Genomic DNA, 72089 nt, shown 5'->3' on the forward strand with positions numbered 1-72089 from the left:
ATGTATAATTATTCTGCAAAGCATAAAGGAGTGTTTGAAAGGAGTTTTTCAAAGAAAGACCTCGGCGAAGCTACTTACACATTGAGCATCAAGATCTATATAGATAGATCAAGGCACTTGATAAGATTTTTCAATGAGTACATACCTTGATAATTTTTTTGAAATAGTTCAAAATGGAACGGTCAAAGAAGGAGTTCTTGCCTGTGTTGCAAGGTGTGAAGTTGAGTAAGACTCAGACCCGACCATGGCAGAAAATAGAAAGAGAATGAAAAGTCATTCCCTATGCCTTAGTCATAGGTTCTATAAAGTATGCTATGCTATGTACCAGACCTATTGTATACCTTGCTCTTTATTTGGCAAGGGAGTACAATAGTGATCTAGGAGTAGATCACTGGACATTGGTCAAGAATATCCTTAGTAAGGACTAAGGAAATATTTCTCGATAATGGAAGTGATAAAAGAACTCATCATAAAAGGTTGCAGCGATGCAAGCTTTTACACCAATCCAGATGACTCTAAGTCTCAATCTGGATACATATTGAAAGTGGGAGCAATTAGCTAGAGTAGCTCCGTGCAGAGCATTGTGGACATAGAATATTTGCAAAATACATACGGCTCTGAATATGACAGACCCGTTGACTAAGTTTCTCTCACAAGCAAAACATGATCACACCTTATTACTCTTTGGGTGTTAATCACATAGCGATGTGAACTAGATTATTGACTCGAGTAAACCCTTTGGGTGTTGGTCACATGACGATGTGAACTATGGGTGTTAATCATATACAGATATGAATATTGATGTTAAATCACATGGCGATGTGAACTAGATTATTGACTCTAGTGCAAGTGGGAGACTGAAGGAAATATGCCCTAGAGGCAATAATAAAGTTATTATTTTTTTCCTTATATCATGATAAATGTTTATTATTCATGCTAGAATTGTATTAACCGGAAACATAATACATGTGTGAATACATAGACAAACATAATGTCACTACTATGCCTCTACTTGACTAGCTCGTTGAATCAAAGATGGTTAAGTTTCCTAGCCATGGAAAAAAGAGTTGTCATTTGATTAACGGGATCACATCATTAGGAGAATGATGTGATTGACATGACCCATTCCGTGAGCTTAGCACTTGATCGTTTAGTATTCTGCTATTGCTTTCTTCATGACTTATACACGTTCCTGTAACTATGAGAATTATGCAACTCCCATTTACCGGAGGAACACTTTGGGTACTACCAAACGTCACAACGTAACTGGCTGATTATAAAGGAGTACTACAGGTGTCTCCGAAGGTACATGTTGAGTTGGCGTATTTCGAGATTAGGTTTTGTCACTCCGATTGTCGGAGAGGTATCTCTGGGCCCTCTCGGTAATACTCATCACTTAAGCCTTGCAAGCATTATAACTAATAAGTTAGTTATGAGATGATGTATTACAGAACGAGTAAAGAGACTTGCCGGTAACGAGATTGAACTAGGTATTGGATACCGAGGATCAAATCTCGGACAAGTAACATACCGATGACAAAGGGAACAACGTATGTTGTTATGCGGTTTGACCGATAAAAGATCTTCGTAGAATATGTAGGAACCAATATGGGCATCCAGGTCCCGCTATTGGTTATTGACCGAGAATGGTTTTAGGTCATGTCTACATAGTTCTCGAACCCGTAGGGTCCGCACGCTTAACGTTACGATGACAGTTTTATTATGAGTTTATAAGTTTTGATGTACCGAAGTTTGTTCGGAGTCCCGGATGTGATCACGGACATGACGAGGAGTCTCGAAATGGTCGAGACATAAAGATTGATATATTGGACGACTATATTCGGACACCGGAAAGGTTCCGGGTGATTTCGGAGAAAACCGGAGTGCCGGGGGGGTTACCGGAACCCCCCGGGTGAGTATTGGGCCTATGGGCTTTAGGGGAAAGGAGAGAGGGGCGGCCAGCATGGGCCGCGCGCCCCCTCCCCCCTCTGGTCCGAATTGGACTAGGAGGGGGGGGGCGGCGCGCCCCCTTTTCCTTCCCCCTCTCCCCCTTCCTTCCCCCTCCTAGTAGGAGTAGGAAAGGAGGAGTCCTACTCCTACTAGGAGGAGGATTCCTCCTCCCTTGGCGCGCCCAAAGGGTCCGGCCGGCCTCCCCCCCTCCTCCTTTATATACAGGGGCAGGGGGCACCCCATAGACACACAAGTTGATCTACGGATCGTTCCTTAGCCGTGTGCGGTGCCCCCTTCCACCATATTCCACCTCGGTCATATCGTCGCGAAGCTTAGGCGAAGCCCTGCGCCGGTAGAACATCAACATCGTCACCACGCCGTCGTGCTGACGGAACTCATCTCCGGAGCTCGGCTCGATCGGAGGCCGGAGATCGTCATCGAGCTGAACGTGTGCTGAACTCGGAGGCCCCGTACATTCGGTGCTTGGATCGGTCGGATCGTGAAGACGTACGACTACATCAACCGCGTTGTTATAACGCTTCCGCTAATGGTCTACGAGGGTACGTGGACATACACTCTCCCCTCTCGTTGCTATGCCATCAACATGATCATTGAGTGTGCGTAGGAATTTTTTTGAAATTAGTACGAAACCCAACATCCCCGTCCCTGGAGGCCGAATCGCCCAAGAGGGGGAAAGGTTCCCTCCCAAAGACATCCACCACAGCTGCTGATAGCAGCTCGGAGTGGGATCCCAGGGCCCAGCCCCTGGGGAAGTCATAAGTATACAGAATCCGAACTCACGTACGCGTCCGAGATTGTTTTCGGTTTTGTCGGCTTTAACTGTTGCCGCATTTTGCATAGCCCGGTGAGATCCTGCACCGGACAGTCCTCCTCGGAGGATTCACTGGGCTTAGACGCCTTGGCAAGCGAGATGCCTCCGCAGGCCCCTTCCCCAAAGTCCAGGTGCGACACCGAGGTGTCATCCCGACAGGATCCGGACCAGGGAGGACATATCCCCGTTGCCAAACACATGGGGGCGGATAAGGCCCCTAGGACCTCTAAGGTTCCAGAGTCGAGCGGACATCCACCTTCGATGGCGGGGGGCCTGCATACCCCACCGGCATCCTCTGTTCGAGCAGAGCTGCCCGGCGGTCTATTGATAGCATTGAAGAATGCGTCTATCGTTGATGAGCACCGACTCTCATGGGCGCGGTGGTTGAGAAGATTCAGTCCACCGAGAGCGGGCTGAATGAGTCCTGCTTTGGCCTTATAAAGGCCTTAGAGGTATGTTTCCTAAGAAACCTGTGAGGAATTGTCATAATAGGAGTAGTAGCCCCTAATACGCTGTCCGACGGAGAAGACGGAGCTGGGCAGGGGATCAAATCCTCCGCTTTCGTAGGAGCTTATGTGAATGACATATACCCCTTTATGTGAAAACAGGCTTCTGCCGAGAGGACGGCCGCTTATAATGCGGAAGTGTCCGAACTGAAGCATAGCCTTGCACGGGCCGAGGAAGAACACGGTCTTGTAAAGAAGCAACTGGAAGACAAGCAAGGTATGTTGAAAACATTTGTCTTGAAGTTGGCACGAACGAATAGTTGTGCATAATGAGAAATATTTGTATTGTATGCTCTAGGAGCGGGTGCCGAATACGAGGCACTAAAGAAAGCTTTGGCTGATGCCAATAAGAAGGCTGAGACCGAACAGGTGCTTCATGAAAAACACGAGGCCAGGGTTATCACAGCTGAGCGAGAGCTCTAGGAAGCTATGAAAAAAAGCGAGGGCTTGGAGCAGAGTCGAAAAGGGAAAGAATCCGAACTCGCCTAGGCTCTTGAGGCTGCGGAAGGTGCTCGGGAAGAAGCCCGAGGTGCTGCGCGGGACATTCAGGAGGCCCGGAAAGTTGCGGCTGGTAAGGCCTTCTGTATTCTTAGCTCTTTATACGTGATAATGGGGAGAATCCTAAGCGGCAAGCTGAATTCTTATTTTTCCAGGGGCTTTTGCGGATCTTCCTCGCAGCATATCAGATGCCGCCCAATTCTACCGCACTGAGGAGAAGAAGTCTATGGAGAGGGATTTCTGGTACCAGTATCTGGCGCCGAACTATCCGGTGCCATTTATCGATCAGCTGAAACAGCTGGTCGAACTGCACCAGGCGGCCGAACTAGCCATGAAGGACTTAGTTGTCCGGCTATGGCCTGCGGAGCCGATTCCAAGCAGTTACTTCGGACTCGTCAAGCGGATTGTGGGCGCCTGTCCTCAGCTTGATGCTATCAAGCGATAAGTCTGTGTAGAAGGTGCGCGGATGGCGTTTGCCCGTGCAAAAGTGCATTGGGGGAGGCTTGACGCGGAGAAGCTGATGACTGAGGGGCCGCCGGAGGGTAAGGAGCACCGCAAGCCCGAGCTTTACTATGAAAGTGTACTGAAAGGGGCCCGCCTTGTGGCGGACAAGTGTGCTAAAGACATTATATTTCCCTGAGGGCATTTGTGCCGCTTTTTGTAATATGGGATAATGGCATGTTTATTATATATTGCCTGCTTTGTTTGAACATATGTTCTTCCTGTGCGGCTGTTTATTGTATGCAAATCCTAAGAGTTGGCCAGTCGTCGGCTTCTGCCCCCTCGTAAAAAGAATACGGGGGTGTTTGGGATATATCTGAACGCTCTTTATCCCATAGTTGGGTCCTTTTAAGGAGGTGTCTCTTTCCGCGAACCAGGCAATCGGACTATAAGGCTTTATTACTCTCACTTAGCCATAGGAATTCGAGTATGGTCGGTGCAGCCCCTAGTGTTCGGAAGGCCGAACTAGGGGCTCTATTGGCGCCTGATCAGAAGACTGGTCCGTCGCACTCAGCATTTATGATGGCGTTGTGCGGAATAAATCTTTAAGGATTTTATAACCTCTCAAACAGCTGACCGGCTCTTGCTTCATCATGACGGTCAGTTTTCGGCTTTCTCTACTGAGGTGTTTGTTCGGCTGAACCGGGACACAATCGCAGTAGTTCTCCCAGCGCTACTGTCGGTGTCAAAACCGGCGGATCTCGGGTAGGGGGTCCCGAACTGTGCGTCTAGGCGGATGGTAACAGGAGACAAGGGACATGATGTTTTTACCCAGGTTCGGGCCCTCTTGATGGAGGTAAAACCCTACTCCTGCTTGATTGATATTGATGATATGGGTAGTACAAGAGTGGATCTACCACGAGATCAAGGAGGCTAAACCCTAGAAGCTAGCCTATGGTATGATTGTTGTTGCTTGTTGTGTCCTACGGACTAAAACCCTCCGGTTTATATAGACATCGGAGAGGGCTAGGGTTACACAGAGTCGGTTACAATGGTAGGAGATCTACATATCCGTATCGCAAAGCTTGCCTTCCACGCCAAGGAAAGTCCCATCCGGACACGGGACGAAGTCTTCAATCTTGTATCTTCATAGTCTTGGAGTCCGGCCGATGATGATAGTTCGGCTATCCGGACACCCCCTAGTCCAGGACTCCCTCAGTAGCCCCTGAACCAGGCTTCAATGACGACGAGTCTGGCGCGCATATTGTCTTCGGCATTGCAGGGCGGGTTCCTCCTCTGAATAATTCATACAAGATTGTGAACACCAGGATAGTGTCCGGCTCTGCAAAATAAATTCCACGTACCACCGTAGAGAGAATAATATTTACACAAGTTCAATCTGCTGACATATTTTGTGGCGTGACGTCACACCACAACCAAGCCTTTACTTGAATTGTTTTTATTATACCACCTCAGCGCATTTAGCGAAGTGGTTTCCTTGGCACGTCTTGTCGAAGCAGAGATCGTGTTCCCCTTATTCCGGGATTCCCATCAATACAGACGTGGGTAACCCAACCGTGCCCGTTGCCACGCCTCCTCCATCGAAGGCGGGTTCCAAAGGGTCACGGGGACGGCTCTTGGTATTCTCCCTCTTTATAATGAGACCAAGGCTCGTTCCTTTTCTTCAATCCTAAATCGAATCCGCCCCTCGCCCCGAGTTCCAACACTCAAGGCTCCAGATTCGAGCGCTTCGGACCTTCGACAATGTCCGGCTCCGACCTACAGGGCCGGTGGATGCCCTCCTCCGTCACGGAAGAGGACGTGCTAAAGCTGAGAGAAACCAGGTACTTAACCTACGAGATTTCGCATAGGCTGCCTGCCCAAGGGCAAGTCATTCCTACTCCTGAGCCTGGCGAGAGCGTCGTGTTCGTGTCTCACCTCCGTCGGGGTTTAGGCTTCTCGATGGATCCCTTCATGAGGGGGCTCATGTTTACTATGGGCTGGAATTCCACGACTTGGCTCTGGAGTCCATCCTCCATATCTCATTGTTTATTGTCGTCTGCGAAGCCTTCCTCCGCACTACCCCCCACTTCGGTTTGTGGCTCAAAACCTTCAATGTGGAGCCGAAGATGATTGAGGGGCGTCAGGCAGAGTGCGGCGGGGCGGTTATAAGTAAGAGGGCCGATGCTCCCTGGCCCGAAGGCTCTTTCCAGGAGGAGCTCGGCTTGTGGCAACAGGAGTGGTTCTATACCACCACTCCCATGGGCAGCAGGCAAAGGCTGCCGCCCGCCTTTCGCTCGGGCCCTCCACGACGGCTGACGTCATGGGTCAGCAAAGGGTTTGACTGGGGGCCGTCCAAGGACGTACCCCTATTGCAGGGCCGGATTCGAGACCTCCAAGAGAGGGAGATCAATCTGGTAGTAGTGATGCAGGTTATGCTGATTCAGCGTCTTCTGCCCTGCAAACGTCGCCCCCTCCGCCTGTGGGAATTCAATCCGGAGGGGCCACGAGCTCTCCAACACTTCATGGGTACGACACCCGTGGAGATGTACAAACTGTTCTTCGGACCACAGGAGATGTGTCCGGACTTGACCGAGGACGCCGGCCTAAGCTGCAATCGCCCGGATACTCAAGTAAGTAGCCCTGTGTCTGGACATATCGTCCATTTATTTATTATGGATTTGCCTTCTAACCAGCTATCCCTTGGACATGAGTGGATAGCGCAAGCAAAACTGATACGGTGTCCGGCCCCCCTCCCTGAGACCACGCCGGATCCCGTGTTAGTCAAGATGCTGGAGGTTGCGCCTTCAGAAGAGGGCGAAGAAAACAGAGAAACTACCGCCTCCACTAAGGAGGCTTTCAAGAAAGGGGGGATCGAGAATCCCTCCTTCCAGGGGGAGAAAAGAACCGTTTCCGAAGATCCGGAGGCTAAGGCCTCAAAGCGGGGGAAGAAATCTTCATCAGAGGGTCCTGCGCCAGGAGAAGCCTCGGCCGCACTATCTCCCCAAAGGAATCAGCCCTCCAGCGAGCCGTAAGTAGAAAAAGGGGAGTTTTGTAATAAGGGACATCCCTATTTTTGCTTCTGAGGATAACCGAAGTTTTTACCTTGTAGTTCGGATCTCCGCCCTTCTCAGCTGAGCTCACCTTCGGGGGACCTTTGTCCGGAGATGATGGAGAGCCAGATGCCTCCATCTGCCGCACCGTCAGGCGGGGCGGACGACCCTGAGGTGTCGTGGCGGAGGGTCTCCCCGAGTCCGGCAGGGCCGAAGAGTTCGGCACCAACTGGTGTACGGCCGGGGGAGCTGAAGGATCTGCTTGAGAGGGCGTCTATCTCAGAAGATCACCATACATTAATGAGTACGGTGATTGAAAGAATTTCATCCGCTGAGAGAAGGTTGCATGATGCCGTCAGAAGTTTACTGGCGGGGTTTGAGGTACGTAAAAATGACGTGCCTTTTGACAGTTTTGCACATAGAGTCCACCCTGTATAGATAGTAGCCCCTGAGACTCGGTACGTTGTCAGAGGTGACAGCGTGCCGAGGATCATAATCTCAGTTTTAATATGTCGCCATTCCTATTCAGGGGGCGGGGCGTTCAGTGGCCAGCCGGACTGATAGAGTTACCGAACTGAAGCGGCAACTGGATGTTGCGGATGCGGACATCGTGCTGGTCAATAGGCGACTTGACGAGTCACAAGGTGAGTGGTTTCTCTGCGGTCACCTGGTAAGGGAGTTGACGCCCATTCCTTACAACATGTATGCTTGATGCAGATGGTGCCGCTGCTGTGGAAAACCTTCGGGCAGAGCTTGCTCGAGCCAAGGAGCAAGCCAGAAAAAGTGATGCGGCTGCCTCGAAGGCAGCGGAGGAGCTAAAAGCCAAAAAGGCTGCTCACTGCCGAAGCAGAGAGGAGATGGCCAGAATGGCCGTGAAACTAAAAGATGCTACCGACCGCTATGAGGTTCTTGGAAGAGAACACCAAGCGGAGCAAGAGGACCTGAAGAAGGCCACCAGCGAAGCCAAGGATGCCCGTTCTGCAATGAGGGCTATAAAGAAGGAGCTGCGTCAGGCCGGAGACATTGCGGCTGGAAAGCCCTTTCTGCTGCGCAGGAAGTTCATGGATCAGAAGTATGCTCAGTTGGGCCAGCTGTGGGGTGCGGAGGATCCTTATCTGGATTTGGCAGCGAGTGCGGCGGACGCGGTCGTGCACTTCCAGAGCCAAAAGGATCACGACATGGAAGAGCTTTTTTGGTCCCAATTCCACAGTCCGGAGCGTCCACTTCCGTTGACCGGTCGGTTGGCTGAGTGGGCTAAGCTGAATAGATTGTCCGGATTTGCCATGACGGATGTGGTGGCTCATCTGTGGCCGGATAGGCCCAAGCCGAAGAGTTATTTTGGCTTATTGCAGTAATTCCTTGGGGCGGTGCCGCATATCAAGGCGATGAAGCGGTCGGCCTGCATAGAGGGTGCACGGATGGCTCTCGCCCGTGTTAAGACATTTTGGGCGGAGATGGATGCCACCGATGTTGCATCCCGGGGTTCGGGCAAGAGCCGGTTACCCGCCGAGCACTATTTTGGGGAAGTCCTGCAGGGCGCTCGTTTAATAGAGTCGCAGTGCTCGAAAAATGTTATGTTCAAATGATATGTATGATTTGTGAAACCACATTTATAATGGAACGGCTTTTATACTTGTGCGTTCAAGTATTGAAATATCTCCTGTGCGGCCGTTAATGTATATTTGTATATAACCTGAAAGATGGCAGTCTTTGGCTTCAGCCCCCACGCACATGGTGCGGGGGTGTTTGCAAAAGGGCGCATTTTCACACTTAATCCAACGTCTTGGTCCTGTGAAGGAGGTGGTAGCGTAGCAAACTAGGCAACCGGACTATAATGCTTTATCACTTTCACTTAGCCATAGGAGTTCGAAGGTGGGGCTACGATATAGCCCCTAGGGGCACCGCGCTCTCCGAATTCGGGGCGCGTATGTGCATGACCGGGAAATGGTCCTTCGTCAAAGCGGAGGAATTCTAGACATTCCGATAGTCGATCGAGTGGTTGACCAGTCTCTCGCTATATCATGACAGTCACTTTTCGGCTTTCTCTACTGAGGTGCTCGCCTGGCCGAACCAGGGCACAATCGCAGTAGTTCCCTGGTGCCGCGTTAGCCGATGATACGGAATGTAAGGCAGCAAAGCACAGGAGCCAGGCAAACCCAAGATTTGACCATAGACATGATTCGGAGCTGATGCATATAAGGCCTAACTCGAGACGCCGAACACTCCCTGAGGTATTCGGTCTTTATGATAACGGGCAGAACGATGCCCTAAGCCCCTAGTGTCCAGGTACGGGCGAGAACTTCTGACGCGGCTGATGCCAAAACACCAGCCTCCTCCTCGGTTATGGTAAGAAACTTGGGGATGTGTATCAACAAGAGACAGTAAGAAAGGTTTACGCAGGGTCTTAATCTAAAAAGAATCCTTGCAACGGGTCCCTGCTGCACGTCTGCGCCTGTGTCTCCGTTGTGCTGTATCCTGAACGGGTGTAGCACGCTGTTCATCTGTAAAAGGGAAGAACTTAGTTTGGAAAGATATCGTGTAAAAAATGTATTTAAAACAGGGTATGAAAAAATGAATAAAGTTGAGCTTTTATTGGCTCTCATTGTTCATGCGCACAGCCCTTGTAAAGGGGTATGCGGCTAGGAAGCCCCTAGTTTATTTATGCCGGACTCGCCTAGCCGTGTCCGGGGTCTTGAACGACCTTTTAATGAGACGATGCCGCGTGGACCGGTCATTTTAAGTGTAAGAGACGCATAATGCGGTATTGCGTTAAAGCGGGCAAAAGCTTCGTGTCCCAATAGTGCCTGGTGGCTACTTTTAAATGGGGCGATATGGAAGATTAGCTTTTCGCGACGGAAGTTGTCGGATGAACCGAACACAACTTCTAGTAGTAAGGAGCCCGTGCAATTGGCGTAAGGGCCTGGCGTCACTCCTTTGAAGGAAGTGCTGCTATGGCGAATTTTGGTAGGGTCTATCCCCATTCTGCAGATTGTGTCCGGATATAGCAGGTTTAAATCACTGCCGGCATCCATTAGGACTTGTGTAAATTGTAGTCCGTCGATTATAGGATCCAATATCAAAGCAGTCCATCCTGCGTTTCGAATACTTCTGGAGTAATCCAGATGGTGTAAAGTAATTGGTTTTGACATCCAATCTCGGGATTTCGCTGGGGTGGACCGTGCGGCATGTGCTTTGGTAGATGCCGCCCTATTTTTCCTTGTTATCACTTGAAGTGAGTTCACTGTTTTGATTTCTTGTGGGAAGTTCTTTTGTTTTCCCGCGCTCTGCTTGTGGGGTTCGTCATCGTCCTCGCTTGGTGTGTCGAGCCCCTTGTGTTTGGCGTTAAGTCGGCCGGACTACTTGAAGACCCAACAATCTCTGTGGGTATGGTTTGTAGGTTTCCCAGGGGTACTGTGAATTTGGCATATCCTATCCAAGATTTTGTTTAGGTTGGATAGCTCGTCATTGTTGTCCTTAAGAGGCAGTGTTTTGTTGTTCGGCCGAGAGCTTTTGAATCCGGCGTTGACCGTCGTGTTCTTTGGGCCATTTTCCTTATTTCGGCGCTGATCTTTTCTGCGTCATGATTTCCCATTTCCATCCCTAACCTCGGATGTACTCGGGTCGCTGGTGCTGCATCTTGCCAGCCAGCTATCTTCCCCCGCGCAGAAGCGGGTCATGAGGCTTGTTAGCGCGGCCATTGTTCTTGGTTTTTCCTGGCCGAGGTGTCTGGCAAACCATTCGTCTCGGACGTTATGTTTGAAGGCTGCTAAGGCTTCGGCATCCGGACAGTTGACTATTTGGTTCTTTTTGGTGAGGAACCTATTCCAGAATTTGTGTGCTGACTCTCCGGGCTGTTGAGTTATGTGACTTAAATCGTCTGCATCCAGAGGGCGGACATAAGTCCCCTGAAAATTTGCTCGAAACGCATCCTCGAGCTCTTCCCAACTTCCAATGGTATTTTTTGGGAGGCTTTTGAGCCAATGCCGAGATGGCCCTTTGAGCTTGAGGGGTAGGTATTTTATGGCATGGAGATCGTCTCCTCTAGCCATATGTATGTGTAGGATGTAATCCTCAATCCAGACTCCGGGTCTGTTGTTCCGTCGTATGCCTCTATGTTTACGGGCTTGAATCCCGCTGGAAATTCATGATCCAGCACCTCATCGGTGAAACATAGTGGGTGTGCGGCGCCCCTGTATTTAGGTGTGCCATTATCTTAGAATGCTCGGCGTGTTGTGTTGCTTCCTGGAGCCTTTTTGGCCCGTAGATGGACCTGACCGGGCCATACTTTCTGCGAGGATCCTTATGTGGATCGTGTGCCGGCTTGTGTGCGGCGCCGCTTTCCGCTCTTAGCCTGGCATTTGGTCGTCTATCCGGCCAGGCGGCCTCTTTGTTTTTTGACTGTGGGGCCTCTACGGCCTCCTCGTCAAATTCGGGCAACAGTTTGCACTTCGGGTAGCTCTTTGATTGGTGACTATCGCCGTATTTATCTGTGGTCTTGAGTACTTTGCTCCATATCATTTTGAGTACGTCTTCCGCTGTTTTGAGCTTTCGCTTCTGCTTCTTCAAACTTCTTTCAGTGGCAACGAGCCTTTTGTGAAGGTTCTTATGCTCTGGTGATGTGTCCGGCGTGAGACCGTCTGGATTGTTGTTTTCGCCGGGGATGGGTTGCTCGTCCGATTCATCCTGTTCGGATGGTTGCTTGGTGGCATGTTCGTCGTCCACTGGTTCGCCCTGCTCTACGACTAGGTTAGTATGGGTGCTGTTGTTATCGAGGCGGGACTTTGGGCGGCGCTTGCATCGTCGTTTTGGCTGTTTTTCGGGGGAATTATCCTTCGCCACGTCCCGTTGTTCCTCTTTATCGCTTCCTTTTGGTGTATCCACCATGTATACGTCGTGAGTTGAGGTGGCTTTCCAGTACCCAGTAGGCGCTGGTTCTTGGTCATCTCCGGCATCGTCGTCCATACCGTCGATGTCTTCGGAGTCGAAGTCTAGCATGTCGGTTAGATCAAGTCCGCATCCCAACCGTCCTGACCGCAGTCCGGCCAGGGCTCTCCTGATAACGAGAGATATTTTAGCGAATTCAGGATGTCGCCGAAAGGTGACTGTTGAAAGATGTCCGCGGTGGTGAACACCATGATCGGCGCCCAATCGGATTCGATTGGAGGGGGCGCGGGAGGTTCGGAGTCCGGCGAGGAGTCTGGCACCTCGGAGTCACGAGCTTTACAAGGGACAAGGTCAGTATTCGGCTCCATCGCCGTAGAGGTTGCAGCCCCCGAGGCGGCATCTAGACACCCATCCTCGATCTATGCAGTCGGCTCCGAATTAGGGATCGGAGCGGACTCATGTGCGACCTCCAGGACACTATCCGGCAGCAGAGCTAAATCATGCCCATCGCAACAGTGCGGCACACTCGGCTGCGGCTCGAATCCATCGAAGATCAAGTCTCCGCGGATGTCAGCCGTGAAGTTTAGAGTTCCAAATCTGACCTGACGGCCAGGGGCATAGCTTTCGATCTGCTCCAGATGGCCAAGTGAATTGGCCCGCAGTGCAAAGCCGCCGAATACGAAGATCTGTCTGGGGAGAAAAGTCTCACCCTGGATTGCGTCGTTGGTGATGATCGAAGGAGCCATCGGGCCTATATGCGACGGCACAGAGGAACTCTCAATGAAAGCACCAATGTCGGTGTCAAAACCGGAAGATCTCGGGTAGGGGGTCCCGAACTGTGCGTCTAGGCAGATGGTAACAGGAGACAAGGGACACGATGTTTTTACCCAGGTTCGGGCCCTCTCGATGGAGGTAAAACCCTACTCCTGCTTGATTGATATTGATGATATGGGTAGTACAAGAGTGGATCTACCACGAGATCAAGGAGGCTAAACCCTAGAAGCTAGCCTATGGTATGATTGTTGTTGTTTGTTGTGTCCTACGGACTAAAACCCTCTGGTTTATATAGACACCAGAGAGGGCTAGGGTTACACAGAGTCGGTTACAATGGTAGGAGATCTACATATCCGTATCGCCAAGCTTGACTTCCACGCCAAGGAAAGTCCCATCCGGACACGGGACGAAGTCTTCAATCTTGTACCTTCATAGTCTTGGAGTCCGGCCGAGGATGATAGTTCGGCTATCCGGACACCCCCTAGTCCAGGACTCCCTCAGCTACCTTAGCCGACAGAACAGAACGTAAGGTACCAAAACATGGGAGCCGGGCAAACCCAACCAATGACCCAAGACATGATTCGGAGCAGATGCATATAGTGCTATAAGTTCGGGGTGCCGAGCGGCCAAAAAGGTGGATGGACTTTATTGCCGTACTGTGAAGCCCCTGGTATAACCGGGCGAACGCGAAGCGTGGCTGTCATTTTCGGCAAAGAGGCGTCGGCGATAAACAGCGGCCGGTAAGTATTTTCTAAGTCTACGCATTGTAGTAGGATATGTGTCCATGTATATAAGTATGATGTATAAAAAAGAGGTGTTATTTGGCGGAACCTGTGGTGGCCGAACTGGAGGGGGTTGTGAGTGGATCAATAGTGAATCCGAACTGCCTTCTACCTGCATGTTCCTGCCATAGTGTGTCCGGGCTAATTCCACGCCGCTAGTACTGCTCTGCGTCAATCGTTAGTTTGTAAATGCAAATGCTTGAGAGCAGCTGGGCATCCTCTTGTTGTTGGTCCGAGGGTCCCTGATCGGGCCCCGGTGGGCCTAGCCGTTATACCGTGAGGTAGTGCGGACTCCGCAATGAGTGTCCGGATGGCTGGCCTGAGTGATTTACCACGTGGTATCTAGTCAACGTGGTTTATCCCGGTTGTATACGGTAAACTACCGCATGGTGGGAAGGTGCCTTGCATCTTTTAGGAGATGTTATTCGTGTCTTCATACCCGTGTGGGTTTTATGGAGCCCCCGGACTAATAGGTCTCTAGGTGCTGCAATTGACTTGCTATGGTTGATGTGATTATGGACGATCGGCCGTATTGTTATGCTCTGGGGGGTTCTATTGACTAGACGCCTCTCCTCATTGTTTCCGGCTCGCGACCAACCGCCTTGTTTTGAGGATTCGGCATTCTCTATTGGTGTGCTTTGCTGTCCTTCTAGGAGTTCCATGAATTTCGCATGGTTGATCGAGCCTGTGGCTCGGTCCGGATAGGCTTGAGCTGCTCTTTGTCTATATACCGGACAGGTATTTGCTGGACCTAGCGCCAGTTTCCTTGACTTGACGTTTGTTGCCATTGCGCCGAGGCTTGAGGGTGTCTCTTCACGTATCCTTCTTACTGTCTTGGACCGTAATGATGTGAGGGCGTCGGGGTGTGCGCCTTGGGATCTCCTGCTTGGGTTGACGTAGCCAGTTGTGCCGTGTATGCTCTTTATTGGGGCTGTCGAGTTCGTGCCTTTCGGTGGCCAGTACCTTGGTCAACCTATCCGTTAGCAAGTCTTGATCAGCTTTAAGCTGCTCTTGCTTCCTTTGCAGGCTCCTTGCCGTGGCCATGAGCCTTCGCTTGAAGCGAACTTGTTACACTGGATCTTCGGGTATGCCGAATTCGTCATTGCCGAGGCTCACCTCGTCATCGAGAGCTTATGTTGTTTTCTCCAAGATCCACAGGTCGTCCCAGCTTGAAAGTAGCCTAAGGATTGTATATCCTGTCCGTCCAACCATTAAGACCTCCGGTTTATTTTGCCTTAATCATATCTGACGTTGCCATTGAGGGAGTCCTGGACTAGGGGGTGTCCGGATAGCCGGACTATCATCATCGGCCGGACTCCAAGACTATGAAGATACAAGATTGAAGACTTCGTCCCGTGTCCGGATGGGACTTTCCTTGGCGTGGAAGGCAAGCTTGGCGATACGGATATGTAGATCTCCTACCATTGTAACCGACTCTGTGTAACCCTAGCCCTCTCCGGTGTCTATATAAACCGGAGGGTTTTAGTCCGTAGGACGAACAACCATTACAACAATCATACCATAGGCTAGCTTCTAGGGTTTAGCCTCCTTGATCTCGTGGTAGATCCACTCTTGTACTACCCATATCATCAATATCAATCAAGCAGGAGTAGGGTTTTACCTCCATCGAGAGGGCCCGAACCTGGGTAAAAACATCGTGTCCCTTGTCTCCTGTTACCATCCGCCTAGACGCACAGTTCGGGACCCCCTACCCGAGATCCGCCGGTTTTGACACCGACATTGGTGCTTTCATTGAGAGTTCCTCTGTGTCGTCACCGATAGGCTTGATGGCTTCTTCAATCAACAACAACGCAGTCCAGGGTGAGACTTTTCTCCCCGGACAGATCTTCGTGTTCGGCGGCTTTGCACTGTGGGCCAATTCACTTGGCCATCTAGAGCAGACCGAAAGCTACGCCCCTGGCCATCAGGTCAGATTTGGAAGCCTAGACTTCACGGCTGACATCCGCGGAGACTTGATCTTCGATGGATTCGAGCCACAGCCGAGCGTGCCGCACTGTCACGATGGGCATGATTTAGCTCTGCCGCCGGACAGTACCCTGGAGGCCGCACACGAATCCACTCTGACCCATAGTTCGGAGCCGACCGCGCAGATCGAGGACAGGTGGCTGGACACCGCCTCGGGGGCTGCAACTTCTACGGCGATGGAGCCGAATACTGACCTTGTCCCTTGCAAAGCTCGTGACTCCGAGGTGCCGGACTCCTTGCCGGACTCCGAACCTCCTGCGCCCCTGCCAATCGAATCCGATTGGGCGCCGATCATGGAGTTCACCGCTGCGGACATCTTTCAGCACTCACCCTTTGGCGACATCCTGAATTCGCTAAAGTATCTCTCGTTATCAGGAGAGCCCTGGCCGGACTGCGGTCAGGATGGTTGGGATGCGGACGACGAAGAAATTCAAAGCCCACCCACCACCCACTTTGTAGCCACTGTCGACGATCTAACCGACATGCTAGACTACGACTCCGAAGACATCGACGGTATGGACGACGATGCCGGAGACGATCAAGAACCAGCGCCTACGGGGCACTGGAAGACCACCTCGTCATACGACATATACATGGTGGACACCCCAAAGGATGGGGACGGCGAAGAAGCAGCGGAGGCAGATTCCTCTAAGAAACAGCCCAAGCGCCGACGTCAGCGGCGCCGCTCTAAATCCCGCCACAGCAAGAATGGAGATTCCGGCACCGGAGATAATAACACCCCAGAGAGTGCCGAAGACAACCCCCTCCAGCAAGATTCAGCACAGGAGGACGGAGAAGCCAGCCCTCAAGAGAGAGCGGCAGACGAGGAGAGGATGAAATTACATGCCTCCCTCCGGAGACGAGGCAAGCCTCAACGACGACGAATTCGTCGTGCCCGAGGATCCCGTCGAACAAGAGCGTTTTAAACGCAGGCTAATGGCCACGGCGAACAGCCTAAAGAAAAAGCAGCAACAGCTTCGAGCTGATCAAGACCTGCTGGCCGACAGATGGACCGAGGTCCTCGCGGCCGAAGAGTATGAACTCGAACGCCCCTCCAAAAGCTACCCAAAACGCAAGTTGCTCCCCCGATTAGAGGAGGAGCATACAAACCTTCATCACCAGCGCACAATACGGCAGACCGACCACCTCGTGGCCGCGACAGAGAGGCATCTAGGCCCTCCACCAGAACCATACCCTGGCACAGCTCGAAAAGCGCGAAGCCACGGGGGAACGCGCCGGACTTGCGAGATATATTGGAGGACAAGGCAAGACAATCAAGATCTATCTACGGATCACGTGGGCGCCCCACGACCCACGACGACTACCGTCGCGCCGGATACAGCAACTCCGGCCGGGCCGAACACAGCAGACAAAGCTCTCTTGAGCTACGTCGTGATATTGCTCAATATAGAGGCGCCGCACACCCACTATGCTTCACAGATGAAGTAATGGATCATCAAATCCCTGAAGGGTTTAAACCCGTGAACATTGAATCCTACGATGGCACAACAGACCCCGCGGTTTGGATCGAAGATTATCTCCTTCATATCCATATGGCCCGCGGTGACGATCTCCACGCCATCAAGTATCTCCCACTCAAGCTTAAAGGACCAGCTCGGCATTGGCTTAACAGCTTGCCAGCAGAGTCAATTGGGTGTTGGGAGGACCTGGAAGCCGCATTTCTCGACAACTTCCAGGGCACATATGTGCGACCACCAGACGCCGATGACCTAAGCCACATAATTCAGCAGCCAGACGAATCGGCCAGACAGTTCTGGACACGGTTCTTAACAAAGAAAAATCAAATCGTCGACTGTCCGGATGCAGAGGCCCTCGCAGCCTTCAAACATAACATCCGCGACGAGTGGCTGGCCCGGCACCTAGGACAGGAAAAGCCGAAATCCATGGCAGCCCTCACATCACTCATGACCCGCTTCTGTGCGGGGGAGGACAGCTGGCTAGCCCGCAGTAACAACCTCAGCAAAAATTCTGGCAGTCCGGACAACAAGGACCGCAATGGCAGGTCGCGTCGTAACAAAAACAAACGCCGCGTTAACGGCGATAACACTGAGGATACGGCAGTCAACGCCGGATTCAGAGGCTCTAAACCCGGTCAGCGGAAAAAGCCATTCAAAAGAACTACTCCGGGTCCGTCCAATTTGGACCGAATACTCGACCGCTCTTGCCAGATACATGGCACCCCCGAAAAGCCAGCTAACCACACCAACAGGGATTGTTGGGTATTCAAGCAGGCAGGCAAGTTAATTGCCGAAAACAATGACAAGGGGCTGCATAGCGATGACGAGGAGGAGACCCGGCCGCCGAACAGTAGAGGACAGAAGGGTTTCCCCCCACAAGTGCGGACGGTAAACATGATATACGCAACCCACATACCCAAGAGGGAGCGGAAGCGTGCACTTAGGGACGTATATGCGATGGAGCCAGTCGCCCCGAAGTTCAATCCATGGTCCTCTTGCCCGATCACTTTCGATCGAAGGGACCACCCCACCAGTATCCGCCATGGCGGATTCGCCGCATTGGTTTTAGACCCAATCGTCGATGGATTTCACCTCACTAGAGTCCTGATGGACGGCGGCAGCAGCCTGAACCTGCTTTATCAGGATACAGTGCGCAAGATGGGCATAGACCCCTCAAGGATTAAACCTACAAAGACGACCTTCAAAGGCGTCATACCAGGTGTTGAGGCCAATTGTACAGGCTCAGTCACACTGGAAGTGGTCTTCGGATCCCCGGATAATTTCCGAAGCGAGGAGTTAATCTTCGACATAGTCCCGTTCCGCAGTGGCTATCACGCTCTGCTCGGACGAACCGCGTTTGCAAAGTTCAACGCGGTGCCGCATTATGCATACCTTAAGCTCAAGATGCCAGGCCCTCGTGGAGTCATCACGGTCAACGGAAACACTGAACGCTCCCTCCGAACGGAGGAACACACAGCGGCTCTCGCGGCAGAAGTACAGAGCAGCCTCTTAAGGCAATTTTCGAGTCCGGCCGTTAAACGACCGGACATGGCCAAACGCGCCCGGAGTAACATACATCAAGACCACCTGGCACGTTCCGAGCACGCGTAGCAATGCGGCCCCAACCCCAGCCCTTGCATGATTGCAAGACTAGCCCTTCGCGTACATCATTACGCTCTGGAGATACCATGGGCATAGGGGGAGGGGCACGACCACGACAGGCCCAGAGTGCGGCTCAACCACACCAGGGGCTCCCAAGTGTGTCGCTCTTTTCTTTTCCTTTTTTTATTATCCACAGGACTCCGTTCACCAGAGGACCCTGTCCGGCGGTGATCTGCCGAACTCACGATGCAACAGCCAGGGAAGGACAAAGGCTACGACGAATACTCAGGTGGTCTCCATTATGAGCATTAAATCTGTTTAATACACCATTCCGCAGCCTACCCCTGGAGGGGGACATGTCTAATAGTCCAACCCTTGCTTACCGCACTATTTGTATCGTTCTGCACTCATGGCAGAATTCCTTGAATAAACAATGCATCACTTTTCGCTTATAATTGCATTCCTTTTTTACATATATGTTCATTTATGACATCTTGCATCCGTACACTTTGGTACGGCCGAATACACCAGGGGCTTATGTTCCCCGCATTATGGTGTGATAAGTCCGAACACTTTCACAAGTGCGGCACCCCGAACTTATAGCATTATATGCATCGGCTCCGAATCATGTCTTGGGTCAATAGTTGGGTTTGCCCGGCTCCCATGTTTTGGTACCTTACGTTCCGTTCTATCGGCTAAGGTAGCACTGGGAGAACCACTGCGATTGCGCCCCGGTTGAGCTGGGCGAGCGCCTCAGTGGAGAAAGCTAAAACTGACCGTCATGATAAGGCGAGAGCTGGTCGCTGTTCGAGAGGTCTTTTCGAGTCCCTAAAGACTTATGCCGCTTAGAGCGAGGAACCGGCTTCGTCCGGCCCAGGCGTGGATAGCGCCCCGAACTCGGTCTTCCGAACACTAGGGGCTTCGCCGAAATTTAAAATTATAGAATTCTATGGCTAAGTGAGAGTGTTCAAGCATTATAAGTCCGGTTGCCTTGTTCGTTGTGTTGAGCGCCTCCCTAGATGGACCCAAAAATGGGAACAAGAGCGCTCAAGTTTATCCCGAACACCCCAGCACTCGTGGCATGGGGGCTGAAGCCGACGACTTGCCATCTCTCAGATTTGATAAACGGCCGCACAGAAGGTAATATTTTAAATTAATAAGCGTTGCTTAGCGCATATGAACAAAGTTTTCAGCGCACAGGATAACACATTGCGAGTCTACTCAAAAATTACATCTTTGGGGCACTCATCCGCAATCTTGCGGGCACCCTTCAGGACACTCTTATAGTACATTTCGGGCGTACGATACTCCTTGCCCGCCGGCGGCGCGTCCGTCAGAAGCCTCTCAGCATCCAGCCTGCCCCAGTGCACCTTTGCGCGGGCAAGGGCCCGACGGGCACCTTCAATGCAGGCGGAGCGCTTGATGACTTCCACCCAGGGCACGCATCCACCAGCCGCCGCACGAGGCCGAAGTAGCTCCCAGGCATGGCCTCTTCAGGCCACAGCCGGACTATGAGGCCCTTCATGGCCTGCTCGGCTACCTTGTGGAGCTCGACCAGCTGCTTCAGCTGGTCGCTAAGGGGCACCGGATGTCCGGCCTCAGCATACTGAGACCAGAAGACCTTCTCCGTTGAGCTCCCCTCCTCGGCCCGGTAGAATGCGGCGGCATCGGACACGCTGCGAGGCAGATCTGCAAACGCTCCTGGAGAGCTCCGAATTCGGGTAAGTAACAGGTAATTCACATTCACATGCTTGCTTTGCATGAAAAATGCCTTACCCGCCGCTATTTTCTTCACCGCCTCAATCTCCTGGAGGGCCTTATGGGCCTCGGCCTTAGCGGCTTTGGCACTCTCAAGAGCCGAGGCAAGCTCGGACTCTCGAGTCTTCGAGTCGCGCTCCAAACTCTCATGCTTTTCCATGAGAGCCTGGAGCTCTTGCCGCACCTCCGCCACCCGCGCCTCCTGCTTCTCTCGCTCCGCTCGTTCCGCGGCCGCATTACGTTCGGCCGCGGACACGGCCTCCTTCAGGGTCGCCACCTCGTTCGTGGCCCCTGCAGTGCCCACGTTATCCTTGTTATTTCTATTGCAACCAAAATCCTTTTCTGTAAGGTACAAATTTAATACGGTGTTACTCACCTTCTTTGTCCTCGAGCTGCTTCTTGGCAAGGCCGAGCTCGTTCTCGGACCGCTCGAGGTCCTGCTTCAAAGCACCGACCTCCGCAGTCAATGCGGCAGAGGTCAGCAGCGCAGCCTGCAATCCCATATTGACATAATTTTTAGAACTCCTGCGTATATCTTTTTAGATCCTCAGTCCGGCTTTTCTTTCCGAACACCGAACCGAGCATCAGGGGCTACTGTCTATGCGGTATTACATTACATATTTTAAAACTTCTTACCTCAAAGCCTGTTAGAAGGCTGCTGCAGGCTTCGGTCAGCCCGCTCTTGGCGAGCTGAACCTTCTGAATCACCGCACTCATGATAGTGCGGTGTTCTTCCTCGATGGAAGCGCCGTTGAGCGCCTCCAACAAGTTGTCCGGCGCCTCCGGTTGGACGGAGGCTGCCGGTGTCACGGTCTTGCCCTGCTTACGAAGGGGCCACCTGCCGGACTCCGGAACCACTGCGGGTTCCGGCACGGAGTTCGGTGCAATGTCCGGGAGGATGCCTTGCGGCACCTCCGGAGCCTCCTCCTGATGGGTCCCTCCTGGGATGCCCACCTCGGCGTTGTTAGCATCACGAGGGGTGGAGGCGGTCGGAATGGAATCCACATCCGATGGAGCCAAGGACCCACTCGATGAAGCGGGAAGATCATCCTCGGGCCGGACTGCAGGTAGTGTGCGGCATTAGAAGGACACCATGTGGCACAAAGAGAAATTATAAATCACTCAGGAATCCGGATACTTACGATCTTGCCGGGGGCTTGGCCCTTGAGGGCCACCCTTCGTTGCCGTCATTGGTGTGGGTGGAGCTGTCCGGAGGAAGGGTCCTTCCTCTCTTGGACCCTTCGGCCTCCCCCGTTGGGGAAGCCTTCCTCTTCCTCTCTCCCCCCTCCTGGGGAGAGTCCTCTTTCTCCTCCTCGTCTTCGGGGGAGGAGTCCGCCTCGGAGCCATCGGACGATGAGTTCGATACCACCTGGCGCCGGGAACTCCTTCGGGTTCCCGTGGCCTTCTTCTTGGCCTTCTTCTCCGGCACCACATAAAGTGCCGGGACTAGCAGCCCCGTTAAACGGGTATCCGCTGGGTCTTCGGGGAGGGGAGCCGGATAGTTAACCTGTCCGGACGTCCTCTGCCAGTCCTGTTAAAGGCATTGGGAATTTTAGATCCCATAAAGGATAACATATCTTACCACACCGGCCGGGCATCTCATGCTGAATCCGCGATCTTCAGTGGCGAATGCGGGGGCTTCTCCCGCCCTTGAACAGCACCCTCCAGGCAGCTTCGTATGTTGTGTCAAAGAGCCTGCTAAGGGTCCGGTGTTGTGCCGGATCAAACTCCCACAGATTGAAGGCCCGTTGTTGGGAGGGGAGAATCCGGCGGACGAGCATGACCTGGATCACGTTGACAAGCTTAAGCTTCTTGTTCACCAGGGTCTGGAGACAGGACTGGAGTCCTGTCAGCTCCTCCGAACTGCCCCATAGCAAGCCCTTCTCTTTCCAGGAGGTGAGCTGCATGGGGATACCAGATCTGAACTCGGGGGCCGCTGCCCATTTAGGGTCACGCGGCTCGGTGATGTAGAACCACCCCGATTGCCACCCTTTGACGGACTCCACGAAGGCACCCTCGAGCCAGATGACGTTGGGCATTTTGCCCACCATGGCGCCTCCGCACTCCGCTTGGACGCCCTTCACTACCTTCGGCTTGACATTGAAGGTTTTTAGCCACAAGCCGAAGTGGGGCTGGATACAGAGGAAGGCCTCGCACACGACGATAAACGCCGAGATGTTGAGGATGAAGTTTGGCGCCAGATCGTGGAAGTCCAGGCCGTAGTAGTACATGAGCCCCGGACGAAGGGATGAAGTGGGAAGCCCAGTCCGCGGAGGAAGTGGGGAAGGAATACGACCCTCTCATGAGGCCTGGGGGTGGGGATGAGCTGCCCCTCGTCGGGCAGCCGTGCGCGATGTCGCTGGAAGGTATCCGGCGCCGCGCAGCTTCTCGATGTGCCCCTCCGTAACGGAGGAGGCCATCCACTTGCCTCCCGCTCCGGACATGGCTGGAGAAGGTTGAGACGAGATGTGCGGACTTGGGCGCTGGAGCTCGAGTGCGCGGAGATGGATAAGCAAAGGAGGAAGAAGGCGTAGGTAAAAAGGTGGATCCTTATCCCCTTATATATGGGCGGACGAAGACTATGCGTCCCCACCGGCCTGGTAAAACTCGCTTATCTCCCAAGCGCCACCATCAATGGCGCGGTTGGGTTACCCACGTCCGTATTGATGGGAATCCCGGAATAAGGGGAACACGATCTCTGCTTCGACAAGACGTGCCAAGGAAACCGCTTCGCTAAACGCGCTGAGGTGGTATAATAAAAACGATTCAAGTAAAGGCTTGGTGGTGGTGTGACGTCATGCCACAAAATACGTCAGCAGATTGAACTTGTGTACATATTATTCTCTCTACGGTGGAATGTGGAATTTATTTTGCAGAGCCGGACACTATCCTGGTGTTCACAATCTTCTATGAATTATTCGGAGGAGGAACCCGCCTTGCAATGCCGAACAATATGCGCGCCGGACTCATCGTCATTGAAGCCTGGTTCAGGGGCTACTGAGGGAGTCCTGGACTAGGGGGTGTCCGGATAGCCGGACTATCATCATCGGCCGGACTCCAAGACTATGAAGATACAAGATTGAAGACTTCGTCCCGTGTCCGGATGGGACTTTCCTTGGCGTGGAAGGCAAGCTTGGCGATACGGATATGTAGATCTCCTACCATTGTAACCGACTCTGTGTAACCCTAGCCCTCTCCGGTGTCTATATAAACCGGAGGGTTTTAGTCCGTAGGACACACAACCATTACAACAATCATACCATAGGCTAGCTTCTAGGGTTTAGCCTCCTTGATCTCGTGGTAGATCCACTCTTGTACTACCCATATCATCAATATCAATCAAGCAGGAGTAGGGTTTTACCTCCATCGAGAGGGCCCGAACCTGGGTAAAAACATCGTGTCCCTTGTCTCCTGTTACCATCCGCCTAGACGCACAGTTCGGGACCCCCTACCCGAGATCCGCCGGTTTTGACACCGACACCCATGCTTTGTCTTCTTCCTTGAGGGGTTGTCCTCCGTTGGCTCGTCGCCGTTTGTTTCCTTTGGAGTGTCCACCATATATATATATATCGTATGAGGAGGTGGCCGCCATCGCCCTATGAGCGGTGGCTCCTGTAATTCTCCGACATCGTCGTCCGTACCGTCGATGTCTTGGGAGTCGAAGTCAAGCACGTCGGTTAGATCATCGATCGTGGCAATGAAGTGGGTGGTGGGTGGGCAACAAATTCCGTCGTCGTCTGCTTCCACTCAAGCCGGACATAGTTCGTCCCAGAGTCTCCTGACAAAGAGAGAGACTTCAATAAGTTCAGCATGTCGCCAAAGGGTGAGTGCTGAGAGACGTCCACCGCAGTGAACTCCATCACCGGAGCCCAACCAGGCTCGGCGGGCTCGAGGACGCGCAGACTGGAACCTACAACCGGATATGAATCCGGGGGTTCAGAGTCACAGGCTCCCTCAGAAGTGAGGCCTGTGTTCGGCTCCATCGCCGATGAGGGTACAGCCTGCAGGGCGGGGTCCAGCCCTCCGTCCTTAGGCAACGCAACCTGCCCCGGATTTAAATCTGAGGCTTCTGCCGAGGTGATATCCCGAGCATCGTCTGACAGCAGGTCTAAGCCGTGCTCATCGTAACTGTTCGGTGCTCCTGGCGCTGGCCCGAATCCGTCGAAGATCAAGTCTCCGCGAATATCCGCTGTGTAGTTCAACTTTCCGAACCTGACCTGGTGGTCGGGGGCATAGCTATCGATCTGCTCCAGGTGGCCAAGCGAATTGGCCTGCAGTGCGAAGCCGCCGAACACGAAGATCTGTCCGGGAGGGAAAGTCTCGCCCTGGACGGCGTCGTTGATGATGATTGAAGGAGCCATCGAGCCTGACAGCGACGACACAGGGGGTCCCGATCTGTGCGTCAAGGCTGATGGTAACAGGAAGCAAGGGACATAGATGTTTACCCAGGTTCGGGCCCTCCCGATGGAGGTAAAACCCTACTTCCTGCTTGATTAATATTGATGATATGGGTAGTACAAGAGTATATCTACCACGAGATCGTAGAGGCTAAACCCTAAGAGCTAGCCTATGATGGTATGATTGTAATTGTGATCGGCCTTCTAAGGACCAACCTCTCCGGTTTATATAGATACCAAAGAGGGCTAGGGTTTACATGGAGTCGGTTACAAGGAAGGAAATATAATATCCAGATCGCCATGCTTGCCTTCCACGCAAAGGAGAGTCCCACCCGGACACGGGCCGAAGTCTTGAGTCTTGTATCTTCACGCTTCAATAGTCCGGACGTTGTACACAGTCTGGCTGTCCGGATACCCCCTAATCCAGGACTCCCTCAAGCTACACATGTTTTATGTTATTTTACCTGAGAGAGAGCAGCAGGAGTGATTAGCTTGGTAGAAATGAGTTTGAAGATGATGATGTGCTACACTATGACTATGATGATTAAATAGCTAGTGTTGGTGATAATGACTATGATGATTATTATCAGCTAGTGTTAGTGGTGATTAGATAGGTACCGCATCTAGTGTTGGTGGTGATTAGCTAGCTAGAATGAGTTTGAAGATGATTATGTGCTACACTATGACTATGGTGATTAAATAAACTAGTCGTCAACCCGTGCACCAGCACGGGCTAGTGGATATTTAATATTTACGATTTACGGCATTATAAGAAATAGTACAATCTTTGGGCAATTATCATAATATTTGAAACATGGAATATGATTGATTAGTGATCTCAGGGAAAGAGGGACTACCATTGTTTGATCAAGTTATGATTAGATTATTTGCTTGAATTGTCTTGGTCTATTTACGATTAGATAATTTCCATGAATTGTCTCGATCAAGTTATGATTAGATGACTTGCATGAAATACCCTTTTTCGGACGTCCCATGGCTCATAATTCTCAAATATAATATATGTAGTTCACGTTAATATGAAGAAGTATTGCCGGGGATCATATTTGCAAATGTGAAGCTTGTTTTATGTGCTATTTCTTTTGAAACTATTTATCTATAAATTTTCAAAATGTATCAAGGAATCTATGTTTAATTGTAACAAATCGTGAGGTCAGATGAAATTAAACACTTTCTTTGGGTCTGGTAGTTTGCAAAGACAATAAGCAATTCTGATCTTATGTTTTCTATGCTTCTTCATGAAAATATATTTTATCAGCAACAACTTTGTTGGGTATATTTTAGCTAAGTTCATGCAATGGCAGGGGGCAATCATTTCCTTTCATCTTTTGGTCCCCGAGTACGAACACATGCACATTGTCCTATTGGTAATATATATGATTCCCTTATCATGAAAACAAATTTGTTTAATATACCTTCGCTGCACGAAGAATTTATTTCATTAAGAACGGATAATTACCCTAACTTTATTTCTCTCAATACTGAAGCCGAATGATACTAAATTGAATGTCCGATTTTGCGCTTTGTTATATTTCCCTTTATTTCCATAACGTTGGATATATGCCTTGAATTTATTATATATGCCTATGGCCAACCATGAATTTATTTATAAAAAATAATATATGAGCTGGGGATTCTTAAATATTGGTGTACGATGTATATTTAATCACTTAGCACTTGACTATAGAAATATCAGATATATGGCGTACATATGTACTCAGGCAAATATTATAACTTTGTCAAGGATCATCCATAAGGGTAGCTCCTTCTTTATTTGTATACAAATTTCTGGACGATTTAAATATGTTGTTGTCACCAATCAGTTGTTCCATGCACGCACACTTATGTATAGGCATTGTGCAAAAAAACTAATTAAATAGAAGCATTAGCCGAGACTACATTGCCACTGACTTGGTTGCGTCCAGAAAAATAATCAAATATAACTATGCACTACTCCAGTATACAGTACATGATGCCATTGTATTACCTTTGTTGCCTGAATGGCTCTGGCTGTATACATATGCGCGCCCATGCATGAGTAGCTCTCATCAAAGCAGTGCTCGTACGTTTGTCGTCGATCAACCACTGGTATGCATATTTTTTGCTGAAGATAAAGACACCATGCAATCCTGAAGACTAATATCAACATAAAACATTCATGTCGACAGAAAGAGACCAAAACATGATGCCTTTTCCCGAATATAGTAGTAGTATTATATATGAAGAGAAGAATAAGTGCATAACTGACAATATATAATGATTTGCTAACTACTATGATGAGTTGTTTGGAGCGCCGCATCATGTCCTGAACATTACAAATTTGTTAATTCAGTACGTACAGAAGGCAAGAGCTTCAAAGATACTAAAAATACATATGTTTCCAAACTTAGTTGGTAATAAGATGAGACTGTTATGACTTCTAATCAAAGTAAGTCGCAGGATACACACATATATTTTTCAGTAAATGTATTCATTCTTTCTGATTGACCACAAACTTATTTCTGCCTTGCACGAAGCTCATTGCTATGACATGATGGGAACAATTTCAAAAGCATGTGTGCAGACCAGGAAAACATCAAATAAAGCGCAGATATGATCCGGCCTACCTGATGGTACCGATCTATTGATCCTGACTGTATATAGTAGCCAAACGGGACCTGTAGGAGCATCATGGAGCTGGCCTTAACAGCAGTGGTTGATGGAGGAGTTGAGTGCTCTCAAGCTCATGCTATCACTGAACCCAACCAAATATCATCCTCATTGGAGGGATGCCCGTGCAGGGTTCTCATCCCCTCCCGCTAACATATAACCTGGTAAAGAGAGGTGCTGCAAGATTAAAAGGGGAAAGGCCGATTTTTCTTGATGGGATGAAGCCAACTTGTTAACTCAGCAAACCGGTAACAGAGGAGGGATTTAGGAAGCTGGATTATTTACCGGTGGAGTAGGGCGGGATTGCTGGGAGACGAACTCGAATTGGATTTAGAGTGTGAGGTTGGTGCCACCACCACTTCAACGTAATTCCTCCACTTGGCAGCCTCAACTATTGTTGTCATCCTCTTCTCTTCAAATTATCCTGGATACACCTCCTCATCTGATCCATCAACCATCCTCAATTGCATAAGTTGGAACGTAATTCCTCCACTTGGCAGCCTCAACTATTGTTGTCATCCTCTTCTCTTCAAGTTCACGTGGATACACCTCCTCATCTGATCCATCAACCATCCTCAATTGCATACGTTGGGATAGGAGAAGATCTAAAGGTTGGAGGGGAGGGATACCTGGATTGAGTCCTGTTCTTCTAGATGGATTGCGGTATAGATGGCACGCTGAAGTTGAGGATGGCATCAAAATAGGATCTGGCGCTAGGGCTTCCTTTATGACGGGCGAATTGGGCAGAATAGCGGTAGAGAGAGAGACGGGGAGAAGGAAAGGTATTTTTTGGATTAGTTTTTGCAAAGGGGTATACGCGTACGTGGGATAAATCATGAGGACTCTGTTATTCTAAACAAAATCGTGAGGACCCTGTACTTCATCGGATCGGATGGAATATTTTTCACACCTGATGGAGTTTTTATGTGTGAAGACTTTCATCATTTTTTTAACTAATGTTGGACGTGGCAGATGGTTTTATTATGTGATGGGACCATCCCCTGTTACACAACTTTTCATTTTATCCTGGCCGTAAATTATGTAATCCAACGGTATAATTAATTCTAATGATGTGGATTAATGAGATCGCTTGAAAGGTGCCTCCGATTAGTAAATAAGAGACACTATTGGTGGTAATGACTATGAGATGATTAAATAGCTTGTGCAGGCGGATTAGATTGAAGTGGAGGCAACATGTCGTGCACATCGAAAGTACTACTAGTCCAAACTAGATCAAGTTTGGATTAGTAGTATACTTTTAACATGCACCACATATTGCCTCCACTTGAACCTAATCCACCTTCATTTGACACACTGTTATGGACATAATGATATAAACCTCATAATTGGTATTGTACCAAAATTTGTATAACGGCGGATAAATACACTAAAAATAAAAAAGTAAAAAAAGATTGTAGTAGCGGTGGATAGTAAACACGCTGCAACTAGCTAGATTAGCAGCAGCGCGGGAGGGAAGAAGCGCTACCGCTATGTGTCTTAGCAGTAGCGCGTGTCACACGCGCTACTGCTAAGTAATAGCTGTACCGCCTTATTAGTAGTGCGGCAACACGCGCTACTAGTGGGCTTTAAACCCGCGCTACTACTAGGGTTTTCCCTAATAGTGTACCTACCTATATGTGGTATTTACCTGCCATTCCAAGTAAATTTGCATGTGCCAAACTCTAAACCTTCAAATGAAATTCTGTTTTGTATGCTCGAATAGCTCATGTATCAACTAGGGTTGTCTATATCTTCCATGCTAGGTGGGTTATTCTCATGATGAGTGGACTCCGCTCATCATTCACGAGAAAATGGCCGGTAACCGGGATGCCCAGTCCCATGCTCAAATCAAATGAAAATAATTGCAAACAAAACTCCCCCAGGATTGTTGTTAGTTGGACGGTACCCGTTGTTTCGGACCAGCCGTGGAATGTGCTTGTTGGTGGTTGGGGAGTATAAACTTTACCATTCTGTTTGGGAACCGCCTATAATGTATGTAGCATGGGAGATATTGAGATCTCTTGGTTGTTATGTTGACAATGAAAGTATGCCGCTCAAAATATTATTTATCTATGTTTTAAAACTCGAGCTCTGGCACCTATGCAAATCCATGCTTCCCTCTGTGAAGGGCCTATCTATTTACTTTTATGTTGAGTCATCATCCTCTTGTAAAAAGCACCAGTTGGAGAGCACCACTTTCATTTGTATGCATTGTTATTAATTGATATTGAGTATGACTATGACTGGATCTCTTTTACCATGAATTACAATGTCTAGTCAGTCCTTGATCTTCAGGGGTGCTCTGCATTTATATTTTGCGGTCTCAGAAAGGGCTAGAGAGACACCATCTTGTTATATCATATCATGATTGTTTTGAGAAAGTGTTGAGATCCGAGATTTATTATTATTGCTCGCTAGTTGATTATGCCGTTGATATGAGTAAACGTGAGACCTAAATGTTATTGTGAATATGGTTAGTTCATAATCTTTGCTGAAAACTTGAATGTTGGCTTTACATATTTGCAACAACAAGATCAAACAAAGTTTGTAAAAGTTTTTCTTTATCACTTTCAGTTTGTCAACTGAATTTAAAGAAGACAAGAAAAGGTTTAAGCTTGGGGGAGTTGATACGTCTCCAGCGTATCTAATTTTCCAAACCCTTTTGCCCTTGTTTTGGACTCTAATTTGCGTGATTTAAATGAAACAAACCCGGACTAGCGTTGTTTTGAGCAGAATTGCCATGATGTTATTTCTATGTAGAAATAAAAGTTCTCGGAATGACCTGAAACTTCACGGAGTCACTTTTTGGAATTAATAAAAAATACTGGTGAAAGAATCAATAGAAGGGGGCCACACCCTAGTCACGAGGGTGGGGGCGTGCCCCCTGCCTCATGGGCCCCTGGAGCTCCACCGACCTCAACTCCAACTCCATATATTCACGTTCGGGGAGAAAAAAATCAGAGAGAAGGATTCATCGTGTTTTACGATACGGAGCCACCGCCAAGCCCTGTTCTTCCTCGGGAGGGCTGAGCTGGAGTCCGTTCGGGGCTCCGGAGAGGGGAATCTGTTGCCATCGTCATCATCAACCATCCTCCATCACCAATTTCATGATGCTCACCACCGTTCGTGAGTAATCCCATCGTTGGCTTGCTGGACGGTGATGGGTTGGATGAGATTTACCATGTAATCGAGTTAGTTTTGTTAGGGTTTGATCCTTAGTATCCATTATGTTCTAAGATTGATGTTGCTATGACTTTGCCATGCTTAATGCTTGTCACTCGGGCACAGGTGCCATGATTTAGATCTGAACTCATTATGTTTTCATGAATATATGAGTGTTCTTGATCCTATCTTGCAAGTTATAGTCACCTACTACGTGTTATGATCCGGCAAACCGCGGAGTGACAATAGTCGAGACACTTCCCGGTGACGACCGTAGTTTGAAGAGTTCATGTATTCACTAAGTGCTAATGCTTTGGTCCGGTACTCTATTAAAAGGGGGCCTTAATATCCCTTAGTTTCCATTAGGCCCCCGCTGCCACGGGAGAGTAGGACAAAAGATGTCATGCAAGTTCTTTTCCATAAGCACGTATGGCCATATTCGGAATACATGCCTACATTATATTGATGAACTAGAGCTAGTACTGTGTCACCCTATGTTAAACTGTTGCATGATGAATGCTACCCGACATAATTATCCATCATTGATCCATTGCCTATGAGCTCGTTTCATATTGATCTTTGCTAAGTTACTTTTCCGTTGCCACTGTTACGATTGCTACAAAACTGCTACTGTTACTTTTGCCACCGTTATCGTTACTTCCATACTACTTTGCTACTAAATACTTTGCTGCAGATATTAAGTCTTTCAGGTGTGGTTGAATTGACAACTCAGCTGCTAATACTTAAGAATATTCTTTGGCTCCCCTTGTGTCGAATCAATAAATTTGGGTTGAATGCTCTACGCTCAAAAACTGTTGTGATCCCCTATACTTGTGGGTTATCACCCCTCATGTACTCGATTGCTGCCAACCCTAAAAGCATGGTCTGTGACATTTTTACCTCTGGGGAGGTATCAGACTGGCTTCTCGCATGACTTATCCAACCAAGAAGAAGAATCCCTGACAACGCTTCTTGAAGTGATCAACACCGTTTCCATTTCTGATACTAAGGACGAGGTCACTGGCCTTACAGCCGTTAGGATCTTTTTCTCTCAAATTGGTGTGGCTTGAACTACATTGGTATTTCCCCAAAGAGGAAGGGATGATGCAGCACAGCTACGGTAGGCATTTCCCTCAGTGATGAGACCAAGGTTATCGAACCAGTAGGAGAACCATGCAACACCACATAAACAACTCCTAAAGAACAAATAATTGCAACCTGACGTAAGAAAGGGGTTGTCAATCCTTCATGGGTAAAAAGATAGGTAAAATTGTAGTAGATTGGATAAATAGATCTTGCAGGATTCCGAGATAAAATAAATAACAATAAATTGCAGCAAGGTATTTTTGTAATTTTGGATTAATAGATCTGAAAATAAAAGCAAATAAAAATAGATCGTTGATGACCCACAAGTGTAGGGGATCTATCATAGTCCTTTCGATAAGTAAGAGTGTCGAACCCAACGAGGAGCAGAAGGAAATGACAAGCGGTTTTCAGTAAGTTATTCTCTGCAAGCACTGAAATTATCGGTAACAGATAGTTTTGTGATAAGGTAATTTGTAACGGGTAACAAGCAATGAAAGTAAATAAGGTGCAGCAAGGTGTCCCAATCCTTTTTGTAGCAAAGAACAAGCTTGGACAAATTATTATATGAAGGAAAACGCTCCTGAGGACACATGGGAATTATCGTCAAGCTAGTTTTCATAACGCTCATATGATTCGCATTCGTTACTTTGATAGTTTGATACGTGGGTGGACCGGTGCTTGGGTACTGCCCTTTCTTGGACAATCATCCCACTTATGATTAACCCCTATTGCAAGCATCTGTAACTACAAAAGAAGTATTAAGGTAAACCTAACCATAGCATGAAACATATGGATCCAAATCAGCCCCTTACGAAGCAACGCATAAACTAGGGTTTAAGCTTCTATCACTCTAGCAACCCATCATCTACTTATTACTTCCCAATGCCTTCCTCTAGGCCCAAACAATGGTGAAGTGTCATGTAGTCGACGTTCACATAACACCACTAGAGGAGAGACAACATACATCTCATCAAAATATCGAACGAATACCAAATTCACATGACTACTTATAGCAAGACTTCTCCCATGTCCTCAGGAACAAACATAACTACTCACAAATCATATTCATGTTCATAACGAGAGGTTTATTAGTATGCATTAAGGATCTGAACATATGATCTTCCACTGAATAAACCAACTAGCATCAACTACAAGGAGTAATCAACACTACTAGCAACCCACAGGTACCAATCTGAGGTTTTGGTACAAAGATTGGATACAAGAGATGAACTAGGGTTTGAGAGGAGATGGTGCTGGTGAAGATATTGATTGAGATTGACCTCCTCCCGATGAGAGGATCGATGGTGATGATGATGGCGACGATTTCCCCCTCCCGGAGGGATGTTTCCCCGGCATAACATCTCCGTCGGAGCCCTAGATTGGTTCCGCCAAGGTTCCGCCTCATGGCGGCGGTGTTTCGTCCCGAAAGCTTGCTTATGATTTTTTTCCAGGGTAAAAGACTTCATATAGTAGAAGATGGTCACCGGAGGCCTGCGAGGGGGCCCACGAGGCGGGGGGCGCGCCCCCACCCTCGTGGCCTGGGTTTGGGCCCCCTCTGGTACTTTCTTCACTCAATATTTTTTATTAAATCCAAAAATAACTTTCGTGGAGTTCAGGACTTTTGGAGTTGTGCAGAATAGGTCTCTAATATTTGCTCCTTTTCCAGCCTAGAATCCCAGCTGTCGGCATTCTCCCTCTTCATGTAAACCTTGTAAAATAAGAGAGAATAGGCATAAGTATTGTGACATAATGTGTAATAACAGCCCATAATGCAGTAAATATCGATATAAAAGCATGATGCAAAATGGACGTATCAACTCCCCCAAGCTTAGACCTCGCTTGTCCTCAAGTGGAAGCCGATATCGAAAAATATGTCCACATGTTGAGAGATAGATGTGTCCATCAAATAAAATACGGATATGAGGGCATCATGATCATTCTTATACAGCAACATATATATATATATATATATATATATATATATATATATATTGTCATATGATTTCTTATGCTCAAGTAATAATCTATCGACAATGTCAAGTATGAATCAAAAACTTCATTGAAAACTAACAAACTATAATCTTGTTCATTCAAGCAATTGCAGTTTATCATAACATCGGAAAGATTCAATATAAGAGCTTTTCAGCAAGTCCACATACTCAACTATCATTTAGTCTTTCACAATTGCTAACACTCATGCAATACTTATGGGTATGAAGTTTTAATCGGACACATAGGAAGATAGGGCTTATAGTGTTGCCTCCCGACCTTTTACCTCAAGGGTAATGTCAACAATAATAGTTCATGCTAACTTACATCCAATTGGATATATATATATATATATATATATATATATCAGGATCTTCCAACACAAGGTGCTTGCCAAAGGATAAAATGTAAAAAGGAAAGGTGAAGATCACCATGACTCTTAATGTACAAGACAAAAGTAAAAGATAGGCCCTTCGCAGAGGAAATCAGAGGTTGTCATGTGTTTTTATGGTTGGATGCACGAAATCTTAATGCGAAAGAACGTCACTTTATATTGCCACTTGTGATACGGACCTTTATTATGCAGTCCGTCGCTTTTATTGCTTCCATATCACAAGATTGTATAAAGCTTATTTTCTCCACACTAATAATTCATACATATTTGGAGAGCAATTTTTATTGCATGCAACATGACAACTTACTTGAAGTATCTTACTCAATCCATAGGTAGATATGGTGGTATCTCATGGAAAAACTGGGTTTAAGGATATTTGGAAGCACAAGTAGTATCTCTACTTGGTGCAAGGAATTTCGCTAGCATGAGGGGGAAAGGCAAGCTCAACATGTTGGATGATCCATGACAATATACTTTATTTCAGATATAAGAAAACACAACCCATTACGTTGTCTTCCTTGTCCAACATCAACTCTTTAGCATGTCATATTTTAATGAGTGCTCACAATCATAAAAGATGTCCAAGATAGTATGTTTATATGTGAAAACCTCTCTTCCTTTATTACTTCCTATTAATTGCAACGATGACCAAAACTATGTTTGCCAACTCTCAACAAATTTTATTCATCATACTCTTTATGTGAAGTCATTACTCTCCATAAGATCAATATGATGTCTTTTATTTATTTTTATTCTTTCTTTTTCTTTTATTCCCCCAAGATCATAGCAAGATAGCAAAGCCCTTGACTCACCACTAATCTTTATTATGTATAGCTCATGGACTCGACTACATAGAGGGATCATAAAGCAAAACTCAAAACTTGATCATACTGGAAACTTTATTCTACTAGATCAAGATATTACTAAAAGGATTGAACTAAGTAATACGGTAAAGATAGGAGTGTGATGGTGATACAATACCGGGGCACCTCCCCCAACCTTGGCAGTTGCCAAGGGGAGTGCCCATACCCATGTGTTTATGTCTCCTTCTTTGGAGGTGGTGATGATGGAGTTGTTGATGATGTAGGCTTGTCGTCCATCTTCCAAGGCATAGGCTCACCATCATGATACGTCTCCAACGTATCTATAATTTTTTATTGTTCCATGCTATTATATTACCTATTTTGGATGTTTATGGGCTTTGCTTTACACTTTTATATCATTTTTGGGACTAACCTACTAACCGGAGGCCCAGTCCGAATTGCTATTTTTTTGCCTATTTCAGTGTTTCGAAGAAAAGGAATATCAAATGGAGTCCAAACGGAATGAAACCTTCGGGAGCAATCTTTTTGGAACAAACGCAATCCAAGGGACTTGGAGTGGACGTCAAGCAACAAACGAGGCGTCCACGAGGGTGCCCGGCGCGCCCCCACCCTCATGGGCCCCTCGAGCATCAACCGACCTACTTCTTCCTCCTATATATATCCACGTACCCCGAAAACATCCAGGAGCATCACGAAAAACTATTTCCACCGCCGCAACCTTCTGTATCCGCGAGATCCCATCTTGGAGCCTTCGTCGGCGCCCTGTCGAAGGGGGAATCGACCATGGAGGGCCTATACATCATCTCCAAGGCCTTTGAGTTGTGAGTAGTTTACCACAGACCTTTGGGTCCATAGTTATTAGCTAGATGGCTTCTTCTCTCTCTTTGAATCTCAATACAAAGTTCTCCTTGATCTTCTTGGAGATCTATTCGATCTAACTCTTTTTGCAGTGTGTTTGTCGAGATCCAATGAATTGTAGGTTTATGATCAAGTTTATCTATGATAAATATTTGAATCTCCTCTGAATTCTTTTATGTGTGATTAAGTTATCTTTGCAAGTCTCTTCGATTAATCAGTTTGGTTTGGCCTACTAGATTGATCTTTCTTGCAATGGGAGAAGTGGTTAGCTTTGGGTTCAATCTTGCGGTGTCCTTTCCCAGTGACAGCTGGGACAGCAAGGCACGTATTGTATTGTTGCCATCGAGGATAAAAAGATGGGGTTTATATCATATTGCATGAGTTTATCCCTCTACATCATGTCATCTTTCTTAATGCGTTACTCTGTTCTTCATGAACTTAATACTCTAGATGCAGGCAGGAGTTGGTCGATGTGTGGAGTAATAGTAGTAGATGCAGAATCATTTCGATCTACTTGTCACGGACGTGATGCCTATATACATGATCATGCCTAGATATTCTCATAACTATGCGTTTTCCTATCAATTGCTCGACAGTAATTTGTTCACCCACCGTAATACTTATGCTATCTTGAGAGAAGCCACTAGTGAAACCAAGTGGCCGTGAAGGGATTGACAACCCCTTTATTGCGTTGGTTGCGAGGTTCTTGTTTGTTTGTGTAGGTGTGTGGGACTTTTGAGGAGCCTCCTACTGGATTGATACCTTGGTTCTCAAAAACGGAGGGAAATACTTACGCTACTTTGCTGCATCACCCTTTCCTCTTCAAGGAAAACCAACGCAGTGCTCAAGAGGTAGCAAGAAGGATTTCTGGTGCCGTTGCCGGGGAGGTCTTCGCTCAAGTCAAGACATACCAAGTACCCATCACAAACTCATCTCCCTCGCATTACATTATTTGCCATTTGCCTCTCGTTTTCCTCTCCCCCACTTCACCCTTGCCGTTTTATTCGCCCTCACTTTCCCAATCTTCTCTTTTTTGCTTGCCTTTTGTGTGCTTGTGTGTTGGATTGCTTGTCACGATGGCGCAAAATAATACCAAATTGTGTGACTTTTCCAATACCAATAATAATGATTTCCTTAGCACTCCGATTGCTCCTCTTAATGATGTTGAATCTTGTGAAATCAATGCTGCTTTGCTGAATCTTGTTATGAAAGATCAATTCTCCGACCATCCTAGTGAAGATGTCGCTACTCATCTAAACAACTTTGTTGATTTGTGTGATATGCAAAAGAAGAAAGATACGGATAATGATATTGTTAAATTGAAGTTATTTCCATTTTCATTTAGAGATTGTGCTAAAACTTGGTTTTTGTCTTTTCGTAAGAATAGTATTGATTCATGGAATAAGTGCAAAGATGCTTTTATCTCTAAGTATTTTCCTCCCGCTAAGATCATCTCTCTTAGGAACGATATTATGAATTTTAAACAACTCGATCATGAGCATGTTGCCCAATCTTGTGAAAGAATGAAAGGTTTGAACTTATGGATGATCATACAAAAATTTTATGCCAGATTGAATTTTGCTTCTAGAAATCTTTTAGATTTGGCCGCGGGAGGCACTTTCATGGAAATCACCTTAGGAGAAGCTACTAAACTACTTGATAACATTACGGCTAATTATTCTCAATGTCACACCGAAAGATCTACTGGTAAAGAAGTGCATGCTATAGAAGAAATTAATGTTTTGAGTGGAAAGATGGATGAACTTTTGAAATTGTTTGCTATTAAGAGTGTGTCAGATACAGGTTCCGGCAAAACCCTTAAGGTTCGAACTCTGGGATGCGCACGAAGATCTTCTCCCTACCGATACATACCCTCAGCCTCGCCACGAATTCTAAGCTAGCACGATGAACAACACAAGAGACACGAGGTTTATACTAGTTCGGGCCACCGTTGTGGTGTAATACCCTAATCCAGTGTGTGGTGTGGTGGATTGCTTCTTGAGCTGATGATGAACAGTACAGAGGAAGAACAGCCTCGTGAGGAGAGGTGTTCTTGTCCTTGGTGGTGTGCTTGAGGAGGAATCGTTCCGTCTCCATTGGCTCTAAATGAGATGCCTTCTACTGTGGTGGCCAACCCTATTTATAGAGGCCCTGGTCCTCTTCCCAAATATTGAGCGGGAAGGGATCCAACAACGGCCATTTTGAAAGGGGACATCTAGTACAACCTATCCTGACTAAAGGTGGTCTTCGCCTGCCGAAGGCACTGGTGATGACACCGTCTTGGGCTCCACGGTGACCTCCGTCCTGCCGCTCTGCTGGTCTTGGTCTTGTTGCACCGATAAGGAAACCTTTCCCTGATGCCTCGATACTCCGTGCCTGCGCCTACCTCCTTTGCACCAAAGAGGAAACGAGGACACTGCGCAGGCTAGCGCCCGCCTGGCGCCCGCCTGGTCTTGATCGTCATGGCTTGCATCATGAGCACCTCGCGAGGTACCCCTCGCCTTGATCTCTCCGCCTCCTCGCGAGCCTGCCTGGTGAGGCCGCCCCTGAGGAGGCCTTGCATCGTCCGCCCCGCGAGGCTTGGCCCCTCGCGAGGGTCTTGAGCTTTGGCTGATCAACACGGGCCGTACTGGGCCACCGGCTGAGCCACGCTGCAAGCCGCAGGCAGGCAAGTCTGGGGACCCCCGTTCCCAGAACGCTGACAGTAGCCCCCGGGCCCAAGGCATGCTCGGACTTGGCTTAGCGGCGAAGCCAAAGGGCAAGTGCGGAGCGCCGCGGGCCCCAACAGCCTGTGGCCTTGGTCGCCGCGTGGCGATTGATTGGACGTGGGCGTCTTCGCTTCCCCACGCTGCCTCGGCAACTGCCCAATTTGACGAGTCCCTGCTACATGCAAAAAGAGTCATCACTACCTGGGATCGTGGAGGTCGACAGTTGGCCTCCTTCGGACTATAAATGGGGAGGGGCGAACACCCCCTTGTCCATCTCCTCTTGCTCCGCCTGCTTCTTCTCCCGCCTTGCTCCTATTGCTTGCAGCGCCCCATGGCCCCCGTGAAGAGGTTCTCGACCGCGGAGAAGGGGAAGGCTCGCTAGGAAGGGTACAGCCCTCCTCCGTCCAAGCGCGGCCACGGTCGTCCTCGAAAGCATCCTGCTACCCCTGCCGTGGCTTCCCGTGGTCGCGGCGGTGGCCCTTCACGCGGTGGTGGCCGTCCATGTCAAGGCAGCCCAGTTGGTGAGGGAAGGCGTGCCGTGGCTGCACGGCCTCCTCAGCCGCGCTTCCATTCAGCAGAGGTGCTGCCGCAGTTCGTTGTGTGGTCGGACAACCCAGCCGGCAACTGGCTCTAGCTCCCTCGCTTCTTCGCCGGTGAACTGCCGGCCGCTGGCCCCGGTGGGCTTTGGTTGCAGGAGGATGGCTGCTGCAGCAGGGCCTCCTGGGCCGCGGTGGAGATCTTCGTCGCTGGCAATGTAGCCCTGACCCGAGGCTGGCAGACGTTTGCCCGCGCGCGCGGCCTGGGCAGGCGGTGCACCCTCCACTTCAAGTATGACGGTGACGTGACCCTCTATGTGAGGGTGTTCGGAGAAGATGGCCGTCGTGCTAGGTGCTGCCCTGAAGACAATGATGGCGGCGAGGTGCTCGGCCTTGGCGATGGCCGTGACGAGGGCGAAGGCGAACCCGCTCCCAGCAGCGATCGCAACTCGTCGAGCTTCAGCGGCTCCTCCTCCGGCGACAGCTCCTCCAGCGGTGGCCGCGATCAGCCACCACGCCGCTGCGCCCGCTTCAAGGGCGGTAGCGAGTCGTCCTGTCGGCGCGCTCCGGTGAAGCGCGAGGCGCAGTCTGATTGAGCTCAGGAGGACGACGCAGATCCCTCCTCACGAGCTGTTGCAAGGCGCGCGCTGCTTTTATTTTGTTTTCCGTCCTTTTCCTGCATCGAGAGAGAGAAGTATGGGGCCCCGTGGGGCGTGCAATAGACTATGATCCCCTAACTATCGTACTACATTTATTGTTCCAGTGTTGTGTTATGGTGTCGTTGTTATGTGTCTGCGTGTAGGAACAACTTAGCTCGGGACATTTGCAATAGTTTCCGCCTCCCGAGGTGCCTGCTTGAGGCCTCGCCGGGCGCCTTAAGAGCTGCAAAAAATCTGTTGGGAGAATCATTTCCGAACCTTGGTTGTGAGGGTTGCCGGTCATGGCCTGGCGCTTGGTGTCGCGATGCCCGAGGGGCATGGACTGGGAGGGGTGCTCCCGCTGCGAACTCGAATGAGAGAGCCTCGCGAAAATCAGGAGAGGAAGGGCTCATGAAGGCGCCCACGCAGCCCCCTCGCGAGGTTTGCGAGAGAGAGAACGAGCCACACAAAAGCCGAAAACAGAGAACAGGGGCAGAAGACGGCAAATAACACTAGAAGCAACTTCAATAAAGGTTCAAACAAGCCAACTGCGAAAAGAAAATGAAAAGATGCATCCGGCACCTAGTCTAGTCTTCGACGTCTTCTCACCAGCGCGGAGCTAAGTGCTGCCACTGGGCGTGGGCGGGAGCCCCCGAGGCCCGAGGGCGGCTCTCCAGAGACTCTGGGGCGTGTACAGCCCCAACTCATTATTATGAGAGAGTGTCACGGGCGGTGAGCTTCACAGGCACTGGGCCTTCTTCATAGGCATCGGGCCTTTCTGGCAGCGAGCTTCACAGGCACTGGGCCTTCTTCACAGGCACTGGGCCTTTCTTCAAGGGTAGAACTTCCGGAGGTGCTGAATGTTCCAGGCGTTTGGGACGAGCACCTCTTCCTGAGTCTCTAGGCATGCGGCTCCAGTCCTGGAAACAAGGACAACCTTGAACGGGCCCTCCCACATGGGCGAGAGCTTTTGCAGCCCTTCCCTAGAGAGCACCCGCCTGAGTACGAGGTCACCTACCTCGAGAGTCCTGGGGCGGATGTTGCGACAATGATGCCGCTGCAGCGCCCGGTGGAATCTTGCTGCTCGCAGTGTGGCTTCACGACGGCGCTCCTCCCCCAGCACGAGGTCCATCCCCCGCATGGTGTCCTGTTGCGCTTCATCAAATGCTAGGACCCGCGCGGAGCGACGCCTGACCTCGTGAGGGAGGACTACCTCTGCTCTGTAGGCGAGGAAGAACAGGGTCTCGCCAGTTGGCTTGGTGGTAGTAGTGCGGATGGACCACAACACGGACTGGAGCTCGTCGTACCAGCCCCTGTCGCAGGCCTCCAGCTTCTTCTTGAAGGTCCTGGTTTTAAGGCCCCTCAGGACCTCTGTGTTGGTGCGTTCGGCCTGGTCATTCCTCAGAGGGTGCGCCACCGAAGCGTAGCATATCTGCGTTTCAAGGTTAGCACAATATGTTTTGAAGAGATTGTTGGTGAACTGCAAACCTTTGTCAGTGATGATGCGGTTAGGGACCCCAAACCGGCTCATGAGGCCTTTGATGAACTTGACTATGGAAACAGCTGGGATGGTGCGGACGGCTTCCACCTCCGCCCACTTGGTGAACTTGTCGATGGCGACATAGAGGTAGCGGTATCCCCCAGGCGCTCGAGGAAACGGGCCCAAGATATCAAGCCCCCAGACCGTGAACGGCCACGAGAGCGGGATGGTCTGTAGGCCCTAAGCTGGCTGATGGATCTGCTTGGCATGGAATTGGCAGGCTTCGCAGGACTTCACCAGCTCGATTGCGTCGTTGAGTGTTGTAGGCCAGTAGAACCCTCTACGAAACACCTTGCCGACGAGGGTCCGTGATGATGAGTGGTGTCCGCAATCTCCACCGTGTATGTCAGCCAGCAATTCCTTCCCCTGTTCCCTGGAGATGCAACATAGGGAAACGTCATTTGGCCACTTCCGGTAGAGCTCGCCGTCTTGGATGCAGTAGGCCGTGGCCTGCCGGGCCACATGTTCCGCGTCCTCCTCTTTCTCTGGCAGCGTCCCTTGCATCAGGTAGTCCTTGAATTCCATGGTCCAGCCCTCCTGAGGCTCCAGCCCCAAGAGTAAGCGTGCTCTCGAGGTCGGACCACAGGTCGGGGCTCCTGTGGCAGGTGGTTGAGGGAGTTCCTTCCGAGGCTATGTTGTGCTTGAAAGTGACGGTGCCGCCGATGGCTTGAAGAGCCGTTCCTCGAAAACGCTAGGCTCCTGAGGCAGCCTCCTGGATGCCCTCCTGGCGATGTCATCAGCATCTTGGTTGGTGCCGCGGGGCACATGCTGCAACTCCAGCCCCCAAAACTGCTTTTCCATCCTGGGCACCTCCGCAAGATACGCTTCCATGTGCTCGTCCTTCGGCTCGTACACCTTGTTGGAGAAGTTGACGAGTAGCTATGAATTGCCCTTGATGATGAGGCGCTTCACCCCCAGTGCTGCTGCAGCTTTCAAGCCTGCTATAAGGCCCTCGTATTCTACTATGTTGTTTGAGACCTTCTCGCCCTGCTGGAAATAGAGCTGCACGGCGTAATAGAGCTTATCCTGAGTGGGGGATATAAGCACTGCACCAGCCCCCGCGCCATGCCGCGAGAATGCTCCATCGAAGTACATGACCCATCCATCTGGTGCCTCACTTCCTATGGAGAGAGAATGATCCTCGCCTGATTCAAGCCCTGGCGCCTCTATCCATTCCGCCACAAAATCTGCAAGTGCGGCTCCCTTGACGACCCTGGTTGTGCTGAACTCCAACTGAAACGCTTGCAACTTGATGTTCCATTCGGCGACCCTTCCAGCGGAGTTGGGGCTCCTGAGTACCCTTTCCAATGGGTAGGCCAAGACGACCTTGAAGGGGTGACCTTGAAATTAGTGCCTCAGCTTACGTGAGGCCATCAATAGCGCGAGCAAGAGCTTCTGAGGCATGGGGTATCGTGCCCTTGCATCCCGCAACACCGTGCTGACGAACTAGACCGGATGCTCGACGAGGGTGGGTGTGCTGACGAGGTATGTGCCCTCTGGAGAGCGAGGCGCCTCCTGAGACGACGGAGCCCCTAGCGCCAGGTTGCCTGGCGCGGCCTCTTCAGCCCTGGGGGCGTCTTCCTGCTGAGGTTGGTCTCCATCTTCCATGGCCATGGTCCTCGCGAGGCCTTCTTGGCACTACTAGGGAAAACCCTAGCAGTAGCGCTGGTTTTGTGCTCACTAGTAGCGCAGGGGCGCGCGCTACTAATAAGGCACTACAGCTATTGCTTAGCAGTAACGCGTGCCCGCACGCGCTATTGCTAGGACAAATAGCTGTAGCGTTTGTTCACTCCCACGCTAATGCTAATGTAACTAGTGGCAGTGTGTTTTCTCTCCATCGCTACTAGTATTCTTTTTTTTAGTGTATTTATGCGCCATCGTACAAATATTGGTACAATACCAGTTACGAGGTTTACATCATTATGTTCATAACAGTGTGTCAAATGAAGGTGGATTAGGTTCAAGTGGAGGCAATATGTGGTGCATGTCAAAAGTATACTACTAATCCAAACTTGATCTAGTTTGGACTAGTAGTACTTTCGATGTGCACCACATGTTGCCTCCACTTGAATCTAATCCGCCAGCACAAGCTATATTTAATCATCATCATAGTCATTACCACCAACAATATTTATTTAATCACCACTAACACTAGCTAATAATAATCATCATAGTCATTACCACCAATACTAGCTATTTTATCATCATAGTAATAGTGTAGCACATCATCATCTTCAAACTCATTTCTAGCTAGCTAATCACTCCTGCTGCTCTCTCTTAGGTAAAATAACATAAAACATGTATAGTTCTCCTCCTTGATCAAGTTGGAGCATGCAGATGAACCTGTCTCCTAATCGTGGGTAGCGCATCTGTTTGCTGCCCCTAGTACTTCTCTGCACTCCCGCATCACATATTTGGTCCAGTCTTGCACTATTAAGAATCCGTCACTAATCTTGAATGCACTAAAGTAATATGTAGGATATCTTGGCCGTAAGCTAATAATACTCATGGTACCTTTAGTCTCGATCCCATAAGGCACAACATTCATCGGGAGTCCCTGTTGAAGAACATCCTATGGTAACATACTTAGCAATGAAGTTTAGCTCCAAAAATAATGTATGGAAAAGATGCACTGAGGACAAATAGTAAAAATCTTACCATCCTTCCTAAATAGATGTGACCGTACTTCATTACAAACACTATTGGTCGCACGTTTTCAGTACTAACATTTCTAAATGCAGGAAGAAAATTTGTCTTGACAGTATCAAGATCCTCAAGCCATGAAACATAATGACTGAGCTCCTCGCAGTTGAGTTCAGCCCCGATACAGTATATGGTCCTATCTACCAAGTGCTGGACATGTTTGCTGGCACCGAAATAAGCTGACAATACAAATTAGTTGTCAACTATTTTTGAATAAACAATATCCAAGACATAAATATGGTTGAGAAACTTACATAATGGTATAACTGGAGGCGTCTGCACATCGACCCAGATGTCGGTATTACCTTCAATATCATCTTCCGAACGAATATCAAAGGTGATAACCATATCAGGCTCAAATGCATAAGTCTTGCATAGTGCTCGCCATGTTTTGCATCCAAAATAGGTGCAGTCGTATGAATTGTATAATTTTACGTTGAAAATATAACCATGCTCGGTCTTCAAGTAAACTTTCTTTACCTCCATAGTACGACTGAAACCTATCTTATCCAATACAAAAACTCTTGCATGGCAGGGGATACGCTAGTAAAATAGTAAAAAAAGTTATAAGTTGAAGCAAATGAAGCAAATGTCATGCTTAATTACGAAAAAAGACTTGTCGTTGTGACTTACTATATCCACTTCGAAGTTCTCGTCCAACTTGATGCTGAAGTGCCTATCATCATCTAGGAAGACTCCGTCGCACAGGCCGCGCTCGTCTTCGCAGTATTTGCAAATACCGAAATCCTTTTCGTTGTCAGACATTTCCTATGTTCATAGTTAAAACATTAATTGAAATCGATCGAAGACAACTACCAGGATACTCAACACATAAATCCGGGCACTCGATATTTCCTACATATTCCGGGACAAGTCATGCCAAAATTCACAGAAAAATCCGGCATGACCTTTGCTAAAATAGGACATATCGAGCGCCTGAAATTTGCCGGAACGGAAATGAATGAACACTCCGACAAAACATAGGCCACTCGAAGGTGTAATCTGCAAAGATGACCGGCCACTTGGGCAAGCACATATCATATTTGAGCAACACAAGATATACATTTCAAAATATCTTATAGGACTCAAATTAGCATGCATTCAATAAGCAAAAGTAAATCATCTCATCCGTCCGTACATCGTCGAATATTATCACTAATACATCCCGAATAGTGTCATACATATAACATCACTAATACAACTAAACCCCTAGCACACGACGGGTATCGGCGCGGGCGGTGGACACCCACAGAGAAGGAACCATCACGGGATCACAACTCCAGTGAGATCCCTGGAGAACCTGCCAGGTATTGGAGAACATGTGCTCCAACGCAAACAAGTAGCGACGGACATGCGCGTCCTCCTCATTGACACGGTGACGCACCACCTCCATGGGGTCCTCGAGCCTCTGGACCGTCACTGGCCCACGCGACCGCCACCAAAGAAGGTTCGGGTCAATGACAGGCTGGCTCCTCACCAACCTGCGCCCCCCGGTAGGTAGCGCCCTCCCAGTACCACCCCGGCGGAGCCCAGTCCCGGACATGGCCCGTCTGCTCAAGCAGGTGTCGTCCTCCGCCGACTCGATGACGAGGATGCGGAATAGGCATAGTCCACGTCGATGCGGGAAAAATTGCTTTAACTAAAAAAAATAGCAACAAGTTCTTACTAACTAGTTCTATTAATTCAATTAGTTCTTACTAAAAATAAACTTACTATAAATAAACTAGTACCTAATTAGTACCTAGTTCTTACTAACTAATTAGTACATAGGAACTACTGCCCTAATTACCATCTAATTTGATGAACCTAGGGGTGGAAAGTGGTAGCAGATATTCCAATTATCCAACTATAAAGTGAAATGAGTGGTCAAATGTTAATCGTTTTATGATTCATCTTAGAAATTTGATTCGTTTCAACCCTTACATGAACCCTAACTCATTTGAGCCGCATTCGCATCCGATTCGTTTCCACCCTTACATGAACCCTAACTAATTTGATGCAACTAAAATATAAAGAAACCTTAGGCAGAGGTAGGGGAGAGGGAGGAGTAGGCATGCTCACCTCGAGTGCCTGCGACAAGGGAGGGGCAGGCGGCGTCGAGGTCGGGGTCGGGGGCGGTGTCCGGGGCGGCATTGAGGTCGGGGGCGGGGGCGGCATTGAATCTGGGGTCGGGGCGGCGTAGAGGGTGTGCGGAGAGCATGCGGCGGCCGACGAGCGACGGCGGCGGCGAGAGTGGAGAGTTGGATTTGGGGGAAGTGGCTGTGGGGAAGGACGAACCCCGTGGTTAAGTCAGAAGTAGCAGTAGCGCGTTCCAGATAGTGCGCTACTGCTACCTTAGCTACAGCGCGTTCTGCGATACACGCTACTGCTACTCCTTTCTCTTTTTTCCCCTTTTTCATTTATTTTTCTTCAGATTTTTTTTTCCTTTCACCTTATTCTATTTTTTTATTTTCAATTACCTTTCTATTTGTTTTCCATTTAATTTTATATCCTTTAGCAGTAGCGTGTTTAGAATAAAATGCGCTGCTACAAAGAAAGTAGCGGTAGCGCGGTTCCGTATAGATCGCTACTACTATGTGTAGCCTATCGGCTAAGCCGTGGGAATTTTAGTAGTAACGTGTTTAGAACAAGGCGTGCTACTGCTAGAACTTTATCTACAGCGCGGTTTGCACACACGCGTTACTGCTACTTAGCACCAGCGTGCAGTTTTGACCCACGCTACTGCTAAAGTTCTGTGTATAAGGTTTTCCCTAGTAATGTGGTCTTGTGCCGCCGCGACTGGGGTCTTGACCTGGCGCTCCTCCCGAACCACCACTAGAGCTGCGCTGGTGGAGTAGGGAGTGGCGGCGAGGTAGAGTACCAGGGACTCGAGAGGGCGCGGTGCCACCATCACCAGAGGGCTGGTCAGATATTTCTTGAGGTCTCGAGACGCTTGGTCGGCCTCCTGTGTCCACTCGAATGGGCCCTTCTTCTTCATCAGCTTGAAGAACAGCAGGGCACGCTCCCCCATCTTGGAGATGAAGCATCCTAAAGCAGTCATACATCCGGCGAGCTTCTGCATTTCTCTGAGGGTTTGCGGTGGACTCATGTCTTTGATTGCCTTGACCTTCTCTGGGTTGGCCTCGATCCCTCTGTGGGCCACGAGGAAGCCTAGCAGCTTGCCTGGAGGGACGCCGAACACGTACTTCTCCGGATTGAGTCGCGGGTCCACCTGGCGGAAGCTCGCGAAGGTTTCCTCCAAATCCTGGATCAAGGTCCTTGCCTCTCGATATTTTACCACAATGTCGTCAATGTAAGCCTCGCATTCTTCCTGAGCTGCTAGCCTAAGGCCATGTGCATCAGCCGCTAGTAGGTTGCGCCCGCGTTGTGCAATCCGAACGGCATGCAGGTGTAGCAGTACAATCCACATGGGGTCAAGAAGGCCGTCTTCTCCATGTCTTCTACCGCCATCTTGATTTGGTGATGACCCGAAAATGCATCCAGGAAACACAACAGGTCGCACTCGGCCGTGGAGTCGACAATCTGGTCGATGCGGGAGAGCGGGAACGGATCTTGAGGGCAAGCCTTGTTGAGGTTGGTGAAGTCGACGCACATGCGCTCCTTTCCTCCTTTTTTTGGCACGACGACAGGATTCTCCAGCCATCCGGGGTAGCGAACCTCGCGAATAACTCCCGCTGCCTCTAGCTTGCGGGTCTCCTCGATGAAGGCCTGCTTCTCGGTGGACTGCCGCCTTGCTTTCTGCTTCACGGGGCGTACATTGGGGCACACATTCAGGTGATGCTCGATCACCTCCCTTGGGACCCCCGCTAGCTGCTTGGGTTCCCACACGAACACCTCCTTGTTCGAGCGCAAGAACTTCACCAGCGCCTCTTCTTGGTCGGGGTCGAGGTTGGCACCTATGGTGAAGGTGGCTCCCGAGGACCCGTCTTCCTCAACTGGCACCTGCTTGGTTTCCGCCTTGTCCTGAGTGAACAGTTGCTTCTTCTTGGTCGGTGCAGCCCCCTTGGCCTTGGAGGTGTCCGTGCCGGCAGGCTGTGCTGCTGCGGCTGTCTTGAGGGCGAGCTTGAGCGCCAGTAGAGCATCCTTGGTATCTCCAGCTACGATGAGGACGCCGCTACTCCCGGGCATCTTCATGAGGTTGTAGGCCGGATGGGTCGCTGCCATGAGTTGAGCTAAGGCGGGGTATCCAAGGATGGCGTTGTGCGGGAGGCCGATGTGGGCGATTTCGAAGTTGACCAGCTCCGTGCGGAAGTTGTCGTGGGTGCCGAAGGTCACAGGAAGGTGGATCTGCCCCAGGGAGCTGGAGGATCCGCCTTCGACGCCCGAGAAGGGCTTGCTGGGCCGGAGCCGTTCCAGCGGTACATGAAGGAGGCTGAAGGCCTCCACCGAGAGCACGTTGAGGCCGGTGCCGCCGTTGATGAGGGTCTTGGTGACAGCCACCTGGCAGATGGTGGGCGTGCAGAGCATTGGGAGAGCGCCCGAGCAGGCGGTGTTGACGGGGCGATCATCCGCGTTGAAGGTCAGGTCGGCCTTGGGTGGCGACCAACCCGAAGGAGCTCCTTGCCACACTAGGGCGGCGCCGATCTAGCGAAAGAACGGCTTGGCATGGCGTTATGAGGGTGGCGCCTGCGAGCCGCCTAGGAGAGCTGCGACGACTGGGGGCGCCGGCGCCGCGTAGTGGCTGAGGAAGAGGCCGCGCAGCTCCTCCTAGGAGGCCACAGAAGATGTCGGTAGGTTGAGCAGCCAAACGCGGGGGATGCCGGTGAGGGCCATGGGAAACCAGTTGGCCATGACCTTGGTGTCGCCTCTGGCCTTGAGGACGGCCTCCATGTATGCCAGCAGGAAAACCAGCGGGTCCGTCGCGCCGTCGTAGCATGGTGGCATCTCTGGCTTGAACTTGCGCGGCCACTGCACCTGCCGTAAAGAGGGGGCCAAGGCTCAGAGCCACCTAGCCCCAGCGTTGGCATCGGCCACCAGAGCCGGTGGCGCATTGTCCGCCATGAGGGCGAAGCGCGGTGTTGGTGGAGAACGGGCTGACAGAAGGAAGAGCTCCGGCGCACCCCTACCTAGCGCGCCAAATGTCGGATATTAGGTTCCGGCAAAACCCTTAAGGTTCAAACTCTGGGGTGCGCATGAAGATCTTCTCCCTGCCGATACACACCCTCAGCCTCACCGCGAATTCTAAGCTAGCACGATGAACAACACAAGAGACACGAGGTTTATACTAGTTCGGGACACCGTTGTGGTGTAATACCCTAATCCAGTTTGTGGTGTGGTGGATTGCCTCTTGGGCTGATGATGAACAGTACAGAGGAAGAACAGCCTCGCGAGGTGAGCTGTTCTTGTGCTTGGTGGTGTGCTTGAGGAGGAATCGATCCATCTCCGTTGGCTCTAGATGAGATGCCTTCTACTGTGGTGGCTAACCCTATTTATAGAGGCCCTGGTCCTCTTCCCAAATATTGAGCGGGAAGGGATCCAACAATGGCCATTTTGAAAGGGGACATCTAGTACAAGCTATCCTGACTAAAGGTGGTCTTCGCCTGCCAAAGGCACTGGTAATGACGCCGTCTTGGGCTCCACGGTAACCTCCGTCCTGCCGCTCTGCTGGTCTTGGTCGTGTTGCCCCGATAAGGAAACCTTTGCCTGATGCCTCGGTACTCCGCGCCTGCGCCTACCTCCTTTGCACCAAAGAGGAAACAAGGACATTGCAAAGGCTAGCGCCCGCCTGGCGCCCGCCTGGTCTTGATCGTCATGGCTTGCATCATCAGCGCCTCGTGAGGTACCCCTTGCCTTGATCTCTCCGCCTCCTCGGGAGCCTGCCTGGTGAGGCCGCCCCTAAGGAGGCCTTGCATCGTCTGCCCCGCGAGGCTTGGCCCCTTGCGAGGGTCTTGAGCTTTGGCTGATGAAGACGGGCCGTACTGGGCCACCGGCTGAGCCACGCTGCAGGCCGCAGGCAGGCAAGTCTGGGCACCCCCGTTCCCAGAACACCGACAAAGTGCTCCTATTGATCCTAATGATATGCCTTTGTCTACTTTGATTGAGAATAATAATGATTCTAAGGATGTGAATTTTGTTGGCAGGAATAATTTTGGTAACAATGCTTATAGAGGAAACTTTTATCCTAGACCGTTTCCTAGTAATTGCTCTAATAATTATGGTAATTCCTACAACAACTCTTATGTAAATTTTAATAAGATGCCCTGTGATTTGAGAATAGCGTTAAAGAATTTATTATCTCTCAAAAGAATTTTAATGCCTTGCTTGAAAAAAATTGCTTAAAGTTGATGAATTGGCTAGGAGCGCTGATAGACTTTCACTTGATGTTGATTCTTTGAAACTTAGATCTATTCCACCTAAGCATGATATCAATGAGTCTCTCAAATCCATGAGAATTTTCATTGATGAGTGTAAAGAAAGAACCGCTAGGTTGCATGCTAAGAAAGATTGCTTTGTAAAAGCGTGTTCTTCTAGTTTCCATGAAAATAATGATGAAGATCTAAAAGTTATTGATGTGTCCCCTATTAAATCCTTGTTTTGCAATATGAATGTTAATAATGATGGGACTGGAGATGAGTCAACTTTAGTTAAAAGGCGTCCCAATGATTCAGAGTTTTGAGATCTTGATGCTAAATTTGGTAAAAGTGGGATTGGAGAGGTCAAGACATTAAATAGCATTGAACCCACTATCTTGGATTTCAAGGAATTTAATTATTATAATTGTTCTTTAATAGATTGTATTTCCTTGTTACAATTCGTGTTGAATTCTCCTCATGCTTATAGTCAAAATAAAGCTTTTACCAAACATATTGTTGATGCCTTGATTCAATCTTATGAAGAAAAACTTAATTTGGAAGTTTCTATACCTAGAAAACTTTATGATGAGTGGGAACCTACTATAAAGATTAAAATTAAATATCATGAGGGCTATGCTTTGTGTGATTTGGGTGCTAGTGTTTCCACGATTCCGAAAACTTTATGTGATGTGCTAGGTTTCCATGATTTTAATGATTGCTATTTAAACTTGCACCTTGCAGATTCAACCATTAAGAAACCTATGGGAATGATCAATGATGTTCTTATTGTTGCAAATAGGAATTATTTGCCCGTAATTTTATCGTTCTTGATATAGATTGCAATCTTTCATGTCCTATTATTCTTGGTAGACCTTTCCTTAGAACGATCGGTGCAATTATTGATATGAAGGAAGGGAATATTAGATTCCAATTTCCATTAAGGAAAGGAATGGAACACTTCCTGTCGGTGTCAAAACCGGCGGATCTCGGGTAGGGGGTCCCGAACTGTGCGTCTAGGCGGATGGTAACAGGAGACAAGGGACACAATGTTTTTACCCAGGTTCGGGCCCTCTTGATGGAGGTAAAACCCTACGTCCTGCTTGATTAATATTGATGATATGGTAGTACAAGAGTAGATCTACCATGAGATCAAGGAGGCTAAACCCTAGAAGCTAGCATATGGTATGATTGTTGTAATGTATGTTGTCCTACGGACTAAAGCCCTCCGGTTTATATAGACACCGGAGAGGCTAGGGTTACACAGAGTCGGTTACAATGGTAGGAGATCTACATATCCGTATCGCCAAGCTTGCCTTCCACGCCAAGGAAAGTACCTTCCGGACACGAGCCGGAGTCTTCAATCTTCTATCTTCGTAGTCTTGGAGTCCGGAGGATAATGATAGTCCGGCTATCCGGACACCCCCTAGTCCAGGACTCCCTCAGTAGCCCCTGAACCAGTCTTCAATGACGATAAGTCCGGCGTGCATAATGTTCGGCATTGCAAGGCGGGTTCCTCCCTTGAATAATCTAGAGAAGATCATGAACACAGGATAGTGTCCGGCTCTGCAAAATAATTTCCACAATCCACCGTAGAGAGAAATAATATATACACAAGTTCAATCTGCCGACGTATTATGCGGCGTGACATCACACCGCCACCAAGCCATTGTTTGAATCGTTTTTTTTACTATACCACCTCAGCACGTTTAGCGAAGCGGTTTCCTCGGCACGTCTTGTCAAAGCAGAGATCGTGTTCCCCTTATTCCGGGATTCTCATCAATACGGATGTGGGTAACCCAACCGCGCCATTGATGGTGGCGCTTGGGGGTAAGCGAGTTTTACCAGGCTGACAGGGGACGCATAGTTTAGTTCGCCTATATATACGGGATAAGGATTCACCTTCTCACCTACGCCTTCTTCCTCCTTTGCTTATCCATCTCCGCGCACTCAAGCTCCAACGCCCAAGCTTGCGCACCCAGCCTCAACCTTCCCCGAATATGTCCGGAGCGGGAGGTAAATGGTTAGCCTCCACCGTCAAGGAGGAGGACATCACCAAGCTGCGCGACGCCGGATACCTTTCCAGCGATATCGCGCATCGGCTGCCCGACGAGGGGCAGCTCATCCCTACCCCCGGGCCTCATGAGAGGGTCGTCTTCCTTCCCCACTTCCTCCGCGGACTGGGCTTTCCACTCCATCCATTTGTCCGGGGGCTCATGTTTTACTACGGCCTAGATTTCCACGATCTGGCGCCGAACTTTATCCTCAACATCTCGGCGTTTATCATCGTGTGCGAGGCCTTCCTCTGCATCCAGCCCCACTTCGGCCTGTGGCTCAAGACCTTCAACGTCAAGCCGAAGGTTGTGAAGGGCACGCAAGAGGAATGCGGAGGCGCCATGTTGGGCAAATTGCCCAACGTCCCTTGGCTGGAAGGGACCTTCATGGACTCCGTCAAGGGGTGGCAATCGGGGTGGTTCTACATCACCGAGCTGCGCAAGCCTACATGGGCGGCGGCCCCCGAGTTTAGATCTGGAATCCCCACGCAGCTCACCTCCTGGAAAGAGAAGGGCTTGCAGTGGGGCAATCCGGTGGAGGTGACGGGACTCCGAGCCTGCATCAAGAAGATGGTGAGCAATAGGCTCCGGCTCGTCGACGTGGTCCAAGTCATGCTCCTCCGACGGATTCTCCCATGCCAAGAACGGGCATTTACTTTGTGGGAGTTCAATCCGGAACAGCACCAGGCGCTAAGCGGGCTCTTCGATACAACATACGAAGGCGCCTGGAGGGTGCTGTTCAAGGGCGCTGAAGCCCCCGCATCCGAGACGGAAGATCGCGGATTCAGCGCGCAGTGTCCAACTAACGCGGTAAGTGATTCAACCCCATTACGGGACACTTGTGATAATCAGATTTAACTTTTAGTGGGGTTTCATTCTGCCTCTTCCTTTGACAGGAATGGATGGAGAAGGCCAGGCTGCTTGTCAGTCCGGCTCCCATGCCAGAAGACCCAGTGAAAGCCCGCATAACAGGGCTGCTGGTTCCGGCACCGCACGTTGTGCCGGAGAAGAAGGCCAAGAAGGTGGCCACAGGGACTCGAAAGAGTGCCCGTAATCAGGCGTCTGACGACGACGAGGACTCCTCCCCCGAAGACGAGAAGGAGGAGTACTCTCTCCCGGAGGACGGAGAGAAGAAAAGGAAGGCTTCCCCAACCGGGGAGGCCGAAGGGTCCAAGATGGGGAGAACTATCCCCCCGGACAGTTTTGCCAACATCAACGCTGGCGAGGACGAGTGGCCTCCAAGGGCCAGGCGTCCGGCAAGATCATAAGTATTCGGATCATTTATATGTTGTATATTTTATGTCATGCAGTGTCCTTCTAACGCCGCATTCTGCCCGTAGTCCGGCCGGTGACGATCTCCCCGACTCGATGAGCGGGTCGTTGGCCTCGTCGGATGTAAATTCCATCTCGACCGCCTCTACCCCACGCGCCGACGAGGACGCCGAGGTGGGATCCCACGGAGGGACCCATCAGGAGGAGGCTCCGGAGGCGCCGTCAGGCAGCCTCCCGGACTTCGTGCCGGACTCTACACCGGAACCCGCAGTGGTTCCAGAGTCCGGCAAACGGCCCCTTCGAAAGAAGGGCAGGACCACGACGCCGGCGGCCTCTGTCCATCCGGAGGCGCCAGATAACCTGTTGGAGGCGCTTAAAGGCGCTTCCATCAAGGAAGAACACCGCACTATCATGAGTGCGGTGATTAAAAAGGTTCAGCTCGCCAAAAGCGGGCTGACCGAAGCCTGCAGCAGCCTTCTAACAGGCTTTGAGGTAAGAAGTTAAAATTATGTAATGTAATACCGCATAGACAGTAGCCCCTGATGCTTAGTTCGGTGTTCGGAAAGAAAAGCCCGACAGAGGATCTAACAAGATATACGCAGGGTTGCTTAAAATATGTCAATATGGGTTTGCAGGCTGCGCTACTGACTTCTGCCGCATTAACGGCGGAGGTCGACGTGCTAAAGAAGGATCTCGAGCAGTCCGAGCAAGAGCTCGGCCATGCAAAGAAGCAGCTCAAGGAGAAAGAAGGTGAATAACACCTCTTTGAATAAGTACCTTACAGAAAAGGATTTCGCTTGCAAATAAAATTTAACAATGATAATATGTGTATTGCAGGGGCCACTAACGAGGTGGCAGCCCTGAAGGATGTTGTGTCCGCGGCCGAGCGCAGTGCAGCCGCGGAACGGGCTGAGCGAGAAAAGCAAGAGGCACGGTGGCGGAAGTTCGGCAAGAGCTCCAAGTTCTCATGGAAAAATATGAGAGTTTGGAGCGCGACTCCAAGACTCAAGAGTCCGAGCTTGCCTCGGCTCTCGAAAGTGCCAAGTCCGCCAAGGTCAAGGCCCAGAAGGCCCTTCAGGAAGTTGAGGACATAAAGAAGATAGCAGAGGGTAAGGCGTTTTTCATGCAAAGCAAGCATGTTAATGTGAATTACCGTATACTTACCCGAATTCGGAGCTCTCCAGGGGCGTTTGCAGATCTGCCGCGTAGTGCGTCTGATGCCGCCGCATTCTATCGTGGCAAGGAGGAGAGCTCGACGGAGATGGTCTTCTGGTCTCAGTACGCTGAGGCCGGCCATCCGGTGCCCCCAAGCGACCAGCTGAAGCAGCTGGCCGAACTCCACAAGGTAGCTGAGGAGGCCATGAAGGGTCTCATAGTCCGGTTGTGGCCTGGACAGGCCATGCCTGGAAGCTACTTTGGCCTTGTGCGGCGGTTGTTGGATGCATGCCCCAGGCTGGATGTGATCAAGCGCTCCGCCTGTATTGAAGGTGCTCGTCGGGCCCTTGCCCGCATAAAGGTGCAATGGGGCAAACTGGATGCGGAGAAGCTTCTCACGGATCCGCCGCCGCCGGGCAAGGAGCATCGCACGCCGGAGCGGTATTATAAAGTTGTCCTGAAGGGAGCCTGCGATATTGCAGATGAGTGCTCCCGAGATGTAATCTTTGAGTGAACTCGCTGTGTATTTATCCTGTGCGCTGGAAACTTCGTTCCTATGCGCCATGAGCAACGCTTGTTTAATTTAAAATATTACCTTCTGTGCGGCCGTTTATAAAATCTGAGAGATGGCAGGTCGTTAGCTTCAGCCCCCAAGCCACAAGTGCTGGGGTGTTCGGGATAAACATGAGCACTCTTGTTCCCATTGTTGGGTCCATCGAGGGAGGCGCTCAACACAACGAACAAGGCGACCGGACTTATAATGCTTGAAAACTCTCACTTAGCCATAGAATTCTATAATTTTAAATTTCGGCGAAGCCCCTGGTATTCGGAAGACCGAATCCAGGGCGCTATCCACGCCTTCATCGGACATTATCCGGAACTTCGCTCGAAGCGGCGTGAGTCTTTAAGGTCCCGAAAAAACCTCTCGAACAGCGACCAGTCTCTCGCCTTATCATGCCAGTCAGTTTTAGCTTTCTCCACTGAGGCGTTAACCCGGCTCAACCGGGGCGCAATCGCAGTGGTTCTCCCAGTGCCACCTTAGCCGACGGAACGGAACGTAAGGCACCAAAACGTGGGAGCCGGGCAAACCCAACTATTGACCCAAGACATGATTCGGAGCCGATTCATATAATGCTATAAGTTCGGGGTGCCGCACTTGTGAAAGTGTTCGGACTGTATCACACCATAAATTGGGGAACAGAAGCCCCTGGCGTATTCGGCCGTACCAAAATATACGGGTGCAAGATGTCATGTAATGAACATATATATATAAGGTAATGCAGTTGCAAAGAAAAAGGTATATGAAAGAAAGTCTGCTGATAGAGCGGACCGATACAAATAGTGCGGTAAGCAAGGGATTTGGACTCAATAAATATGTCCCCCTCCAGGGATGAGCTGCGGACTTGGTGTATATAATCGAATTTAATGCTCGTAAGTGAGACCACCTGAGAGTTCGTCGCGGCCTTCTGTAGTCCCTGACTATTGCATCGTGAGTTCGGCAGGTTCGCCACCGGACAGGGCTTCTGTTTAACAGAGTCCTGTGTACACAAAGTAGTAAAGTAAAAAAGTAAAAGAAGGGGGGCACCCTTGCGAGCCCCTGGTGTGGTCGAGCCGCACTCCAGGTCCATTGTGATCGTGCCCCTTTCCCTGCGCCCATGGTATCTCCAAAGCGTAATGATGTACGCGGAGTGTTATTCTTGCGATCATGCGCGGGCGAGAGTTGGGGCCGCATTGCTACGCATGCTCTGATCGCACCAGGTGGTCTTGGTTGGCATTGCTCCGGGCGCGCTTTACTGTGTCCGGCCTTTTAGCTGCCGGACTTGAGAGTTGCCTCAAGAGGCTGCTCTGCACTTCTGCCGCGAGAGCTGCTGTATGTTCCTCCGTTCGGAGGGAGCGTTCCGTATTCCCATTGACCGTGATAACTCCACGAGGGCCTGGCATCTTGAGCTTTAGGTATGCATAATGCGGCACCGCGTTGAATTTTGCAAACGCGGTTCGTCCGAGCAGAGCGTGATAGCCGCTGCGAAACGGGACTATATCGAAGATTAACTCTTCGCTCCGGAAATTATCCGGGGATCCGAAGACCACTTCCAGTTTAACTGAGCCTGTACAATTGGCTTCTACTCCTGGGATGACACCTTTAAAGGTTGCCTTTGTAGGTTTGATCCTTGATGGGTCTATGCCCATTTTGCGCACTGTATCCTGATAAAGCAGGTTCAGGCTACTGCCCCGTCCATCAGGACTCTTGTGAGGTGAAATCCATCGACGATTGGGTCTAAGACCAATGCGGCGAATCCGCCATGGCGTATGCTGGTCGGGTGGTCTCTTCGATCGAAAGTGATCGGACAAGAGGACCATGGATTGAACTTTGGGGCGACTGGCTCCATCGCATAGATGTCCCTGAGTGCGCGTTTCCTCTCCCTCTTGGGTATGTGGGTCGCGTATATCATATTTACCGTCCGCACTTGTGGGGGGAAACCCTTCTGTCCTCTGTTGTTCGGCGGTCGGGTCTCTTCCTCGTCATCGCTGTTTAGCCCCTTGTCATTGTTTTCGGCAATTAACTTGCTGGCCTGCTTGAACACCCAGCAATCTCTATTGGTGTGGTTAGCTGGCTTTTCAGAGGTGCCGTGTATCTGGCATAAGCGGTCGAGTATTCGGTCCAGATTGGACGGACCCGGAGTGGTTCTTTTGAATGGCTTCTTCCGCTGACCGGGTTTGGAGCCTCGGAATCCGGCATTGACTGTCGTATCCTCCTTATCGTCGCCGTTAATGCGGTGCTTGTTTTTGTTTCGACGTGACCTGCCGTTGTTGTCCTTGATATCCGGACTGCCAGAATTTTTACGGAGGTTGTTGCTATGGGCTAGCCAGCTGTCCTCTCCCGCGTAAAAGCGGGTCATTAACGATGTGAGGGCTCCCATGGATTTCGACTTTTCCTGCCCCAGGTGCCGAGCTAGCCATTCGTCTCGGATGTTATGTTTGAAGGCTGCAAGGGCCTCTGCATCCGGACAGTCGACAATTTGATTTTTCTTTGTCAAGAACCGTGTCCAGAATTGTCTGGCCGATTCGTCTGGCTGCTGAATAATGTGGCTTAGGTCATCGGCGTCTGGTGGTCGCACATATGTGCCCTGGAAGTTGTCGAGGAATGCGGCCTCCAGGTCCTCCCAGCACCCAATCGACTCTGCGGGCAAGCTGTTTAGCCAATGCCGAGCTGGTCCTTTAAGCTTGAGTGGGAGGTACTTGATGGCATGGAGATCATCACCGCGGGCCATGTGGATGTGGAGAAGATAGTCTTCGATCCAAACCGTGGGGTCTGTTGTGCCATCGTAAGATTCGATGTTTACGGGTTTAAACCCTTCGGGGATCTGATGATCCATAACTTCGTCAGTGAAGCATAGAGGGTGTGCGGCGCCCCTGTATTGGGCGATATCGCGACGCAGCTCGAGAGAGCGCTGTCTGCTGTGTTCGGCCCGGCCGGGGTTGTTATGTCCGGCGCGACGGTATTCGTCGCGGGTCGCAGGGCACCCACGTGATCCGTAGATGGATCTGGATTGTCTTGCCTTGTCCTCCAATATGTCTCGCAAGTCCGGCACGTTCCCTCTTGGCTTCGTACTTTTGGAGCGATGCCGGGGTACGGTCTTGGCTGGGGGCCTGGATGCCTCTCTGTCCCGACCACGAGGTGGTCGGTCAGCCATGTCGTGCGCTGGTGATGAAGGTATGTATGCTTCCTCCTCTAATCGGGGGAGCAGCTTGCGTCTTGGGTAACTTTTGGAGGGGCGTTTGAGTTTATACTCTTCGGCCGCGAGGACCTCGGTCCATCGATCAGCCAGCAGATCTTGATCAGCTTGGAGCTGTTGCTGGTTTTTCTTTAGGCTGTTTGCTGTGGCTATGAGCCTGCGCTTGAAGCGTTCTTGTTCGACGGGATCCTCAGGCACGACGAATTCATCATCGTTGAGGCTTGCTTCATCTTAGGAGGGAGGCATATAGTTATCATCCTCAACCCCTTCGTCTGCCGCCCTATCGTGAGGGCTTGCATCTGCATCCTCCTCCGCTGATTCTTGCTGGAGGGGATTGTCTTCGGCATTCTCCGGAGTGTTATTGTCTCCCGTGCCGGAATCTCCATTCTTGCTGTGGTGGGATTTAGAGCGGCGCCGCTGACGTCGGCATTTGGGCTACTTCTTCAGAGAATCTGCCTCCGCTGCTTCTTCGTCGTCCCCATCTTTTGGGGTGTCCACCATGTATATGTCGTATGACGAGGTGGTCTTCCAGTGCCCTGTAGGCGCTGGTTCCTGTTAGTCTCCAGCATCATCGTCCATAGCGTCGATGTCGTCGGAGTTGTAGTCTAGCATGTCGGTTAGATCCTCGACAGTGGCTACAAACTGGGTGGTGGGTGGGCTCTAAATTTCTTCGTCGTCCGAGCTCCAACCGTCCTGGCCATAGTCCGGCCTGGATTCTCCTGATAGTGAGAGATGCTTTAGTGAATTTAGGATATCACCAAAAGGCGAGTGTTGGAAAATGTCCGCGGCGGTGAATTCCATAACCGGCGCCCAATCCGGATCGATTGGTAGGGGCGCGGGAGGTTCGGAGTCCGGCGAGGAGTCCGGCGCCTCGGAATCACGGGTTTCGCAGAGGACAAGGTCAGTGTTCGGCTCCATCGCCGTGTATGTTGAAGCCCCCTGGGCGGCGTCTATCCACCGTCCCTCGATGTGGGCGATCGGCTCCGGGCTAATGGCCGAAGCGGATCCGGGTGCGGCCACCAGGGCACTGTTCGATGGCAGAGCTAGATCATGCCCGTCGTCACAGTGCGGCGCGCTCGGCTGTGGCTCGGGTCCGTCGAAGATCAAGTCTCCGCGGACATCGGCCGTGAAGTTTAGGCTTCTGAATCTGACCTGACGGCCAGGGGCGTAGCTTTCGATCTACTCCAGATGGCCAAGAGAATTGGCCCGCAGTGCGAAGCCGCCGAATAGGAAGATCTGTCCGGGGAGAAAAGTCTCACCCAGGACAGCGTTGTTGGTTGAAGATGCCATCAAGCCTATCGGTGACGACACAGAGGAACTCTCAATGAAAGCACCAATGTCGGTGTCAAAACCAGCGGATCTCGGGTAGGGGGTCCCGAACTGTGCGTCTAGGCGGATGGTAACAGGAGACAAGGGACACAATGTTTTTACCCAGGTTCGGGCCCTCTTGATGGAGGTAAAACCCTACGTCCTGCTTGATTAATATTGATGATATGGGTAGTACAAGAGTAGATCTACCACGAGATCAAGGAGGCTAAACCCTAGAAGCTAGCCTATGGTATGATTGTTGTAATGTATGTTGTCCTACGAACTAAATCCCTCCGGTTTATATAGACACCGGAGAGGCTAGGGTTACACAGAGTCGGTTACAATGGTAGGAGATCTACATATCCGTATCGCCAAGCTTGCCTTCCACGCCAAGGAAAGTACCTTCCGGACACGAGCCGGAGTCTTCAATCTTCTATCTTCGTAGTCTTGGAGTCCGGCGGATAATGATAGTCCAGCTATCCGGACACCCCCTAGTCCAGGACTCCCTCACTTCCCTAGAAAGAAAGTTAAATTACCTTATGAATCTATCATGTGGGCTACTTATGAATTGAATGCCAAAGATGGCACTACTTAGATCTATCCTCGCTTTTATGCCTAGCTAGGGGCGTTAAACGATAGCGCTAGTTGGGAGGCAACCCAATTTTATTTTATTTTCTTACTTTTTGCTTCTGTTTAGTAATAAATATTTCATCTAGATTCTGTTTAGATGTGTTTTCATGTTTTAATTAGTGTTTGTGCCAAGTAGAACCTATAGGATAACCTACGGTGAAAAACAGAAAAACAGAAACTTTTGCATGCACGAAAATAATTTTAGTAAATCATAGAAACGTAATTTTGCGTTGATTATTTTTTCTATAGATCAATAGACAAATTCCCAGGACTTCCTAATTTTTTAGGATTTTTAGAGTTCCAGAAGTATTCGAAAGTTACATATGGCTACAGACTGTTCTGTTTTTGACAGATTCTGTTTTTCGTGTGTTGTTTGCTTATTTTGATGCATCTATGGCTAATATCGGGGGGTATGAACCAAAGATAAGTTGGAATACAGTAGGTTTAACACCAATATAAATAAATAATGACTTCATTACAGTAACTTATGTGGTGGTTTTTCTTTCTTGCACTAACGGAGCTTATGAGATTTCCTGTTGAGTTTTGTGTTGTGAAGTTTTCAAGTTTGGGGTAAAGATTTGATGGACTATGGAATAAGGAGTGGCAAGAGCCTAAGCTTGGGATTCCCATGGCACCCCAAGATATTCAAGGATAACCAAAATCCTAAGCTTGGGGATGCCCAGGAAGGCATCCACTCTTTCGTCTTCGTCTATTGGTAACTTTACTTGGAGCTATATTTTTATTCGCCACATGATATGTGTTTTGAATGGAGCGTCTTGTATGATATTATTCTTTGCTTTTTAGATTACCACAATCATCCTGGCTGTACACACCTTTTGGGAGAAACCCACTTGATTTGGAATTTATTAGAATACTCTATGTGCTTCACTTATATCTTTTGGGCTAGAAAATTTTGCTCTAGTGCTTCACTTATACCTTTTAGAGCACGGCGGTGGTTTAATTTTGTAGAAATTGTTGACCTCTCATGCTTCACTTATATTATTTTGAGAGTCTTTTAGAACAGCATGGTATTTGCTATGGTTATAAAATTTGTCCTAGAATGATGGGCATCCAAGTTGGGTATAATAAAAACTATCATAGGAAGTGAATTGGATGCTATGATCAATTTGATACTTTATAATTGTTTTGAGATATGGAGGTGGTGATATTAGAGTCATGCTAGTTGGGTAATTGTGAACTTAAAGAATGATTGTGTTGAAGTTGGCAAGTCCCGTAGCATGCACGTATGGTAACCGTTGTGTAACAAATTTGAAATATGAGGTGTTCTTAGATTGTCATCCTTATGAGTGGCTGTCGGGGACGAGCGATGGTCTTTTCCTACCAATCTATCCCCTAGGAGCATGCGCGTAGTGCTTGGTTTTTGATGACTTGTAGATTTTTGCAATAAGTATATGAGTTCTTTATGACTAATGTTGAGTCCATGGATTATACGCACTTTTACCTTTCCATCATTGCTAGCCTCTTCGGTACCGTGCATTGCCCTTTCTCACCTTGAGAGGTGGTGCAAACTTCGCCGGTGCAACCAAACCCCGTGATACGATACGCTCTATCACACATAAACCTCCTTATATCTTCCTCAAAACAGCCACCATACCTACCTATTATGGCATTTCCATAGCCATTCCGAGATATATTGCCATGTAACTTTCCACTGTTCCGTTCATCATGACACGCATCATCATTGTCATATTGCCTTGCATGATCATGTAGTTGACATCATATTGTGGCTAAGCCACCTTCATAATTTTTCATACATGTCACTCTTGATTCATCGCCCACCCCGGTACTCCGCCGGAGGCATTCATATAGAGTCATATCTTGTTCTAGTTTTGAGTTGTAACTCATGAGTTGTAAATAAATAGAAGTGTGATGATCATCATTATTAGAGCATTGTCCCTGAAAAAAAGGAAAGGCCAAATGAAAAAAAGAGAAAGGCCAAATAAAAAAAGGAAAGGCCCAAAAAAAGGGGGACAATGCTACTATCTTTTTCCACACTTGTGCTTCGAAGTAGCACCATGTTCTTCATATAGAGAGTCTCATTTGTTGTCACTTTCATCTACTAGTGGGAATTATTTATTATAGAACTTGGCTTGTATATTCCAATGATGGGCTTCCTCAGAATGCCCTGGGTCTTTGTGAGCAAGCAAGTTGGATGCACACCCACTTGTTTCTTTTGTTGAGCTCTCATACATTTATAGCTCTAGTGCATCCGTTGCATGGCAATCCCTACTCCTCATGTTGACATCAATTGATGGGCATCTCCATAGCCCGTTGGTTAGCCTCGTTAACATGAGACTTTCTTGTTTTCTGTCTTCTCCACACAACCTCCATCATCATATTCTATTCCACCCATAGTGCTATATCCATGGCTCACGCTCATGTATTGCGTGAAAGTTGAAAAAAGTTTGAGATTACTAAAGTATGAAACAATTGCTTGGGTTGTCATCGAGGGTGTGCAAGATGAGAGCATTCTTGTGTGACGAAAATGGAGCATGACCAAACTATATGATTTTGTAGGGAAAAACTTTCTTTAGCCATGCTATTTTGAGAAGACATGATTGCTTTATTAGTATGCTTAAAGTATTACTATTTCTTATGTCAATATGAACTTTTATTTTGAATCATTTGGATCTGAACATTCATGCCGCAATAAAGAAAATTACATTGAGAATTATGCTAGGTAGGATTCCACATCAAAAATTATGTTTTTATCATTTACCTACTCGAGGACGAGCGGGAATTAAGCTTGGGGGTGCTTGATACGTCTCCAATGTATCTATAATTTTTTATTGTTCCATGCTATTATATTACCTGTTTTGGATGTTATGGGCTTTATGAGGGAGTCCTGGATTAGGGGGTATCCAGACAGCCGGACTATATACTTTGGCCGGACTGTTGGACCGTGAAGATACAAGACTCAAGACTTCGTCCCGTGTCTGGATGGTAGTCTCCTTTGCGTGGAAGACAAGCTTGGCGATCCAGATAATAGATTTTCTTCTTTGTAACCGACTCTGTGTAAACCCTAACCCCCTCCGGTGTCTATATAAACTGGAGGGTTTAGTCCTTAGAGGGGCAATCATAATCATCATTGGCTAGCTTCTAGAGTTTAGCCTCTACGATCTCGTGGTAGATCAACTCTTTTAATACTCATATCATCAAGATCAATCAAGCAGGAAGTAGGGTTTTACCTCCATCGAGAGGGCCCGAACCTGGGTAAAACATCGTGTACCTTGCCTCCTATTACCATTAGCCTTAGATGCACAGATCGGGACCCCCTACTCGAGATCCGCCGGTTTTGACACCGACATTGGTTCTTTCATTGAGAGTTCCTCTATGTCGTCGCTGAGAGGCTTGATGGCTCCTTCAATCATCAACAACAACATGGTCCAGGGTGAGACTTTTCTCCCCGGACAGATCCTCGTGTTCGGCGGCTTCGCACTGCGGGCCAATTCACTTGGCCATCTGGAGCAGATCGACAGCTATGTCCCTGGCCATCAGGTCAGGTTCAGAAGCTTGAACTACACGGACGATATCCGTGGAGACTTGATCTTCGATGGATTCGGGCCTACGCCAGGAGCGCCGAATAGTCACGATGGGCATGGCTTAGACCTACTGTCGGACAATACTCAGGATATCGCACCTGCAAGTGCTCCGGACTTAAATCCGGGGCAGATTGCGTCATCCGAGGACGTGTGGATGGACCCCGCCCCGGAGGCCGCACACTCATCGGCGGTAGAGCCAAACACAGACTTCACCCCCAAGGAAGCCTGCAAAGCCGGACCCCCGAACTGAAGTCCGGCTGTGGGTTCCAGTCCGCGCACCCCCGAGCCCGCCAAATCTGGTTGGGCTCCGATAATGGAGTTCACCGCTGCGGATACCTTCTAGCACTCTCCCTTTGGCGACATGTTGAACTCATTAAAGTCTCTCTCTTTGTCAGGAGACTCTTGGCCGAACTATGTCCGACTCGAGTGGGAAGCAGGTGACGAGGGAATTCGTTGCCCACCCACCACCCACTTCATTTCCATGATCGATCATTTGACCGACGTGCTTGACTTTGACTTTGAAGACACCGACGGTGTGGACGACGATGTAGGAGAAGAACAAGAACCACCACCCACGCGGCGCTGGACAGCCACCTCTTCGTATGATATATATATATATGGTGGACACTCCCAAAGAAACAAATGGCGAGGAGGCAATGGAGGATAGCCCCTCAAGAAAGAAGGCAAAGTATGGGCGTCATCAGCGCCGCTCCAAGCCCCGCCACAACAATACCGGCACAGGAGTCAAAAACAATCCGGACGATGCCAAAGATGAATACAATCCCGATCAGCCTGCCTTCGAGCAGGCCGGACAGGCGACGGACGGATACTCGGAGGAGGACTACCACATGCCCCCTCCAAAGACGAGGTGAGCCTCGGCGACGATGAATTCGGCGTGCCTGAGGATCCCGCAGAGCAAGTTCGCTTTAAGCTACGGCTTATGGCCACGGTGAAAAGCCTGAAAAAGAAGCAGCAGCAGCAGCTCAAAGTTGACCAAGATTTGCTTACAGACAGATGGACCAAGGTCCTGGCCACCGAGGAATATGGACTCGACCGCTTCGCCAAAGGGTACACAAAGCACAAATCGCTACCTCAACCTAAGAAGGAGGACCTAAAGCCCACACCCCGACGCCAACACACCATGGTCCGGGGCAATACGCAGGAAACGCGAGGCAGCATCCACAAACCTCGACGCAATAGTCATAAGCGTCACAAAAATAATGATGACGACCAAAACAAGGGAGTTGGTGCCGACTTCAGCGGCCCCCAGTCCGGTCAGCAGAAAAAGAACAGCTCAAGCCCATACGGCCCGAGCAGCATACTCGATCAACCATGTGAAATTCATGGTACCCCTAGAAGGGCGGCCAAGCATACCAATAGAGAATGCCGGATCCTCAAAACAAAATGACCAGTCGTGCACCGGAAACAATGAAGGGAAGTACCAAACAACGTGAAGCCCACCAAATATGGCGAGGTCAAAGGAAGATCCTCCGCAGTACAAAAATACGACCGATCATCTCCGATCACATCGACCGTCCGGACAACATCAACCATGGCAATTTAATTGCACTTTCCATCGACCCAACAGTTTGTGGGTTCCATCTCACACGAGCCCCTATGGGCATAAACCCATTAATAACATCTTCTAAAAGATGCCAGGTGCAAAGGCCAAGTTTTACAGGCCCACCACCCTAGTGGTTGTCTTCGGATCACCAAACAAACACCATGTCGAAGAATAAGTCTTCGGCATTGTCCCCTTATAAGGTAACTACCATATACTATCGGGACGAACCACGTTGGCTAGACTCAACGGGGTACAACATCAGGCCAAACCCGCGTGACATAGTCACAATTATGGGCAAGGCCGAACTCCACCCTCAGAGTGGAAATCATACCGCCGCTGGAATAGCGAGTTGTGCCCATTTATCAAATTTTGATTCGGCAGCCAATTACCCGGACACCAACTGAGGAGTCCGAGCTACTTTATGGCATGATAACCTGGTTCGGCCAGGCTCCGATCAGGAACCCGCGGTTCAACCACAATATGACATGCAGCTACCTCTAATCATTTGTCTTTACAGACTGACTTTTGCGTAGAACAGGAGTGGCGACATGGAATCCGCTCGGACGCACAAGGCGGGAACACATAAGTACCCCCCCCCCAAAGGAGACAGTCCGAATACATTCCGGATCCGCACACAGCCTCCTCCAGTCCGGCCACGACAGGTTCCGCCAGCACACCTCTTTTCATAAGCAGTACTACATAGACATGTCACTCTACTACAATACGTAGACCTAAATAACACTCACCGGCCGTCGTTTCTCATTGACGATCTTTCGTCATAACGGCACCCGCACATAGTGTCATGCCCCACTATGCTAGGGGCTTCACAGTACTCATAATATGGCAACAAAGTCCGGCCACCTTCTCGGTCACCCGGCACCCTGAACTTATAGCACTATATGCATCAACTCCGAATCATGTCTTGGGTCATTAGTTGGGTTTGCCCGGCTCCCATGTTTTGGTACCTTACGTTTCGCTCCATCGGCTAAGGTAGTGCTGGGAGAACTACTGCGATTGTGTCCCGGTTCTTCCGGACGAGCACCTCAGTAGAGAAAGCCGAAAACTGACTGTCATGATACAGCGAGAGCTGGTCAGCTGTTCGAGAGGTTGTAAAATCTTTAAAGATTTATTCCGCATAATGGCATTATAAATGCAAAGTGCGATGGACCGGTCTTCCGATCAGGCGCCGTTAGAGCCCCTCGTACGGTCTTCCGAACACCAGGTGCTGCGCCCACCATACTCGAAATTCCTATGGCTAAGTGAGAGTGATAAAACCCTATAGTCTGATTGCCTAGTTCGCGGTGATGAACACCTCCTTCAAGGACCCAAAAATGGGATAAAGAGTGTTCAGGTGCGTCCCAAACACCCCCGTACTTTCTACGTGGGGGCAGAAGCCGACGACTGGCCAACTCTCAGGATTTATATATACTAAATGGCCGCACAGGAAGAAAAAATGTTCATATAACAGGCAATAAACAATAAAAGTGCCAGTATCCCACATTACAAAGGACAGCATGACTGCCTTCAGGGAAATATAGTGTCTTTCATACATTGTTCCACCACAAGGCGGGCTCCTTTCAGGACACCTTCATAGTATAATTCGGGCTTGCGATGCTCCTTACCCTCTGGCGGTCCCTCGGTCATCAACTTCTCAGCATCAAGCTTCCCCCAGTGCACCTTCGCACGGGCAAACGCCATGCGTGCACCCTCTACACGGACCGATCGCTTAATGACGTCCAGCCGAGGGCAAGCACCCACAATCCGCTTCACGAGTCCGAAGTAACTGCTTGGAATTGGCTCAGCAGGCCACAGCTGGACAACTAAGTCCTTCATGGCTAGTTCGGCCGCCTGGTGCAGTTCGACCAGTTGCTTCAGCTGATCGATAAAGGGCACCGGATAATTCGGCGCCAAATACTGCGACCAGAAATTCTTCTATGCAAACTTCTTCTCCTCGGCCTGGTAGAATTGGGTAGCATCAGATATGTTGCACGGTAGGTCCGCAAACGCCCCTGGAGAAACAAGAATTCAGCTTGTCGCTTAGAGTTCCTCCCATTACTATGTAAAAATTGTTTTAAGTGCAAAAGGCCTTACCAGCCGCAACCCTCCGTGCCTCCTGAATGTCCTTCAGAGCACCTCGGGCTTCTTCCCGAGCCTCATCTACGGCTTGGAGAGCTTGGGCGAGTTTGGATTCTTTCCCTACTAGACTCTGCTCCAAGGTCTCGCCTTTCTTCACGGCCTCCTGGAGCTCTCGCTCAGCTTCAATGACACTGGCCTCATGCTTCTCGCGAAGAGCCTGCTCGGTGGCGGCCTTCTTGTCGGCTTCGGCCACAGCCTTCTTTAGTGCCTCAATTTCGGCACTCGCTCCTAGAGCATACAATACAAATATTTTCATCAGGCACAACTACTCGTTCGTGCCCAACTTAGCAAAAGGTTTCGACATACCTTGCTTGTCCTCCAACTGCTTCTTCACGCGGCCAAGTTCTTCTTCGGCCCGTTCTAGACTCTGCTTTAGTCCGGACACCTCCGCATTATGAGAGGCGGTCGTCGCTACAGACGCCTGTTTTCAAACAAAGGGATATACGTCATTAACTGAGTCTCCTGCAAAGAGGAAATTTGATCCCCTGTCTGGCTCTCTCTCTCCTTCACTGGACAGTGCATCAGGGGCTACTACTCATACTATGACAATCTTCCAAAGGTTTCTAAAAACATACCTCAAAGCCTTTTATAAGGCTAAGGCAGGATTCATTCAGCCCGCTCTCAGCGGACTGAATCTTCTCAATCACCGCACCCATGAGGGTGCGATGTTCATCGACGATGGACGCACTTTTTAGTGCTGTCGATAGACCGCCCGGCAACTCTGCTTGGACAGAGGTTGCTGGCGGAGCGGGCTTGCCTCCCTCCGTCAAGGGGGGGCTGCTCGCCCAATCCTAGAGCTTTAAAAGTCTCCAGGACCGTGTCCGGCTGCGGGCCGAATCCAAGATCGCCCCCGCCATCGACATTCATGGGAATCGCTGCTCCCATGTATCCGGCCCCAGAGATATGCCCTCCCTTGTCTGGGCCCCGCTGAGACGACACCTCGGTGTCGCGCCTAGGCTTCGGGGAAGGGGCCTCTGGAGGCGTCTCACTTTCCAGGGCATCTGAGCTCACCGAATCCTCCGAGGAGGACTGTTTGGCGCGAGACCTCGCCGGGCTGCACAAAGTATGGCGACGGTTAAAACTACTACATCCTAATAACCCCGGGCGCGTATGTGTGTTCGGATTTTGTGTACTCACAACTTTACCAGGGGCTGGGCCCTGGGATCCCACTCCGGGCTGCTATTGGCAGCTGTGGTGGACGCCTCCGGGAGGGAACTTTTCCCCCTCTTTGGCGATTCGGCCTCCAGGGATGAGGAAGCCGTCCTTTTCTTCCCTCCCCCCATGGAGGACTCGTCTTCTTCCTCCTCCTCTTCATCTTCGGAGGAGGTATGATCGCTGGAGTCTGCGGATTTTGTGTCTGAAGCCTCGTGGCGACGGAGGCCGTTCCGGGTCTTCTTGACCTTCTTGGAGGCCTCTTTCTTCGGCGCCTCGTAAGGCGCTGGGACCAGCATCTTCGTCAAAAGAGGTCCCGCCGGTTCTTTCGGTAGCGGGGCCGGACAGTGAATCCGCCCCACCTTCTTTGTCCATTCCTGGGATAATTGCAGAAAGCACAATAAGACATCTCCCTCGGGATACGCCAGCTAAACATGGATAGACAGAACATAGCAATGACTTACCGGACTTGCGGAGTGGGACAGTTGATACCCGCGGTCTTCGGCGGAGCTCGACCACGGCTTGCCGGACTTGAAGAGCACCTTCCAAATGTCCTTGTGTCACGAGCCGTAGAGCTCCCGTAGGGTCTGGTGCTCGGCTGGGTCGTATTCCCACAAGATGCAGGCTCGGTGCTGGCAAGGGAGAACCAGGTGAACTAACATCACCTGGACTACATTAACGAGCTTGACATCCTTGTCTACCACGCTCTGGACGCGTGTCTGGAGCACCGACAGCTCATCGGAGGAGGACCAGTTCAGGCCCTTCTTGGGCCAGGACGTAAGCCGCAGCGGGGCTCCGGATCTGAATTCGGGAGCAGCGGCCCACTTTTTACCATGGGGCTCGGTGATATAGAACCACTGCTGCTGCCACACCTTGACGGAATCATTGAAGGTACCCGTCGGCCATGTGACCTTGGGCATCTTGCTCACCATGGCGCCTCTGCACTCAGCATGCTCGCCGTTAACCACCTTGGGCTTCACATTGAAGATCTTTAGCCATAAGCCGGAGTGGGGCGAAATGTGGAGGAAGGCCTCACACACGACGATAAACGTCGAGATATTGAGGAAAGAATTAGGGGACAGATCATGAAAATCAATCCAGTAATAATACATGATGTCGCGAACAAATGGGTGGAGGGGAAACCCAAGCCCGCGGACAAAATGAGAAAGAAACACGACCCTCTCGTGGGGCTCCGGAGTGGTGACGATCTGTCCCGCCGTCGGGAGGCGGTGGCCGATTTTCTTGGCCAGGTACCCGGCCTCTCAGAGCTTTTTGATATCCTTCTCCCGGACGGTAGAAGCCATCCATTTGCCTCCTGCTCCGGATCCGGACATCTTCGGAGAACCTCTCTTCGGTGGAGAAGACGAGCGCTTGGGCGCTAGGGCTCGAGCAAAGGGGAATGGACGAGCGGAAGGGAAAGGCGTGGGTAAAAAGGAAGAGACCTTATCTCTTTATAGAGGCGATAAAAGCTTTTACGCTTCCCCACTTGCCTAGTGGAACCCGCTCGTTCCCCACTCACCGCGATTAACGGTGCAGTTGGGCTACCCGTGCCCGTATTAATAAAAGCCCCGCGATAAGGGGAACACGATCTCTGCTTTGACGAGACGTGCCCGGGGAACCGCCTCGCAATATGTGCGGTCGTTGGTTGTGGAGAGACGGTTCGATAATAACTCGACCGTAGTGTTATGTCATATTATCTAAAGATGTCATCAGGTTATAATTGTGGGATATCGTTCTCCTCATGATGGCATGAGAAGATCGTCTTGCAGATCCGGATATGATTCAAGTGTTCGGTACTTTGGAGTATTCGGAGATGGAACCCGCCTTGCAATGCCGAAGACAATCTACGCGCCAGACTCATCGTCATTGATGCCTGGTTCAGGGGCTACTGAGGGATTCCTAGATTAGGGGGTATCCGAACAGCCGGACTATATACTTTGGCCGGACTGTTGGACCGTGAAGATACAAGACTCAAGACATCGTCCCATGTCCGGATGGGACTCTCCTTTGCGTGGAAGACAAGCTTGGCGATCCGGATAATAGATTTCCTTCTTTGTAACTGGCTCTGTGTAAACCCTAACCCCCTCCGGTGTCTATATAAACCGGAGGGTTTAGTCCTTAGAGGGGTAATCATAATCATCATAGGCTAGCTTCTAGGGTTTAGCCTCTACGATCTCGTGGTAGATCAACTCTTGTAATACTCATATCATCAAGATCAATCAAGTAGGAAGTAGGGTTTTACCTCCATCGAGAGGGCCCGAACCTGGGTAAAACATCGTGTCCCTTGCCTCCTGTTACCATTAGCCTTAGACGCACAGATCGGGACCCCCTACCCGAGATCCGCCGGTTTTAACACCGACACTTTACTTTACACTTTTATATCATTTTTGGGACTAACCTACTAACCGGAGGCCCAGCCCGAATTGCTGTTTTTTTGCCTATTTAAGTGTTTCGAAGAAAAGGAATATCAAACGGAGTCCAAATGGAATGAAACCTTCGGGAGCGATCTTTTTGGAACAAACACAATCCAGGGGACTTGGAGTGGGCGTCAAGCAACAAATGAGGCGTCCACGAGGGTGCCCGGCGCGCCCCTTGGGGGTGGGCACGCCCCCCACCCTCGTGGGCCCCTCGAGCGTCAACCGACCTACTTCTTCCTCCTATATATATCCACGTACCCCAAAAACATCCAGGAGCACCACGAAAAACTATTTCCACCGCCGCAACCTTTTGTATCCGCGAGATCCCATCTTGGAGCCTTTGCCAGCGCTCCGCCGAAGGGGGGATCGACCACGGAGGGCCTCTACATCATCTCCAAGGCCTCTCTGATGAGTTGTGAGTAGTTCACCACAGACCTTCAGGTCCATAGTTATTACCTAGATGGCTTCTTCTCTCTCTTTTAATCTCAATACAAAGTTCTCCTCGATCTTCTTGGAGATCTATTCGATGTAACTCTTTTGGCGGTGTGTTTGTCGATATCCGATGACTTGTGGGTTTATGATCAACTTTATCTATGAGAAATATTTGAATCTCCTCTGAATTCTTTTATGTGTGATTAAGTTATCTTTGCAAGTCTCTTCGAATTATCAGTTTGGTTTGGCCTACTAGATTGATCTTTCTTGCAATGGGAGAAGTGCTTAGCTTTGGGTTCAATCTTGCGGTGTCCTTTCCCAGTGACAGCAGGGGCA

Source organism: Triticum aestivum, chromosome 7B (assembly GCF_018294505.1).
Source record: "Triticum aestivum cultivar Chinese Spring chromosome 7B, IWGSC CS RefSeq v2.1, whole genome shotgun sequence".
Lineage (NCBI taxonomy): Eukaryota > Viridiplantae > Streptophyta > Magnoliopsida > Poales > Poaceae > Triticum > Triticum aestivum.